Consider the following 72089-nt stretch of genomic DNA (forward strand, 5'->3'; position numbering starts at 1 on the left):
TTGCCCAAATGTCGAGCTATATGCTAGGTTGAATGCTCCTCCTGGGGGCAAGTTGAAGGTTTGTATGTTGGGCTAAATGCCTTGCCCAAATGTGGGCTAAACGGTTGCATGTTGGGCAAAATGCTAGTTAAAGGGCTATATGTTGATCTAAATGCTTTGCCTAGATGTTGGGTTGTATGTTGGCTTGAATGCTCCTATGCGAGATTAGCCTTTAATCACATGCATAGAAAGCACAACATTCACTCTGCATTCGGTAGTTGATAATACCATACAAGTCTTTTAATCTCACCATCCTATGCTAGATTACCCTTTAATCCCACGAAGAGCAAGCACAACATTTGCTTGAGGAAGATCAAGCAACATCAATAACTACTCCATCTATCAAGATATCTAATATTTTCATTTTCCGTAACTTTCTAAACATTATCCACTTTATTGATTTGCTCCTTACTGTTGCAAAGCACTCCATAATCTCTGCAAAGCACTCCGTTAGTCTCGGTGATGCCAACCATTGGCATAGTGTCCGAGTGAATTTCAACTACTATACAAGCAAATTTTGACTCTTGGGATCGGCATGGGACTCTTGAGTATCATGAGCAATCCATCATGAAAATACTACCTTTCCTTCTTATAATAGAAAAGTATGTTGATTCCCTATTCCGACAGGACGTATCGTATCAATTCCACATTGCAGCAAGCTACCTTGAAACATCACCCCTCATCACACCTTCATTTCATATCTAGGCACTTACCTTGACCCGCTATATCCTCTCCACCATCGACGTCCTCCTTTCTAATTGAAACTCTTGCAGGACATGGCATTTCATAAACTTGCTAATTTAGCCCAGGGGGGATTCATATTTGCACAGGCAAGCTGTCCTTCTCGTGCACGGTGTTGGTCTTCTTACGGAGGATATACATTGCTCTTTTTGTTCCTTACACACATTCTTGAGCATATTTTGTTGCATTGGCGCATTTGGAACTATTTTACTCGGTTGAGAACCGGAATGTACCATATAACGTTCCTCTCAAGCTGGCTTTCTATCTTGGTATTATATTTTGTAATGTGAAGACGGAGAGCACCTTGAAAAGAGAGGCTGTGGCTTCTTCATTTGGCCATCGCATTCCTCTGGATGCTCGTGGATGGCTGTCAAATATACACACACCGACATTATCACAACACAATAGATGGTGCACCGTACTGACGTTGAAGCTAGAGTTGGAGAAGCTAGAGCTGGAGGACCTGGATTGCAACTCCCAGGTAGGTGTCTCTGTCAAATATTTTGAATTCCCTGACATCTGACAAAGAGGGCAAGGTAAATCTGGTAGAAGGAGAATTCCTTTCACATGTCATTCCTTGAACGGAATTGTGACTATGGCGCTCCATTCTCTCAGGTCCGTTGAGAGAGAGAGGGTCCCGTAAACTAACCCATCTCCACGTCCAACTCGTACCACAAGCAAAGGACAAATGCAACAGGATGGAGATTATCCTGAGGCCTGAAAGGGGTGCCACCCTGGTAAACCAATTGATAATGTACACAACCAAAGCTTCAGCATTTAATCTCCAGCTCTTTAAATTGGCTTCTATGATCTTGGTGAGCAGAGTTGCCAGAGACCCAGCTTTTACAACCTCTTGATTCGTGAAATTTTCCCTAGTATTAATACGTATTTGAATGGTATCTTTGCATTCTCAATGCGTAATAGGATCTTTGTGTTCTCAAGATTATCTCTGTGTAGTCTCGGATGCGTCATCAAAACAGACTAGGTAGATTTTTCCTGGCATTATTCTCAAGCATTGGATCGCACTAACTAGCTCAAAAATGTTATAGCTAACAATTCCATTGCTCTTGCAACCATTTTCACCCGACTCGCTTACACAGAAATGTTTGACGCAACTAGATGCTGAATCTTGAAAGAGTTGATTGTTGTGTTTAATGTGGTTCGTATTTTAATAATTGATCTGGCTAAGGGTTTCGAGAGTAGAGACTTGAAACTTCCTGAGGGACGTTGAAAGTGGAGGTCAAAAGAGAGACCAAACAAGACAGAATTTACTCGCCCTCATGCAAGACAAGACATAATTGGAAAAGCACCTCAAGTAACCTGGCATAAGAACCAAAGTCTAATGTAAAGGAATTGTAATATTGCAATCTTGACTCGCTTTTCTTTTCTAGAAGGAGCTAAAAATCTACACCTTTTGTGTCATTTTGCTTGAACCAAATAAATAAGGTAATCTTTTGGCCAAATTCATTAGCCAAATAGCTACACCATTTTGAACAATTAATTGGACAAAATAAGGACAACTTCCGAACAATAACCACAAGCCAATCCCCCGCTAAGCCGATGTTGCATTATAGTTGGTCACTACATTCCCACCCTTAAAAGTGGCACTTAGCCCCTGCTTCTCTGTGAATTGCAACCACGTTGGTGCATTTGCACTCTTGCCAAACGAGGTGAGATACACCGTTGTGCATGCTCCAATCCTCCAAACTTGATCCTACTACATGGTCCTATAGTGGGACACCACTACGTAGGTATTAGTCCACCCTACTCAAAAGGATGAGCACATTCCCATGTATTAACTTATATTCACTAAGCTTAGGTGCATCCTCTTAGTGCAAGGCCATGTTCTAAGAAACCCCATGTGTATGTGTATTGTCCCCCATAGGTCAAGATCTTGGCAACATTGTTCGTGTCTAGGTAATTAATTTTTCATTCAATATTGGGCACTTATTGAATAAGGTCCAACTCACATTTGCGAAAGGGGATCCAACTATGCAACCTCTTAGCTCTTCTTGTACTACAAGTTCTAGAGCCCCTAGCATGAGCACACCACCCACCTCAACCAAGTACTTGTTAAGAATCCAAGTGTCCACCTCTAGGGGTGCAATGTGTCATGCAAAAGCCACGTTGCCTAGCCACTCATCCCTAAAGGTAATAAGGCCTCCTCTCTTCAAGGCCCTATATGCCTTGATCTATCATCCACTTATTTGTATGCATGATCAAATTGTTTTAGGAATCCTGATCCTTTGAATAGTTCTAATTCAAATGACTTACAAAAAATCCTTAAGAGAATGGTAATTTGAATAAACATTCTAACTTCAGTCCTTTGGAATGCATAGCATATAATTGATTGCAACATAGTCTAACAGTATAGAAAAATAGTAAAACAAAGAATGACATTTGTGAATTAGAATAGCTTGTATTTCATAGAAAAATAGTTGCAAAATTAGCATAACAAAGGAGGAATTCTCATGACAAAGGAGAAATTCTCATAACAAAGGAGGAATTCTCATAAGAGAAGAGAAATACTCAAATGTATTTAGATGATCTCTAAAGATCATACAAGGTTAATACATATAGCCTTGAGTGCGTTATTTCTTGAAGAACTTCTTGGAAATCATTAGACTCTTCCTATTCTCTTACTCTTTACATTACGGCTGTCCATATTTTGACTATTCATATTTAATAAATACACAAAAAGACAAGCAAACCCAATGGGCAAGATTTAAAAACCCTAAGCCCTCCCAAATAGCAATGTTGATGTACTTGACATGGAGAATCCATTAGTCTTGATGTCCGACATAGCAGGCAGTACATCCTCCAGGTCAGTAGCACTACCAAGAATGATAGAGACCGTGCTCGATTGAGATCATGTGTAGATTAAGTACTTGTTTCAACCTCAAAACATCAAGAGTAGACATGTTTTCTAATAGTGCGAAGTGCACAAAATTATGCACACAAGGAAACGTACTTCACAAGTAGGTCTCTGAGGGTGGTGTTGGGTTTTCTATTTGGTGAAGGAAGCTTGATCACAGCCAAGGGCTTTATCACGAAGCATTGAACCAAATCTGCAGCTCAAATGAGAAGACATCATGCAACAACTGCTACCCCAATCTGAACGTTGATGAAGGCCCAGGTTGTTCAAGTTGGCATTGAACAAAGCTTTTGGGGTACAAAAACCATACAAGATGAGTTGTGTGCACCACCAAGAAAGGATCAGGTATTCTTGCATTTGCAAAAGAGCCAAAGCGAATGGCGGGGGGAGGGGAGGGTGCAGGGGTGGTGCGGGGCAGGATGGAGAGCTGCAATGGTCGAATAAAAGATCTTGCTAATTGGACTCCAAGCAAAGGTCTTGATCTTAGGAAAATCCATGGTGGCCTGTGTGGATTCCTTGCCCTAACTTGTCCCCGAGTTGGGCTGGAGTTCAGCGCAACTCGGGGATAGGGTGACCCTTTGGACCTTGAGCCTTTTGAATTGAAAGACGAATGAATGAGAGAAAGGTGACTGAACTGGAAAAAGAAAGAAGAGAAAAGACAAATGAACTAAAAAGAAAAGACGATGAGCAGGGCTGAACGATGGTGGCGCAAAGAGCGACCTAGGACCTGCGGCTGAAAATGAAGAAAAGCAACTGACCGTAGCGTGAAGCAGCCTGAGCGGAGTTGAGTCTGAGAAACGAGACGAGCAAAGGGGGAGTACGGGGATCTAAGGAGCTAAGGCAGGGCTGAGGGTTGAGAGAGCTGAGAGGGAGAGGAGGAGGCGAGAGAGCTGAGCTGAGGGGGCTAACCAAAGGCGAGGCTGAGAGAGCTGAGGTGGGGCAGAGAGAGAGAGAGAGAGAGAGAGAGAGAGAAATGGGAAAGATTGTGCAACACAAACAAACAAAGAACATGAGAGAGATTGAGAGAGGGATAGACCAGTCGATGGTGCGGTTGTTCCCGAGGTGGATCTTGGGGTGGGTTTGGATGCTTCTTTGAGTGGTTTGGCTGTTTATTTAAGCGAGGACAAGGATGTTTCGGTGGAGAAGGTGTATGTTTGAGGTCGAACGCTGTTGTATGTGTGGTGGATGAGGATTTCCAGGATCGTGGTGGTGACGAGCTGTGTTTTTTGTGAGTTTTTTGTTGATTTAATGTTTTGTTGTGTGTTTTTTATGTTGTTTGGGATGTTTTGACGTACTCTACTTAGGTCGGTAGTGGTGGTGTAGTATTTGCTGTTGGTTTTCTTTTTTTGGATGAGTCTTTGCAAAAGGAAATAGAGGATGGTGGTGCAAACCGAGAAAGATAATTGGGCTCGAAGGCTATTCGATTCATGGTGTCAAATCGATCTATGGTGTCAAATCGATCTGGATGTGTCTGACGATAGAAGTGATGGTTTAAGTTGTGGACATTTTAGTTGGTTGCCACTTTAGTGGTTTGCTTTGAAACCTACCATTTTAGTGCTTGTACATAAGTTTACCTATTGAGCAGGTTGAAACTTTTTAATCGAATAGTAAATTTTACTTTTAGTACATGTGTTTCAAGTTGATGTGCAAATTTGTGTTTCGTTGTATTATGTGTCAAATGAAGGTTTGTCCTCCCTGTGATTTCCTTGTACAAAATTGGTGACGTGTCCTTTTGCTATTGATCTAAATTCTAACGACAAGTAGTCTATGGGATCTTCTTAAAAATATTTTATCTTGATTTAATTTCCAACAGGAAGTAGCCTGTGGGATCTTCTTAAAAATATTTTATCTTGATCAAACAGCTGTGATTTATCTATCATCAACCTCAGACCTTGATGGAGTGAGAAAGAGAAAGTGGGAGCATGAAAAAGACAAAGAAGGTGAGAACAAGCGAGCGAGCGAGGGAAGGATGAGGTACAGAGGCAACAGGGGAAGAAAGAGAGAGAGAGAGAGATTTCATGTCCCAAGTTTGTTGTTTTTATTAGTTTTTTTTATTAAACTAAAATACTAATTTCTTTATTTAATTATTTTTAGGGCATTGCCCCCTTTATAAATTTTTGGCCCTTGGTCATTTTCTCATTGCAATGTTCCCATTCTAAGCCTTCACCTCGCTATCTGCTCGCCATAAACCTACTTCTCTGTCTTCCCTAGCATCCTAGAGTCCTATTCCCATATGTGATTCCCAAAGAGAACAATTATCTATTAGACCTACTTGTGAGCAATCTTGGGTTAATCCGTTGCATTAAGCTATTGATTGGCCCTTCATTTCCCTCCCTTAGAAAAAGGGACTTGAGATATTAGTTGTTACCAAAGATTAATATAAGTAGGCATCCATGGGTGATATGTATGCAACCACACTAGGTTTTAGGGATATAGATGGAAGTTATTATAGAGTGCATATTAACCTCTTCAAGTATTGGCAAGTTTCCAAGGAATGACCTCACATGGATTTTGCAACCACACAAGCTTTTTAGGGGTATACATGAAAGTGATTATACAATGCATATTCACCTCTTCAATTGGCAAATTTCCAAGGAGTGGACGCCACCTTGTAGTCACATTAAGAAGGATCCAAGGTGAGAGGCAATAGCAACTCAAGGAGTAGGGTGTTTACCCACCTGAGTGGCTACCCTCGTTCCAAAATTAACGAATGATTCCTTACTAGATGGCACCTCAAGTCCCAGGTGGATGTGCTCCTCCCCAATGTATTGGGTGGGTGCGTGAGTGTGAAAAAAAAAAGAATACAAGTTGCCTCCAATCAAAGTTATCAACTATTATACCAATAATCTGACGGAGTATACTCCAAGTAGACTATCAACAAAAACAAGGTGCAATTATCTCTAAATGAACAACTCAATTTATTCAAAGATGACACTCTTTGGTGGCACATCCCCATTACACACAAAAAGCGGTTTGAAGTCTTAAACATATACAATCCTAAATCCATTTTAATGTATGTACTTGGTGAAATAAAAATTCTAAAAAGTGCCATTGGAATCCTTTTGCATTAACATAATTCCATTGCAACAACTAATCTAAAGTAAATGTCTAATGATACACTCAAAAGTCACTATATTGAAGCCGTTTTTACAATCAAGGTTGAGTACTGGTGGAGAGCTATTCTCCTTCCTGACTTCAAGGGGTAAGGGTTGAGGAGGAGGCACAAGGGAGGAGGAGGGAGGAGGGAGGAGGAGGAGGAAGGAGGGGGAGGAGGAGGAGGAGGAGGAGCAGGGAGGAGGAGGAGGAAGGGGGAGTAGGAGGAGGAGGAGGGAGGAGGAGGAGGAGGGAGGAGGAGGAGGAGGAGGGAGGAGGGAGGAGGAGGAGGAGAAGGGAGGAGGATGCGCTCTTGATTTTATGCACTCCATTATATGGGATTCAAGAAAAAGTACCAATGGTGCATTGTACAAACTTTCATCAATGACTTATGTGATATAGATGAACATAGGAGCATGAATTCTCAAACAAGATCCATCGTGCATGTTGTTAAGTAGAGATCAAGGAAGCCACTAACCTCAATGAAGAGGCTAGGACACATGTCATCTGTAGTAATAAAGTAGGAAAAAGGTGGTCTTAAGGGGTATTAACCCTAGAGATAAGGCTCGTCATCATCATTCCCAAACATCCTAGAAAGCCAGAGAGGTAGAAAGAATGAGAAAGAGGGAGTACAAAAGTGATAAAGGGAACAAGAGAAAGCGAGCAAGGGAGGGATGAGGTTGGGAGGCAAAAGGGGAGAGGCAAAGAGAAGGCTTAGTGTGTTGAAATTGCAATGAGAAAATGATCAATGGTCAAAACTTAACTTTACAAAGGGCTTTTTTGTTAAATAAAAACAACAAACTAAGGGACATCTTCTCTTAGCTATCCCTGCTTGCCATAAGCCTACTCGATTTTCCCTAGCATCCTAGAGTCTTGCTCCCATACCTGTAGCTTTCCCAAAGAGAACAACTCTTTATACCTGACCTGTAGGTGATCTTGGGGTTAATCAACTGCATTGAGCTATTCGTTGGCCTCTTCATTTCCTTAAGAAAACTTGAGATATTAGTTGTTACCAAAGATTAATACAAATAGTCATCCAGAGGTACACAGGCTTTTAGGAGTATAGATGAAGGTGATTATGGAGTACATCTTGGTCTTTTCCTTATTGGCAGATTTCCTAGGAGTGACCTGGAATGGATTTTATATGGGTGCAAAGGTAAATGATATCACCATCTTGTATAGTAGTTGCATTTAAGAGGACACAAGGTGGGCAGCAGCTCAGGCAGTAGGGTGTTTACCCACCTGACCAGCTGCCCTCGTTCGAATTCTAAGGGATAACTCCTTGCTGCCTGCCCAAGCGGATATACCCCTCCTTGTGGACCATGGATGTATGGGGTGGTGGGTGAGTGTCCCCCGCCCAAAACAAAAAAGGACTCTCAAAAGAAAAAAAGATGATTAGTTCAAGACACCGACAAAAATCAAATGAACAAGATGACAAATACTAGCATATTAAAACATCAAATCATCATAATGAGCAGAATGAGCAGTTGTACACTCAATTTTTGCCTCTGCGTTAGCACGGGCTCATTACAAATAATTCAGATCAATCAAGATAAGGAGTGAAGTGTACACAACTGAACAAAAAGCTTCCGTATAAACCACATAGACCCAACCCATGGGAAAAATGAACACAAAGGTTATCTGCAACCCGTTAAGTGAATAAAAATAGTCCAGTATAAAATATGCTCTAAACTACTGAATTCATTCTCGACAGTAGGATGCTGTAAAATCACAAAGCCAACATCATGCTCACACTTCATCTTTTGGGAAATGTGGAATTATAACATTCAACTCTTGCTCTAAACTACCACCACAACAGAAAAGTATCTAACTCCACTTCCACAAAAACTGTAAAACTTAAAAGCCTCTTGCAAAGATGGTGAGGGCAAATAGCAGAAAATTTTAGAGTTTTTGCAATACCCACCTTACTATGGACAATAGCCTTTACACTAACTATCACAGAGAATGTATCTCTAGCAAGGATGACGAGGGCTAGCAGTAGAACATTATATGCAGTTTACAAATATTCACCTTATATGTGAGATGGCTTTTACACAATTGTAACAAATGCAAGCGTGCACCATGCGTGCACACCTTCCACATGTAAAATACAAAGATGCAACCAGAATTCGACGAGGTGCCTCAGAAGAAAACTTCGCATAAGCTCACAAATATACCTTCCAAGAAAGAGCCGCCCTATCAACTTATTAGCTTCTATGTTGGCATAAAGAAACCAACTTAATGAATTTCTAGACCAAGGTGAACTATATATCTAAGATCTGCTTCAAGGGAACCCTATCTAAACCCTCCATATTGTTGCTGTTGATTTGGATAACCTCCTATACCCATTCCTGTCATCTGATTCAAACCCATTCCCATGCCAGGAGTCGATCCCATCCCCATTGTGGGTCTCATGGCCATTCCAGAATTTACCCCCATAGGCATGACTGGTGCGATCCCCATGCCTGGTCCCATTCCCATTCCTGAACCTATGCCCATGCCCATCGGAGTAACACCCATGTTAGGACCCATCCCCATGTTGCCACCCATCATTACTGGGACAGGAGGGGGAAGTATTGCACTCGCCCCTGCCAAACCAAGTCCAGAACCAGAGCCCATAGCTTTCCCCATATTGATAGCACTTGAAGACTTTGTTGCTGCTCTTTCGTCCTTAATCCTCTCAGTTCGTAAGAGATCAAAATCAATACCTAGATCAGCTAGAGGATTGGTCTTTGCTGCACAAATCAAGTAAACAAACAAGTCAGTGTTTTTATATACCACACTACATAGTACAAACAGTAGAGAAGTCCACTAGGGAAAAGAGATATCAGCAGTATGAAATACTCACGTCCTGCTATATTCAAGTCAATCAAACCCTTGCTTAGAGTATCAGCCCAAACTGTCGATTTTGTCTCAAATTTGGTCTTTTGTTGAGTCTTCACAGAGGGAGCAAGGCTATCCTTTTGTCCCATACTAGCCACAGGGATTGGCTGCTGTTGAGCAAGTGGCACAGATGATGTTTGGTTTTGATGAACTTGAGAAGCCCCAGGGACAGAATGTTGTAAAGGAGTTGATACTGATAATGGCACTGCAGTCATTCCATTTGGAGCAGCAAACACAGTAAAAGAATCCCCCCCAAAAGGATCATTCCCCCCAAAAGACATGGGCACAGATTGATTTGTTGTAACCGATCCAAAAGCATTGAAACCATTACTGTTAGTGCTATTCAATGTACCAACTGCTGCAAAATTCTCGGCTACAGAAGCTGATACAAAACTAGGTTGTGGATTCATGGCAGCCGTGGTGGCTGCATTTGGCAATGTTGAGGTAGGAGCTTCCACTTTGAAGGGAGAATCTCCAAACATATCGCCATTGAGCTGCTGTCACAATGGAAAACGCCAAAACCAATCAGTAAATCAGTGTTTAAATGATGGAAGCACACTAGCGAAAGCTTACTGTTATTGTCTAAAGACGATAATATGAGCTCTGGACTACACCTGCACAAGGGTATTTGCAGGAGGAGCCGGTGTAAACCCAGATGTGAAACTTGAATCTCCAAAAAAATCACTTGCATTGCTTGCGTTAGTCGAAAGAATTGGTGGAGGTGGTAATGCCTTCATAGACCCGACAGGTTCTGTTTGACCAAATAAATCATCACTTTGAGGAGTAACTACTGAAGGGGGCACTGCAGCAGCACAGTTCAAAGATCAGATTGAAGTTTCAAACTATGGAAGGCCTGAGAGAGAGAGAGAGAGAGAGCAATCAATGTGTTATCCCAAAATCAGAGAAGAGTATAATCTTTATGCTCAAAAAACGCTGGTAGACAAAGATTAAACAAATACCATAGTAAAAGAAATAAGAAATGAGAAGAATACTAAGAGGGCAAACAAATGCAGCTCGAATTACTATTTAAAAATGCAGCTCAAGTTACTATTAAAACTGGTATGAGGCAGAAGAAAATATCAGAGCTTCTCAAGACACATAACCACTACAACATATACCTAGATGAATCCAGGAACGTTCCCAAACTCATCCTCTAAAAACACAACATAGTGCAGTTTCAATCTCACGATAGTCACTCAAAGATTGAAAACCATAAACTCCATCACGCATAGCAGGGACTAGCTACTATGACATCCCCACTGACGTCATTAGCACCCAACAGTGGTGTAGACCATAGTCTAAAATTATGCTCTCATACATACAAATCCACACACCCACACATACTTGAGCATCCATCTATACAAAGTCTTTGTACTGAGTCTCTGTCGGCACTCCGGAGGTGAAGGGCAGACTCAGCCATGACAAAGGCTAGCACTTAAGGAGAAGGGTAATCAAAAGGTAGTCCAAAATCTCTTCATTCAAGCTACAACTGCTTGTGAAGTCTAAACGATTTCATTTTAGTCTCTCCCAAACACACTTCTAAATCTAGCTGATAGGGCAACGCACCATTTAAGATAGAATGAATTATCGCAATACCAAGATAGAATGAATTATCGCAATACCAGCAGGCCGCAACTTGGACAAAAACTTCACAAGGTGAAATTTGCATGTCCGCTAATACGGAAGAAGCATATACCTAGATGAATCCAGGAACATTCCCAAACTCATCCTCTAAAAACACAACATAGTGCAGTTTCAATCTCACGATAGTCACTCATAAGATTGAAAACCATAAACTCCATCACGCATAGCAAGGACTAGCTACTATGACATCCCCACTGACATCATCAGTGCCCAACAGTGGGTGTAGACCATAGTATAAAAATATGCTCACACATACAAATCCACACACCCACTACATCACTTTAATATGAGACCAAATTCGCTAGTGCAAGCCACCAAGATTTGGCAATCCATTGTCACTTAGCTCAAACATAGTCAGAAATGAATCTCAGTCATATCTTCAAGAGCTCAAACTTACCTAGACAATTAGTAGCTTATACAATTAATCTGCCCGTAATAGTATTAATGAGGAAAAGAACATCGACCAACCATATGCAATACACTGAACTTGCATTCCTTAATCATGATGTCAAATTGGACTTGATATAAAGTATCACTGCTTTCCTTTCTCCAACAACCACCTTTGCCTCCCTCAACCGGTCCTCCTTTCCCCTTGTAACATCCAGCTAAATCATAAAATGACTTTTCTTCCATTTTCATCATGGCCTTATTAAGATGCTACATATCTATGGCACAAACTCTTAGGTTTCCTTGTTTCAGGACGCTACACCACCATGGTCGCTGCTTTTAATTCAGAAGCTCTCAACATTCATCGTTATTGGCAAGTTATATAAGAGCCCTACACAACCATGGTCGCTGCTTTTAATTCAGAAGCTCTCAACATTCATTGCTGTTGGCAAGTTACAATAGAGGCTATGCTCGATACTCAATAAGGAATTAGAACAGTTCAGAGAGCTGGGGGTCGTACAGATCATACAGAGACCATCACAATTTCATACACACTAAGTTGCAAGGGCATGCTCAGTCAATTTCTTTGAATTGTTATTATTCAATGGCTTTGAGGGGTGACCCTGGGCATTGATCCAGGGCACATGGAAAGTCTGAGTAGAAGTTTGAAAGAAGTATTTAGTGAACATTCTCCAAGACATAATTAACTTTAGTGAAACATTAGTCCTTAAGACAGACACACCACAACCACAGCATGGGGATCACTAGGCTAAAATTTGGGTAAATCCGACATCTCTAGCTCCTGCTTATGACCAGTTTAAAGGATTCTTAACCTTAGGATCAATTAAAGATCATATACCTTCATTAGACTAAATACATCCAATCTTACAAATTAATTTTTTTGTGACTATCTAATTAATCAATCTTACACGTTGAATTACCCTAAGGATCAATTAACTAATTCGACGCAAGGCCATGCAACTAAATTTTAAAGGTACGATTCATTTTAAAGTCAAACTCGACCAAAGGTTAAATTCAGTTGTGCTAGCTTTTCTTCTTTTCTCTTTTTGCTATTTCTTTTTCAAGAGATTGAATGACAATTCTTCTCATCATCCACCCATGACTTGAGTGCTCATGCTGTCTAAGCTACCTCCCTGACCTGAACTTCATTATTTCTCATAGCTCTCTCCAGACCTCAGATTTCCCAGCCCTCAGATTCTGCTTTTGCCTTGTAGCCTCCTTTACACTCCCAGCACATATATTTGATCGTTCTCTAAACCCTGTGAAATATGTGTTTATGCTTGTTGTGTGCTAGTTTCCTTTCATATTGTGGATACAATTTTCTTGAAATTTTGAAGTATAATCATTGTGATAACATGGAACCTCCAGCGCTACATCGCTTATATATACCTTTGTAAGACTAGAATATATACAATCATACAAATTTAGTTTTTTGTTGTTCTATCAAGCCCAAGTTGCTACTGCTCAAGTTTCTATCACCAAGCAATAGCTGCATCAAACAAACCATTGTGAAAAAGAAGCAGCAGCAGCAGCAGATCAAAGCACCGCCATAGCCACTGCAGCTTGTCCTCCTCCTGCGCCATAGCAGAGAGAGAGATGGCAGCAAGGAATGTGGGGAGAGAGCAAGTGGGAGAGAGAGGGAGCAACAACGCTGTGCAGGAACAATGCTGAGAAGGTTTTTAGGGAGAGACGATGGCGGTGGTGAAGGTTCGAGAATTAGCTCGAAAGTCAATGGCAGTGGAGAAGGCTTTTTTACCCCACTCACACTCCGACTCATCAAGTAATAGGAGAATTTTATTTTTGGGAGCGTTAGGGGCCCCTATGGAGAGTTTTTAGCTGTTGGGTCTTTTGCACCAGCGTAAGATATTTCGATATGGTTGAACAGCTGATCACCACTTCAACGAAAATTCAAAGAATTCGCATGTCCGCTAAGGTGATAGAAAAGTATACCTTTGTAAGACTAGAATATATCCAATCGTACGGATTCAGATTTTTGTTGTTCTATTGAGAGTTTTTAGCTGTTGGGGATTCTGCACCCGTGTTAGATATTTTAATATAGTTGAACAGCTGATCACCACTTGGACGAAAATGCAAAGAATTTGCATGTCTACTAAGGTCATAGAAAAATATACCTTTGTAAGACTAGAATATATCCAATCGTACAAATTCAGATTTTTGTTGTTCTATTGAGAATTTTTAGCTATTGGGGCTTCTACACCTGCGTAAGATATTTCAATATAGTTGAACAGCTGATCACCTCTTGGACGAAAATTCAAAGAATTTGCATTTCCGCTAAAGTGATAGAAAAATATACCTTTGTAGGACTAGAATATATCCATTCATACATATTCACATTTTTGTTGTATCAAAGCATGTCTATGCTCGCATAATCCATGATTTAGCTACTAAACCACACATCATCCTCCTGTTATCCCTATCCTCATCTCAAATCTGTATTCCTCAAAACTCATTGAGCCCGTTGAAATCTTGTGCGTCTCCGGTGGACTATGGCCCTATGGTAGATGGTGTGGCCACCTTATTACACATTCTCCAATTACATATGCGCACAAATGTAGGTGGACCAAGGAATTCCAAATCAGACAGCTCCAAAGAGAATTACTGCCACAAAACATAATGGTGATACTGCATATGGTCAGGATATGAAGTTCCGTTTCTGATTTGAGGCTCTTTTGGCATTGCTAACTTTCATCTACGTTTAAATAATAATGCGGAGGATCAAGAGAAATATACTTTAATTGGCTATTCACACATGAATCTCGAGTAAAAACTTTATTTGCATAGCTGCTGAGACTTTTGGCAACAGCTTTGGACATATTATAAGTACTTAAATGTTTGCTGCTCCAATATAGAAAAATGGAGCCATTGAAATGGCACAAATTACTGAAATAAATTTAGATTGACTATTCAATGGGAGAATCAACTTCTAGTAAAAGCAAAGGATTTCTAGACCATTCGTCAAGTCTAAGAGAACCTTTCGACAGCCATTAAAGAGTTGGCAAGTTACGAATGTCAATAGTTCCACCTTGAGAAACCTTCCAAACCAGAGTCCTATAGAGAACAGCCATTAAAGAATTGGCAGTAAAGAATGTCAATAGTTCCACCCTGAGAAACCCTCCAAACAGGAGTCCTATACTCTTGGGTCTCCTGGAAAAGTCTAATGTTGAAGAGAGCAACCATGAGGGTGAGAGTTCTTTTGTAAGGAAGATAAACCTGCTGCAAATGTAGTTGAAGCATCTCACTTGTTTAGTCCCCGTGAATTGATTAAAGTCTATGAGTTTGTGAACAGTCAAAACGTTGTGATTCCCTTGGATGATGGTTAGTGGTTACGATCTTATTAGTGACTAAGTTGTTGAACACATCCATGTAAAACCTCAACCATTGGATGACATGACGCTTTCAAAAGCTTTCCAAGGTCATGAGGAGGAGCATACATGCATGGTCAAAGGTTTAGGATTCAAGTTCCACAAATACCAAGATAAGACACATTTCTTAGAGGCTCCACTTCTTGAAGTCCACATAACTATAGGGAAACCATAGCGATATGATTTTCTACCTCATAATCCTCTTACGCATCCTGTGCATTCATCCGCAAAGGAACCAAGGTTCTTAAAAAGGTGGAAAGGGCAGGGCGGCTCATATCTTTCCTATTCAATCGATCTCTTCCACACAAGTAGCAAAGGCCATTGTGAAGGGTGTTAGTTGCCATTTGGTGTATGTCAAGAGCCACTTGGAATCCATTGAGGTGATTGACTAGGCTTGAAGGTCACTCCATTGAAGTGCAACAAAGGGAAGTAATCTCCCCATGAGTGCCATTGGCCTCTTCACTCCACCAGCTAGCATGCCAAGAGAGGCATTGGATGCTCATTGTAATCCACAACAGTGTGAGAAAGGCCAATCCTCTTCCTAGCCACTTCTTCTACATCATGATAACGTAGGATCACATGGCCAGGGATACATACTCTTATCTTCCCACAGGGATGAAGAGGAGCCCATGGATCCTCTTGAAGCTAGGAGAAATGAGACTATCATAAGTTGAGAATGTCTGAACCGTGACCCTTGGAGTACATGCACAAACAACCCACGGACATGTGTAGGTGTGCATGTTGACACATGAACGTGGTAGGTAAATCTACTGCAAAGACATACTCAAGTACATACACAAGATTGTCCACAAACGTGCACAAGATGAAGACTTAAAGCTGAACAGACAACGACGAAGTAAAAACAGATACAGAAAGGGAGAAAGCCTCTGAGATTCACTGTTTCTTTTAGGGAAGTTGGTGAATTCAACAATGATCCATCAGAGAATTGAGTTATAGAACTCCTACAATCAAAAACAGATTGCTTTTCAGGACAGCACATATAAATACATCAGCCTAGCAACTAGCCCAGCAATAACCAAACAGATCTTGGCAGAAACCGTTTTTAGGCTAATATAACCAAAAAGCATGACGGCTAATACCTGTGGAAGCACGAGGGTCAAAATCATCAAAATCGTTCGACTCATTGCTTGCTGCAGTTGTTTTATTGACAGAATTTGCATTTTCATTGTTAACAGTTTGACCAGCATTCGCCTTTGAAGCCCGAGCAACAGCAGCAGCCAAACCGCCTCCATCTCTGGCATGTGCACAAACCTAAATGACTTAATTGTGAAGCAGAGTCACTGATAACATGACAATTGGGCCTTGCAAAATAAGACCCGACTTAGCATTGGAGTTTGAAAATTATGCTGAAAGATCACCTTTGATCCTCTGCACGATATCCATAATCAGAGCTTCCTAATGCCTCCTCATAACTAGGAGGTGCGGGCATTCTTCCACCTGACAGTCTGCGATCAGCCCTCCTAACAACAGCAAAAATAGAATTATAAACAGGATACACATGTTTCAAACCCTGTAGAACTCAGACAAGGCAACACAAGATCACCAGCAATAGTAGATTGGACGAACAGTAGGTCTGCCTTTGTAAGCAATTCTTTCTTCGAAAATGACGTTCAAATAATAGAGCTATAGAGTCTCACCTGTCATCCTGCCCATAGTCATCACCTTTGCCGCCTCCACTTCTGTTGCACATGTTAAATTTAGGCTCACATTGACAACCACCACTGTGCCAAGAATTCAAAACATATATACAGCGCATTGCAGTTAATAGCCTCCTAGATTATCATCTATAGCATATGCCTTGAGCACCTGGAAGAATGGCGATCATCATCATCATATGCTCGGTCACGATCTTTATCAAAACTACTGTACTTCTCGGTTTGACGTTCATCCCCCCTCTTTGAGCTGTATCGATCGTCTTCCTGATCATAATCCTTGTTGTATTCATCTCTGTAACGATCACCTTCCCTACCGTATCGATCACCATCTCTGCCAGAACGGTCCCAATCCCTGCCAAAACGATCCTCATCCCGATATCGATCCCCATCTCTCTCTCTCCCATACCTATCATCATCTCGCCCTCCGTATTTGGAAGTACTGCTACCGTAGCGATCATCATCGTAACGGTCACCACCATAGCTTCCACCAGTACTGGAATATGAACTGGGTTTGTAGATACCTCCAGTGGAAGATAACCCTCTGTACCTGCATGAAATCAGCTAATCAATGCAGATTCCCTTTTTCCTTGTCTAGATAATCACAAAATTGCCCACCAAAACCCAAAAAAGCATCCTTTTTTAACATAAATCTCCTTTTCCGGCTTATTTCTTGATCTTAATGAAATAAAATGGAATGAAGGCTGCCTTCTCTGCTCCTTGTTTTTGGGGGATTTTTGGGATTAATGTAAAAAAGCCAAAAAAATCACTTATACATGCAATGCAGGCTGCATGACTAATACAAAACTGCCAACGAATCACTTACTTATCCCTGTTTGCCACAGCCTTCTGCCTCACTTCCCTTATTTTTTCCTTGTCATTCACAAGTGCCACAAGGGCCTGTGACTTCTTTCGCACATTGACTCCCTGATCTTTTCCACTGGACTCCACATACTGGAAGTCGACAAGAGTCTACAACACAGGGATTTAAATAGCTATTAGGCACACATGAGTCACTTTAAAAATCACAAATCAAGCTGAACAACCCGTTCATGACCCTTCTTGCATTTCAAAACTAGAAAAGAACGAACGCAAAAGCAAGGTTGCCTAAAATTATTGTTATTTATAGCACAGCTAATTTTCCATTTTTTGTTCTTTGGACACTCCAATAGATAAAGAGCCTTCACCTTGAGTCATAGATCTTCCTCCTCTTGGACAAGTACATCGAGAACCATAAAGATATTGAATAAAATATGCATCTACGCTAGTTATTGATGGATTGGGAAAACGTCTCAAAGAAAGATGCACAAACTAACAACAAGGGGACAACATTCCATCCTCTTAACACTGTTCTAAAATCCACCCGTTGTGAAACACTCAAAGGCTTGCTGTCAGCAAAGACACCAAACCAGACCCTGCCTTCAACTTTTAAAGTGCGCGCCCACCCCACCCCCCTGGGAAATAGAAAGCCTGAGTCCCATGGAGAACAGATGGTCTAGTTTGTGCAATAGGCAAGTACAGATTGAACTTTTTTTTGAACAAACACAAGCAAAATTGACTATACAAGGAGGGGCCATACTGAAATCTGATATGAATGTTCTCGAAGTTCATCTATCACCCTTTCGGAGCCATGGGCAACAAGAAACTCAAGGATTGTCAATGCCTGAAACATATAAAAAGAAAGACGCTCAGCTCTGTCCAGTTATTGTAGCCTATAAATATAGTACAAAAATATAGTACATCCATTATTCTCACACTGGAGCTTACCTTGTACACATGTCGCCAGTTCCTGCCTGTATCATTTATACGCTTCCACAGTACAGCCATTATCATTTGATACTCAGTGCTGTGAAGCCCACAGCCATTCATCACTACAAAGTTCAACTTTTCAACGTACATAGCAGGCCCCAAAGACTACCAAGGATGACTGAACTTACTAGTTCCGAGTTGCCTGTGCAATATCAGCCATGAGCGTTCCATGGGGACCCCAAGGCTCATTGCTTGTTGCATCCAAAACCTGTGAATCAGAGATCTTCTAATGTCATCGACCCCAAAAGGTCACAAATTCAACGTCTTTTTCAGAAAACATCACACAGATGCGAGGGAATATAACTACACAACATCAAGCTCCAGTCTTCACTTTGATGGCATTGCGAATATCCTGGGAAATCCTTGTAAAAGAGTTCTCAGCGATTCTCTATGTTTGCAGTAGTAACAAAGGTAACGCCTATCAACTTGGGCTTTATAAGTAGCAAAACAAGGGTGGAAACTGAGTGATGTTAGGTACCTTCTGCTCGATTTCAGGAACTTTCAATACTTTTTTATTCACCTCTCTCTTCCTGCAAAACGGCACATCAGATCACGAACAGATCAAGCCGTCAATCATCGAGGAATAATGCGGCTAGGATCTTCACTCTATGTGTGCATCAGACGGGAGCAAAATTTGTGAAGAAGAGAGAGAACTCACACTTCCCGGATTGTCTGATCGAGGACTTTCTTCAGATCCATTGATACAAGGAGGCAGGAAGGCTAGGCTACAAGTAACGCTTTTTCTGGCTCAATCAACGGGAACTGGCCTTCATGAAGCGCTTGCCGCCAACCGTGTCGTAACCAGATCTGAAATACAGGCAAGTCTTACGTATCGATGCATTGTTCTAGAATCAGTCAAAATGCAAAAAAAAAAAAGGGGTATTCAGGCAGAAGTTCCAAGATAGAGAAGGAGGGAGGCTATGTGGAGAAGAGGGAGCGGAGATTTCGAGGCAATGCAGCAGAAGACGATGGATCGAGGGAGGAGGGAGGAGAGGGAGGTATTGTAAGAAGCGAAAAAGGGGAAAAAGGAAAGAAGAGCAGGGAAATGGATGATGTACCTGAAGGAAAACCGCAGGGGAGAGGCTGTGAGGCTAATGAATGGCGAAGGGGAGGGAGAGAAGGCCAAGAAAGGAACAAGAGAAGAGAGCAGGGGCAGCAGAGAAGGGGGGAGTGGAGCAGGAGAGAGATCGATTTGAAGAATGGATCTGAGAAAGAAGAAGAAGGGTGCTAATCGGGCCGAGGCAATTCACACTAAAAGGAATTAAAGTGATTCAAGGAAAAAAGGGGTTTTCATCCGAAATTTGCATCTTCCTTTTTTTTTTCTCTATTCTTCTCTATTATAGTGCAACTACCTCAATCAAATAAAGGAAATTTTTTCAATATCTATCCCTAACACCTCTTAGATATTGATTTCTTTCACCTATGCTTGCTTCCTCCTCCTTTGACCTCGGGTGGTGTGGGTGCTTCTTTTTTTTTTTTTTAAGTTTGCTTCCTCTATAGTGAAACTTCTTGTCATACACATAGACTCATAACTCTTCCTTTTTATCTCTATACTTCTCTATAGTTGAACTACGTGAATGAAAGAGAGGAAAATTTTCAATATCTATCCTCTCTTTTAGGTACTTTTACTTCCTCTATAGTGGCACTTCTTTTAAAAATAGATGTTAATTTTTTTCCTGTGTTTTTAAGTAAGTTCCATGTAGAGATCAAAAGGAAAAGCTCTAAGTCTCTCTATGACTATTTCTTTCTTATAAGTCTCCCCACTCTTTTTTTTTTTAATTAAAAAAATTACCCCCCTTGATAGGTGTTAATTTCTTTTAAGTTCCACATAAAGATCAAAAGGAAGAGTTCTCTAAGTCTCTGCCTTATTTCTTATCAGTCTCCCCACCCTTTTTGAAAAAAATAAACAGAAATCAACCCCCCTTGATAGGTGCCTTAGACTTGCCTCCCCTCCTTTTTTCTCTTCTTTGGAGTAGAGAGAGTTTACTACCCCTCACTTAACACACCCCTTCAACCTTTTCTTCCCCTCCTCCGCTCGACTCCCACCCTTGTTACTCAAAACACTATAACCGCAAACGCCCCCCTCACCTAATACACACCTACAAGCTCTTATTCCCCTCCTCCCCTTGGCTCCCACCCTTGTTACTCAAAACACTGCAACTACACACACCCAATTCCAAAAGAGGGCCCTGATCGGGCCGAGGACGAGGGCAGCACAGCAAAAACTATGTAGAGAGAGAGAGAGAGTGCTAATCCGATCGAGGGTGAGGGCAGCAAAGTAAAAACTATGCAAAGGAAAAGAGGAACACATACAAATTTTAAAAATCACCAAAAATTTTAGATATATAAATTTTCCCGCACAGACAAGCCCCATTTTATCAACCCCCTCAGCCTTTTTGAAAGTAATTCAAAAAACAATCACCCCCTTGATAGGTGCCCTCCTATGTTTTCTTCTTTGAAGTTAGTGAGGTATCACCCCTCTCATCTAACACATCCCGTCAAACGGCTTGGGTTGGCAGTGTGCAAATTGTCATGCAAAACATTAAAAGCCACTGGTGGGCTATAGACAATATGATGGCCGCCACCAAGTGCAACAAGCCTACCTGCACAAGTACCGCGTGTCCCTCACGAGCCCACCATCCAACTACAACCGACCTCATCACCTGTAATGCATCGCCAAATCCTCCGATCCAATCAGCACTGTAAAATGAACGAATAGCATGCCACTCTCCCCCATCTGTCGATAGTTGAAAATCAGTGCCGACCATGCCAATCGATGGTTCCCGATTTCCTCCTGAGAATCGGTTCCCACCCCTACACCTTCAACCTCGACTTTCCCCTTTGTCTGTCTGCTCTCTCCTTTGTTACTCAAAAACATCACAAGCACACACCACCAAGGCTACTTGGTCTATTCCCTCCTCCATCCTCTCTTGAAACCATCATTTCATGCACATTATGTAGGCGTACTTAGTGGCACTTGATGCCATGGCAAGGACGGGTTTTTGCCAGATCATAACTAGGTGGTGGAACCTTTATACTCGCACTATGCTTAATGAGACTAATAATATGCAGAGAGTTGTAGAGAGTTGGGAAGAGAATTATATTTCCCCTCTATTGTTAGTTAAGCATGTTGCCATTCTTGCATGTGGCTTGAGTCCACTAACATGAAGGCCAACCATAAACGCTTTGGTTGCACATGACTTCCTATTACAGATGGACAAATATATGACTTACAACATGTGTGCACCAAAAAACAAACAATACATGACACAGAAACACACGTAGAAACACATGTCAAAACATAAGAATGAGTGATGCACCACTATATAATAGGCTTGCAAATGTGATAAAAGAAAGGCCTCACCCTTTTTCAATTAGGTTTGGTATCAGCATATATAGCAATGAAATAGGTTGACAACTCAATGAACAACATTGAATGAACTCACACTCCACAAAGGTGTCATTCAACTATTGAAGTAGTTGGATGGGGTAGTGCAACCTTATGAGTATAGCAGATGTTGCTTCCTTAGTGCTTACAATGTAGGGAACTTTTTGATGCAATGTGCATATAATACTTACTAAAACATTGCATGATAGGTGTTAAAGGTAAACAAAAAAATAGTATCCAACTCTTCTAGATTGGAAGTTATCCCTTTGCTAAATGTATTCATTTTTCTTGTGCAGGATCATTAAATCTTCAAGCTCCTTAAAATATGAGGGATGATACCCGTCACTGGGAACATAAAGGGATGCACATAAAAATCATTAGCAAGTTATTGTAATGATAAGATTAAGGGGAGATGGAATGGGCATCTCAACAAAGAGAGCAACCAAACACCTACCTAATAGGGAGATTGTAAAAAGTCATGGGTTACGTAACCGCACTTACCAATGTGGACCATGTCAAATAATAAAAAATCACTTGTGGTATGAAAAAGCCAACTTTTGTGTAAGAAAACAACATTTGTGTGGTATGTGTGTATATGGACACAATTTCCTCCATATCTTGTAGCACTTGTACCCTTACATGCGCGCACACACACACACATGTAACATATGAGAACTCTATGTGGGATATTTATATATGGATTTAAAGATATTTGTAGATAGCTTTAAAGATATTAGCTAGGTTTATTTTGTTACTCAAGTTATAATGTATATTTGAAATGTGAGTATCTAAATAAGACAAGGTTGCCTTCCTTCCCCTTTGATCTTCATAATGGAATCTTTTATGATTAATTTACAACCACATCCTTACCTACATGTCATGAAAGATGCTAATGAGCATGGCATTGCTTTCTCTAGTTGAATGCACTTCAAAGAGGAAAACAAGGCAAGGAGGGATCCATGTGTTATCATAAGTCTCAAGGACTAAGTTCGATGTCATCTTGTTACTAGGAGCACTTGATGGGGGCTTGGGATATGAAATAAAAAATACGGTCCATAAAAATAATGTACCTTTTCTAATTGACATTGATTTGGATCTGTGTAAAATATGTTGATGAATAGGGTTACGCTTAAGTAAAAGCTTATCTTCATCTAAACTAGTTTTCCATCTAGTGTCTCTCATGTATTAACACTTTTTTTTTTGTCTCAATCCATAAAACAAATGAAATAGCTTCATTTTGTCTTCATCTTCTGTTTAGAAGGTAGACAACATTTGTGGAGTGTTGGATTGTGGGAGACATTGGAGGTATAAGTATTATACACGAAAGATGTGACGTACAAACTAGCTCACCTACTAGCAACATAGGTAAATCTCCAGCCTTATGCATAAGCATATAGTTAAAAGTGTAGCCTGGAATAGTAATGAGTATGTGAATGGCTTCCCCACTATTGCCATGAACATGTTTTTACCTTATTCAAATAATACATAAATTTAAAGGAGGATCCTTGAAAGATGGATGTAACTCACAAAAAGGATCCAATCCTCCCACTAGTTCTATTTTGACTTATATATCTACTCTATATGATTCTTTGATCGACTCGCACTCATGACATGCCTTTTTTATAGGATAAAAAGAATTAAAACATTGTGGCTCTAGTCCTTCAAGTAAGTGATTTTTGGGGCTAATGTTGAATAAACCAATATTAGACATACAATTATTTGCTTGGTTTACAATTATCCCTAATAGGGAACCTAAAAACATACATGGAGATTATTAAAGGTTTAAATTTAGCATAGTTTTGAGTACACCTTCCTGAAATATTTTTTAAGCAATAATGGGAGAAAAGTGGCTCCTATATCAAATTGATTCACAACTTGGAATAGCTACAAATTACAACATCAATAACTTTTGAGAGTATATATATTCCTTGAAGTTGTAGACCATGTCGTCTCTCCACAAACTTGTATTTCTGCACACATGTCGAGTAGATCTTGATTCTAAAATTGCTAAAAGTTTGCAATATGTCATTATACACATAGAAGCTCTCCATGCCCTTTAAAGTAACACCCTCTCCATGCTCACTTGCACTGCTTTGTGTCATAAGTGTCGGTGAGTCTTAGGCATTAGTCATAGTCAAGATCAAATAACTACAACACAAAAAACCTTTTCTAATACGAATATGGTATTCACTTTGTTGCTACCACCGCAATATTGTTTGGTTGAAGTTATTAATCTAGTGATCCTATCCTATCACAATCCTTTACCATAATAATGGTTTTTAATATATGATTTTAAGGTCCTATTTGTTGGTAGATCTTATGTGTTTGTTAATAGATCTTGTGTTTTTGTTAACTCAGAAGTACACAACAAAATATCAACCTAAATAGACCATAGTTACCCACACAAAAGATCAATTGTTATATTGAAAATGGCACTGAGTTTGTTATAATAGTTATTTGATGTGTTATCAATTTGCTATAAAATTCAATCACTTGTTGATAGATTTGTTTTCTTTTTGTAGTTTGTCAATCATGTCTAAAACTGACATTCTTTAAAAATTGAGTTCCAAATAGCCAAAATACTCTTCGTGCTTATAACAAAACAAGATTCACACAAGATAGGAAATTATAAACACATGATTTTGTGGATCACCATCAAGGATAGGGACATTGTTGAGTAGCCTTGTATGTTTTCTCTAAAATTCAATAAGATTGTGAAAACTCGTATTGGTACGACAAAACATCAACATTTTACAATCATCAAAATATCAAATAGTTGTGTGTTCTAGGTCATTACTATCCATCTATGTACTTGAATTGTGTGTTCTAGGTTATTACTATCCCTCTATAAATTTTATTGTGGAAAACATTTTTAAAGCATTACATGCAAACATATATGATGCTTTTTAGTAATGTTTACTATTTTGAATTGCTTTCATCTCAAAATCTACCACTTTGATTGATCCTCTCTACATTTCTCTTTATTAATCTATGTTTTTATACAATTGCCAAAATATATGTGTCTCTAATGATATTTAAGATCCTCATATTCTCTATTCCAAGACCAAGCAAGTTATCCTTTGTCTTCGATTTGAATTTGTTTCCATGGAAATTCTATAAATCTCCAAATTTAGATGAGTTCCCTATAATCATGCCAAAAAATATAAACTATTGGCTATGGACACTATGATTGGCTTCACAAAAGCATGCACTCAAGTTGCCCATAATCAGGGTTCTATGAAGGAAGTATACTTTAGATAGCCTCCTCTGTGGTAGATTATTGTGCCTCTTTGATTCCATCAATCTTAGGGCTTATTGGGGCTTGGTCTATTTGAGTGGGACTTCTAGTTGACTCATTTTTAACTTCATTTTGTGCATCAACTTGGCCTTTTCTTGTCCTTCACTTTGTTGTTGGTGGAGATCTGTGCTTTGGGGGCTCAACATTTCCCCCAAATTTACAAAAATTGTGTCCCCATGGCATTAATGGTTCAATCACGGACTTTGGCAATGACATCATTAGAGGAATTCCTAGGAGCAACAAGCTCTTGAAGTTCACCAAGCTACCTTGGGAGCAGGTTTGGAATGAAGCTTTAGCAAAGGAGATACTCGACTCTTATAACGATGAAGATCACAGTGTGGTCATCTAGGATGTACATGTTTGTTTGACCTCTGGTTTGTTGAAAGAGGTGTCTCACATGAAGACTTCAGTAGTTCCAGGTCTGTTGGTAGCCAACAAACACTACGATGCTTACTTCAATGACTACAGCTAATCATCTTCGCAAGGGTTCTTAATCAACAAAACATTTGACGAAGGTCTCTGAATATTTTGTAGGTTCCTCTTAGAGTTTGTCAGATTAAAGAAGAGCATTGGGTACATGCCACAACAGTATGTGGCTCAGATGGTCACATTGGTGGAGGAAAGAGTTGGATAGAGTGGTTCTCCATTTTTTAGAAGACTTTTGAGTCATAGCTCATAGCTATCAGCAAAGACCAGACCCATTGCAAGCTCGGGCCCATTTGTGTATGATGCTACCTTCATCTCTATTAGGTTTTGTCCATCCACCTTGGAATGAGGGGCATAGAATAATTTTCTAGCAACTCAAACACTTCATTCACCTCCAACTCTATGACCTTATACATATTGTAATATCGGTTTTTACACAAAGTCTAGAAAGTGATCATTGCCCTACCCATCATGGGCTTCATCATGGGATCCAAAAGGAGCATGCGTGCTATCAGCTTTATCTTCTTTGCCATTTTCATGTTATGCTTAATGGCTCTCATCTATCTTTGGTCGGTGTTTAGGGGTGTTTTTAGAGAGATAGAGGTCACTATTGGCGTGAACACAGTTTTACATTATTCAAATAATACATAGATTGAAAGGAGGATAATCTATGTATTATTCAAATAATACATAGATTGAAAGGAGGATCCTTGAAAGATGGATGTAACTCACAAAAAGAATATGATCCTCCCACTTGTTGTATTTGACTTATATGTCTACTTTTTATGAATTCTTTTATAAACTTGCACTCACGACATGCCTCTTATATAGGATACAAAGAATCATCAATCATTCAAACATTATGGCTCTAGTCCTCCAAGAAGTAACATTTTTTGGGGCTAGTGTTAAATAAACCAATATCAGACATACAATTATTTGCTTGGTGTGCAATGATCCCTAATAGGGAACCTAAAAAACATACATTGAGTTTATTAAAGGTTTAAATTTAGCATAGTTTTGAGTACACATTCTTGAAATCTTTTGTGAGCAATAATGGGAGAAAGTGGCTCCTACATCGTATTGATTCACAACTTGGAATTGCTACAAATTACAACATCAATGAATTTGACAAGTATATATTCCTTGAAGTTTTAGACCATGTCATCTCTCAATAGACTTGAATTTATGGACATATGTTAAGTAGATTTTGATTCTAAAAATGCCACAAGTTAAACACATTTTAATTTGAAAAAGGGATCAAAATTTGCAATATGCCATTATACACATAGAAACTCGCCATGCCCTTTAAAGCGATACTTTCTCCATGCTCCCTTGCACCGCCTTGTACCATATGTATAGGTTCTTCACTTTGTTACTAGCACCACAATATTGTTTGGCTAAAGCTATTAATCTAGTAATCCTATCCTATCACAATCACATAAAGAGACATCATAAGAATAGTTTTTAATAGATGATTTATAAATTCCTATTTGGTAGACCTTGTGTTTCTTATAGATCTTGTGTTAACTTAGAAGTAGACACCAAAATCTCAACCTCTAGTAGACCATGGTTACCCACAAAAGATCAATTGTTATGTGGAAAATGGCATCGTGAGATTGTTATAATAGTTTCTTGACTTGTTATCAATTTTCTATAAATTTCAATTACTTGTTAACAGACTTGTTTTCTTTTTGAAGTTTGCAAATCATGTCCAAAAATGACATTCTTTAGGAAATGATCAACTAGAGTGTAACCTACTCATTTTTTACATCCATGACCTTTCTATCTTTACTTGTAATGCATACTTCAAATGAGGTTGATGAGCCTACATTTTTATTACAATTGAGTTTCATGTCTTATGAACCCCTTCTTTATCTTTCTACATGAATTTGTGGATCAACATCGAGCATAAAGCCATTGTCGAGTAGCCTTGCATGTTTTCCCTAAAATTTATTAAGCCTGTGACAACTAGTATCGGTACAGCAAGACATCAACATTTTACAACAATTAAAATATCAAATAGTTGTGTGTTCTAGGTCATTACTATCCATCTATGTACCTTATTTGTGTGTTCTAGGTCATTAGTATCCATCTATGTACCTAAAATGTGTGTTTTAGGTCATTACTATCCCTTTATAAATTCACTTTGTGGAAAACAGTTTTAAGCATTACATGCAAACATATATGATGGTTTTGTGTAATATTTACTATCCTTGAATTGATTTCATCTCAAAATCAGACCACTTTAGATCGATCTGCTTTGCTTTTCTCTTGATCAATCAATTTTTATAAAGCGCCCCAGTATTTGTTTCTCCAATGATATTTAAGGTCTTTGTATTCTCTATTCCAAGTAGCAAGCAAGTTACTCTTTATCTTCATTTGAATTTGTTGCTAGGGAAATACTATAAATCTTTAAGTTTAGATGAGTTTCCTATAATCATGCCAAAAAGATAGAGTGTTGGCTAAGAACACTATGATTTGTGAAGCACAAAAACATGTGCTAAAGTTGCCCATGATTTGGGCTTTATGAAGGAAATATCCTTAGATCGCCTCTATTTGTTAAGCCTCTTTGATTGCATCAACCTTAGGGCTTATTGGGACTTGGTCCATTTGAGTGGAACTTCTAGCTACGACTCATTTTTTCCACCATTTATCTTTATCAACTTGGCCTTTTCTTGTCTTTTGCTTCATTGTTGGACACCTTTGCTTTGGGGGCTCAACATTTTTGCCAACTCTTCAAAAGTTGTCCCCAAGGCATTAATGGTTCTTACTTATTCCATTCATCTTATCAATCCATCTTGGAATGGGGACCAAAGAATAATTTTCAAGCAACTCAAACACTTCATTCACCTTTAACTCTATGACCTTATACATATTGTAATATTGGTCTTTACACAAAGTCTAGAAATAGATCATTGGCCTATCCATTATGGCTTCATCATGGTATCCAAAAGGAGCATTTCATGCTACTGGCCTTGTGGATGTTGTGTTTAATTGCTCTCATCCATATTTTGACAATGTTCAATGATATTTTTGAGAGAGATAGGGGACACATTCTCTCTATTCTATGCACCTAGCTTCTTCCATTTACAAAGCTCCCAAGAGGGTCTAAGCTTTGGTCCAAGTTATTATTAAAAAAATGGTGATACTTGGACCACAAATTCATTTTCTTCTAATTGAGCTAGGTCACTGGCCTTTTCCATCTAAACCTTCCCTGCTCCTTCGTGTGTGACTCTCTCTTGTCTCATATAAGGTGAGTTGGGGTTCTAGGTTAGCCTATTTGGCTTATGTGGCTTGCATTTCGTATCCTTATCTCTTCCCCTGCTGCCTTTGCTTCATGTCTTATACTATAGAGACTATAGGTAGTGTACCTCGCTTACTAGTTTGCTATTGTGGCTCTCTAGTTAGCTAGTGCAGCTAGTAAAAAGGGGATAGCTAGTGTAGCTACACTCAGTGTAGCTACGCTCCTTATTTATTATTTTACTTTGGTGGCTCTGTAGCTAATTTCATCATCATCCTTCTCTTTTGGGGGATCTTTGTTGGCTCTTTTGGTCAGTTGCATTAGTAATTCTTCTACCACCATTTGAATTAATGATTCGACTATCACCATTTGCAACTCATTCTTTTGGTGTCAGATTCTTTCATAGATTTATGAGGCTTTTTTAATGAATTTTGCTTGCACCTCCTTAAGGTTGGATTTGGATACCATTTAGCTCTATATATCTCTTTGTGAGCTTCATCCAACTTTCCATTGTTTCATATGCTCCATGCTTTCGCCTCCTACTAACCTCTTTATATTTTTCCAAAATTTCCTTTAGTGAATCAATTTTTCAATCCGCTTCCTTTTCCCTTGTTGTGCTCTTAAAGTTACCTCCTTTTCTTCTTCCTAACTGTTTTCCACTTATTTCTTCTCAACTATGGCCTTTAGTTTCTACATTGTCAATTACAAATTGCAACCAGCTTTTTGATTCATTTATCTGGTCAATGGTCATGCATTTGACATTTGTCTTTATTATGGGCTCTATGAGGTAGAGTGCCATTTCAAGGCTGTCAAACGAAGTGATCATTCAATGGAATTTTTTCGCAAATGGATGGTTCCAATGAATGGAAAAAATGTAAGTAAAGTGATAAGGAAAGACAATTGCTCAAGATGAATGGAATGAGAGAGAAAATAATCTTTGTGTAACTTAGAATATCAATGCAAAGACTATAAAACTAGCTCACGTACCACTCGCTAACATTTACATTCGATTGTACCTATGTGTCTGTGGGGTAGGTGTGGTGCCTTTAAGGTTGGCATTCAAAATCCTTCTAAGAAGATTGCCCCCATCCTTCTAAGAAGATTGCCCCCATCCTTCTTATAGCACAACGGTCTTATTTGGGTTTGATACATACTATGTTGACTTGAGCAAATGGGTGCTTTGTGATTCACCTGGACTGCTACTTCACTATAATTTGTGGTGTATCACCTCACTAGTATAGTTCTCTTTGCTCCATCTATTATTGATTCCCTTCGTTTAGGAGGTTAAATATTACCCCATAGTGATGTTCTTATGGCTTGTATATCCCTTTGGTGCAACATATAGTGTTGCCTCATATTTTTATTCCAATCTCCATACTCATACAATAAGTCATAAATCTATGAGGCCTCTACTTGAGTTGGAGCATGTTGTAGTAATGATATTTTTGGTAATTTTGAAGTACAAGATGACCTCATTTTTGGTTTATAGACTTGGGATGTTGGAGATGGTATCCAACTACATCATGCAATGGTTTGCCAACACCTTGATCTTTTAGTGATTTGAAACGGGATATCCCTTTTCATGCCTACTCAAATTTCAATAGAAGAATGCTTAGGGAGATCAGGGAAATCGGCTCCATTATTGTTTGGTGTGCCACTAGTAGGCTTTGTTGGTGGGTTCGTGGTGCTACAAGGGTCATTGGTGGCCTATCTTCATATTCCTTAGGCTCAACATTGGCTTCCTATGTAAGGTCAATAACCCAACTTTGTTGTTGTTTCTAGAGCTCTAGAATTTGTTGTTGGTGGTAAATGAATAGTAGCTCATTCACTAGTGCAGTCTCCACTTTGTGCTCATTTGGTGGGGGAGGCCTTGATTACTAATGTTGTGAAGCCCCTCAGGCTCCCACCTTGGGATCATCATCCTCCTTATATGGATTTGGTTCAGAGGGATTGGTGGGTTTAGTTAGAAATTGAAAAAGCTCCTTTACCTTTGCTTGTAAGAGGCTTGCAAGGCCTTGCATTATTGACAAATGCTATCAAAGTTGTTGGACAACTTTTTTGAAAATCTTTCTTGGAACCTAGTCAACTTTGCTATGAGAATAGGTAATTGTCTCCGCTTGTGCTTTGAGAATCTAGATACAAACCTTAAGCTCAACAATATCCTCTTGACTCAATTGAAATGACTCATGGTTCCTCTCTTACTCGCATACTTCATTTTTCTTTAGCTCTTCTTTCAATGGCCTTACCTATTGATTTGCTTCTTCAGTATGGTGAATGGCTTGTCGATCGCCTTCTCCCCTTTGCACTGCCACTTTGCCCTTTTGTCCTATATAGGCTATACATGTTGCTTTTAGGCTTTCCACTTGCACATTTGCCCACTATATTCTGCTATGCTATGAGATTGGAAATCATCTTGGACATGGTCCCTCACATTGATGACTTGGCAAATGATTGCATTGCACTCACCTTGGTACATCTTGAGGTCTTCTTCTTTTGCCATGGTAATGTCAATTCAAGGGATTGGTATGAACAAATAAGGCACCCACATCTCTGGTTAGATGTTCCTTGGGGGTATTCCACTTCATTCTCTATGGGATGATTCTTCAAGTGGTACCTTCCCCTTGTTAATTACCATTGGTCATTTGGTAGGAGGAACATGGGTGTCCCTTTGACTTCTATTTGACCTTATATATTTGTGGTAATGGTGGTGTTTTGCTCTCTTATGGCTTTGCTTTCTCTTGTGTCCTTGGGTATGGCACTTTGAATAGCTCGCTTAAGAGGTGAGTTGGCTTGATAAGTATCTTGCTCAGTAGTTCTTTGCCTTCTCATGTAAGTGGGCAAAGGTGTGCACCCATTCAACATGCATTTTGAGTTGAAGCCAGAAAGCAAACTAGTTGTGCAACGCTTAAGGTGATTGGGGGTGATCCAAGCTGAGGCACTAAAGAAAGAGGTAACACAACTACTTGATCTTTCTTATTGATGATTCAGAATGGATATCTCCTATAGTTGTCACACCAAAGAAAGGAAATAAAAGGTAGATTTGTGTGGATTTTGTCCTTTGAATCCATGCACTAAGAGGGATCATTTTCCTTTGCCATTCCAAGATGAAATACTAGACTAAGTAGCAGGGCATGAGATGTATTCTAGGTACTTTCAAATTCGTATTCAGGAGGAAGATCAAAAGAAAACATCATTTGTCACACCTTGGGGAGTTTTTGCTTATAGAGTGATGCCTTTTGGGTTGACCAATGCACCAGCTACATTTCAAAGGTTCATGAGTCAAGTGCTCAAGCCTTACTTGGGAAAGTTCATAAAGGTGTTTTTGGATGATTTTTGCATTTATTCTCGGCGCATGGATCACATGGAGAAGTTAAAGATGGCCTTAGCTAAGATTGATGAAGCAAAAGGGTGTCTAAATCCTATCGTGTCATTTGGCTCAAACAAAAGTAGTCTTGTTGGGGCATATTGTGTTTGAAGAAGGCCTGCAAATGGATCTTGACAAGGTTCAAGCAATCATGGCATTGCCATCTTGAGAGTGTTACTGGTGTTCACAAAATTCTAGGAAAAAGCAAGTATTATGAATGCTTTTGTGATGATTTCATAGAGATAGTGTATCCCATGAACTTGGTGACAAGAAAAGGAGTTTCTTTCCAATGGGGTATGGAGCAACAAGAGTCTTTTCAGCAACTTAAGGAGCCCATGAGTAAGGGCCCAATATTGAAGCCCCCTGATTGATCTCAAGACTTTTATGTAAATCCAAATGTATCTTTGCATTCAGTTGGTATTGTATTGCTATAAAAAGGAGAGGTAGGTAGAATGCAACACATCTATGATGCCAGTTCGATAGCTTATAGAGGTGGAAACAAGGTATGAAGAAATGGAGCAGGAAGCCCTCTCTTTGGTGTCTTCTAGCTAGAAAGTTTTGCTCCTATTTATTAGATTAGCCATTTTTCTTCCATACCTCTCAGTCTGTATTAGCATACCTAGTTCACAAGCCTAATCCTGGGGGGAGATTTGCAAAATGGTTATTAGAGCTTCAAGAGTTCTCTTTTTCTTTTGTCACTGAAAATACCACTAGGTCCACTATGGTAGATTTGCTCATAGGATGGCAGGATCTAAGAGAAGAAAAGAAATATAAGGAGGACATTAATGATGAAAGGGAGACACCACCAATAGCTTTTATCTTGTATTTTGATGGGGCTTTTAGTCCTTCACACCAACAAGGAGCCGGGGGGATAGTCTTGATGAATTCTGAAGGTCAAGAGGTGCGGGCAAAAGGAAAAGAGCTTCCAGGTATCACAACTAACAATGCAACTAAGTATAATGCTTTGATTCTTGGTTTGGAGGGTTGTCTTAAAAGTCAAGTGAAAAAATTGGAAGTAAGAGGAGATTCTTAGCTTATTTATAAAGCAAGCAAATGCAAGGGCATTACAAGACAAGAAGTCGTCATTTGAAGGAGCTTAATCAAAAGGCTATGGCACTATGTAGTCAATTTGATTTTTGCAAGTTTGTTCATATAAATAGAAAAGAAAATCAAAGGGCAGATGAGTTGGCTACTCAAGCCATTATAGTACAAGACCGAGGGTGGTTTCTTTGGTAGACATTGGATGGCCAAAACTACAAGATGTTCAGAAATATGTGAAAGAAGGCATGTTTCCTCGAGGGTTAGCTCCACAACAGAAGTAGAGATTGGTTACTTTTGGCCACACCTCCATAAGGATGTATATGAATGTCACCAATGGAACCTATCAACTTGAGGATGTTGATGGCATGATGATACCCAAACGCACCAATGAGTATCGCCTTAAATTCTTCTATGCTCAACCACCTTGAGGGTCAATAGACCCTCTCTATTAGTAGAGAGGATCTGCTGGGGGGAGAAAGATGTGATGCCAAAAATTGATATGTTTTATTTGGCATTGGTATTGTTTTTCTCCATGTTTGTTGAGTGTTAGGTGATAGCCTAGTAGCTCTCACTTATTTCTATTTTCTAAGATATTGTATGGGATTGAGAGGATGAGTGGAATGGATCATTGTAAATACCATGTGTATGAATGATAAATACCTTGGTATGGGGTGAGAGTTATTTGTGTATGAGATATTCTGGGGTTTTTAGAAAATAGGAAGAGTGAGTCATATAAAGAAGTGGGCTCATGTCCATGTGTTCCAATAATATAGGAGAGGCCACATGCCAAGCATGTGGGAGGCATGTGGAGGAGTGTGGAGTCAAGAGGAATCCTTCGTGGATTAAGAAGGATGTGGGCATATGGAAAAGAGAGGGTCCCTATGGGCTCCATGTGGGGAGACTCTTGACGTTCTCAATATTTTAAGTCTTGAGCATCTTTTGATGGGACACATGGCAAGAATATCCAAAAAGAACATGGATGGTGACATATGGGCTTATGTGATTGATGGGGAAAGGAATCTACAGCAGCAATTGTAAATGGATGAAGGAGGGTGACAAAATCTCTATAAAAGGAGCCCTCCTCTCCCTTGTTCAACATCTCTTCCACCATTAGGCCTCATGTTGCTGTAGCTCTAGCCTCCTCAAGCCTCTTCCATGAGCCTTCTCTCCCTCTTGTAGATATTCTCTTATGTAGACTCTTGAATCCATCTCTCTCTAGTTCATTCTCTCTCTATAAGTAGTCTTGGAGCTTCCGCTCCCTCTTTTTGGAGAGTGTTTTGAGCTAAGTGTAAAGGTGTCTATGAAGGAGGTGCAATGTTTCCTCGGAACCTACCCATCTGACCCAATCATCCCCTTCAAACTCCTCGATATATATAAGTTCATGTCATGTTGAGTTGCAAGATCTTCTTTTAACAATGTATCGCTCGTCTCTTTGGCATAGACCGGCTTGCTGAGATTATGGCCTCTGTTGATCATTTTCTTCTCCCTATGCTTGAGTACAACATCACTTGGAATGTTACCATCTTCATTTCCATATAAGGGAGGATAGTATGGTGTGGTCTCTTGGTATGAAAGGTTGTCACTCTTGATTTAAAGATGTTCTGGAGCAGGCTCGGTGAAAAAATTGATATTCCAAACCCCTTATAAGCATCCCTTTCCCAAGCCATCTATAAGCCTTGTTTTCAACCATGTTAAAGCAAGAAAGCCCTTGAAAAGGCAGTGCAAAGCAATCTATTGTGACATCTAGAACACTCTAAGCATACTGGGAGAGGATTCCAATGGCATTTGGGTCATTGTTTGCTTGGGTGTAGCCATTTTTGGTGAGGTTCATGGACTTTTCTGTATATGGGTATCTTGCATGACCCATAACTTATGCATTGCTGAACAGAATTCGGAAAACTTTGTCTTTAAGTTGTAGTACACATTCTGAGAGTGCTCTCAATGGAAGCAAGAACGGAAGAGGGAGAGAGAGAAATAGAGAGCCACACAAGTTTTGGTGGGTGCAGAACACCCTAATCTTCTTTTTCATTCATTTATATATGTGTTTGAGTATTGTACATAACCGGGGTAAAGAAACAGTGAACTTTAACCCCCACAACCTCCCACTTAAAGGACAATGTGCCTTTAAGGGAGAACAAAATACACGACAAAACTCAAACCACTGACTAGGTAGACTCTTCATCAGCATATCTGCAGGGTTATCATTTGTATGAACCTTGACAAGCTCTATGCACTTGTCCTCAAGTACCTCCCTGATGAAATGGTACCTGATGTCAATGTGTTTGGTCCTTGCATGAAAGACCGGATTCCGTGCTAGCTGAATACCACTCATGGAATCACGATGCAATGTCGGTATACCTGTATGAATCCCCAAATCTCCCACTAGCCGATCAAGCCATATAGCCTCTTTGCAACCCTCTATGGCTACAACATACTCAGCCTCTATGGTAGACAAAGCAATGCACTTCTGTGCGCGAGACATCCACGACACTGCACCACATAACCAGAAGTGGATCTCCTACTATCCACATGCCCTGCATAGTCTGAATCTGTGTACCCAAGTACACGCATGTCTCCTCTATTAAAGCAGATGCACATCTCCTTGGTACCCTTCATGTACCTCATGATGCACTTAACTGCCTCCCAATGCCTCTTTCCTAGATTAGCCATATACCGGCTAACAACTCCCACTACAAATGCAATGTCTGGTCTAGTAGCTATCATAGCATACATAAGACTCCCAACTGCTAATGCATAAGGAACCTTGGCCATCATGGCCCTTTCCTCATCTGATTTGGGACTATTTGTATGACTCAGTTTCACATATGGAGGCAATGAAGTACTCATTGCCTTCCCCCCCTCCATATTGAAATGCTGCAATACTTTTGTAACATACTCTTTGTGAAACCCAAAGGAGTTTCCTACTCCGATCACGCATGATGCGCATACCAAGAATATGACCTGCAAGTCCCAAATCCTTCATATCAAAGGCCTCATGCAACTTGGCCTTTAATGCATCTAGCTCATAAGTATTCTTGCTAGCCAATAGCATATCATCCACATATAGTGCCAAGATTATCAGGCTATTATAGCCCTTTTAGTGTAGAGGCAATGATCAATTTCACTCCTTCTAAAACCTTGGGACCGAATGAAAGCATCAAACTTCTGATACCATTCTCTAGGCGCTTGCTTAAGACCATAGAGACTCTTCTTCAGCTTGCAAACTAAATGCTCTTTGCCCTTTTCTTCAAAGCCTTCCGGCTGCACCATGTAAATTTCCTCATGCAAATCCCCATGCAAGAAAGCTGTCTTGACATCCATCTGCATAAGCTCCATATCCTCTGATGCCACTAGTCCAAGCATGCATCTAAGTGTGGTCATCTTCACAACCGAAGAGAATATCTCATCAAAGTCCACACCCTTCTCTTGCTTGAACCCTTTAGTGACCAAATGGGCCTTGTACCTAGGCACATCATCACCCGTGACCTTCATTTTGTAGACCCATTTACATGGCAATGCTTTCTTTCCATGTGGCAAAGAAACCAAGTCCCAAGTCTTATTCTTCATAAGTGAACTCATCTCTGATTGCATAGCATACTCCCACTTGCATTGATCCTCACGCATCATAGCCTCTCTGTAGCAAGAAGGCTCCCCGCAATCAATAAGCATCACATAGTCTATCCCTAGAACAAACCTATCAGCAGGCGGTCTAGACACTCTAGATGATCTTCTCAAGGGCATTTCAGCTTGCTGTCCCACCTGCATATCAGCCACATTTGGCTCATCATTTCCACCAATAGATGATCCATCATCTACCCTTGATTGTATACCTGTGGGAGTACTTGGTGGTACCATTTCTTGCACATTTAGTGCATGGACAACTTGCTGTCTATCAACATATGCAGGTGCATTCACATCCTAGAAAGTGATTCTCCTCATTTCCACATCCCTCATGGGTGCCTTATCCATCTTCTTCTCATTGAAGACTACATCATGGCTGCGTATGATCTTCTTTGCTTCTGGATCCCAGAGACGATAGCCCATCTCTCCACTTTCACCATAACCCAGAAAGATGCATTTCCTAGACTTAGGATCTAGCTTCTTTCAAAGCTCTTTTGGCACATGTGCATATGCCTCACACCCAAATATACGCAAAAATGAGAGTAAGAGGGCTTCTTGCCACTCCATGCCTCTTCAGGAATACCACCATCCAAACTCTTACTACGTGATCTATTGATCACATGCACTGCAGTCTTCATTGCCTCAGCCCAAAAACCACCAAAAAGACTTGCATTGGAAAGCATGCATTGCAACCTTTCTTGAATGGTACGGTTCATCTTTTCTGCAACTGGATTTCGCTCTAGAGTACGAGGGGATGTGAGCTCCCTCTTGATCCCACGTGTATCACAGAAATGCTGAAAGTCATGAGAGAGATACTCTCCACCATTGTTAGTCCGTGGGCATTTAAGCGTTCTACCTGACTGATTCTCAACCAAGGCTAGCCATTTCTGAAATACCTGGAACACATCACTCTTCCGAGCTATAGCATAAGCCCACACTTTCCTAGTTGCATCATCAATGAATGTGACATAGTATTCAGCCCCGCCTAATGACCGTGTAGGCATGGGACCACATACATCTGAATGCACCAAATCAAGCTTTTCAAACTCTTTCTTTTCCCTTCTTTTATGGGCTGATTTAGTCTGCTTCCCATAGAGACAATGCTCACAAAATTCAAAATCAGAGAAACTCAAATGCGGTACATAACCCAAACGGCATAAGAGTTTCATTCCATTCTGGCTCATGTGCCCCAACCTGCAATGCCACAAAGAAGTGCTTGGCACCTCTGTTATTGCAACAACATGATCAGATACCCCTGATACATGTAAGGGATACAAAGTCCCACACTTGGCACCCCTGGCCAAAAGCATAGAGCCCTTCTGAATTTTCCAACTCTGAAAGCCAAAAGTGGTGTGAAAACCAGCATCATCTAGCTGACCCACAGAAATAAGACTCTTGGTCAGCTTAGGCACATGTCTCACATGTTTCAAAACAAATGCAGACCCATTTGCAAAAGAAAACTTTATGTCACCTACTCCCACTATGTCACATGCATAGTCATTTCCAAGATGCACACAACCTGTCTTTCCACTGTCATAAGTGGAGAACCATTCCCTATGGGGAGTAACATGGAATGAAGCACCAGAATCCAAAATCTAATCCTGGGAATATGCATCATCTGAAGTGGTAAGCAACTCTGTAGATAAACTAGACATGAAGAGAACGTCATTATCACTATCATGTGTGATTGCATTGATCTCCTCGATCTTCACTTTTCCTTTGTCCTCCCTTGGACTCTCTTCCTTTTGATTTGCACCCCAATTTGCATTCTTTTTCTTATCCTTTTGCTCTCTTTTTAGCTTGTAGCAATCCTTTTTCATATGGCTCTTCTTGCCACAGTGGTAACACTCAATGTTCCATGCCCTGGATTTGCTACGAGACTTCCCTCTTTCTTGGGACTTCCCCCTGAACTTTGATCTGCCCCTTTGCACATTTAAGGCTGCATCCTGCTTGTTGCCGTCCATAGACTTCCATCTAATCTCCTCGGCCAACAAGATACCCACAACATCATCAAATTTCAGTACTCCACCAGGTGCAGAGTTATTGACAGCTGTACGGAAGGTATCCCATGAGGATGGCAATGAACATAAGAGAAATATTGCCTTAGTCTCCGCATCAAAATTCATCTTCTGAGCCTGAAGCTGGCTGAAAATAATATTGAATTTATTTAAGTGAGAAGCAATGGAGACCCCTTCCTTCATTTGCAGCTCAAACAACCTCTTCATGAGGTAAACTTTATTAGAGGCAGTTTCCTTCTCATAAGTGGCACACAGTTTCTTCCACAAATCTTCCGTAGTTTGCTCATTTACTACTGTGAAATGAACTGACTCCGCAAGATGAATTCTAATAGTAGACTTTGCTAATGCATCCAACTCATTCCAATCATCCTCAGACATATTTGCAGGCTTAGCTTCAATCCCTGCCAAGGGTTTAATTTGCTTCTTGTGGAGAGGCTGGTTGTAAGCCATGTTACAACATCATGGGTATCATTGAGCTTTTCTTGAGGGCATGTTAATTGGTGTTTAGACAGAGCTTGCTTAATAACATCACCACATCCATCATGTTCACCCTTGCCATGGCTAGACCTAAGGAAATTCCACATCATGTCTAGACCAATGAACCTCGAGACAAAGTAGAATCCATCGGATGATTTTAAATTCAGAGGCAGCACCATCTGACAACACCCAATGTTGTTTTATATTTTTTGCATAGGGATCTTATTTTTTTAGCTATTCCTAATGCAGTAGAAAAGCATGCTGTACCAATAAGGTTGGCATGTTTCCTATCATCTGAAATGTAGAAATGGTATATGCGTTGCACTAATTGGACTCCTGTACTAGCCTAGACTCCTATCAGTCTAAGACTTCCACTCTAGTTTGGAAATCTCTCACAAACGATGGACTACTTTTTAAAAGTATTGAAAGCCACTAAATGATCATCCACAACCATATTGTATTCTTGTTGTAGGTTCTTGTACCTATCTTTCCAAAATTCCAAAAGTAATTCCAGATAGCAATTTCCACTCTAGCTGCTGCAACTTGCTCCATTGTTGTTGCTCTCTACATCCTTGCTGGCTTGGAGAGCTGCCTCATTGTCTTCTCAATTATGGATGCTGTCTACCCCATCCTTCCTAGCCTTGAAGCTCTCTTGCAGCTCCTGCATCACCGCTCTAATTTCTGCATTCTTTCTTTTTAGTTCCTCCATCATCTTGTTTTTTTCAATGTTCAATACATTCTACATGTTGCAGAGCCATTTGTAAAGAGCCTCCTTTTTGGGTCTTTGATCTTCAAGGTGCTTTCACATCATTGCTAGCTCTTGCTCCATGATGTCCCCATCTGTTCTGACGTATTCAAGCCTATCTCGAAGCTCTTGGGCTTCTCAACCATTCTTTCAACGGCCTCAGCTTGCTCTCATGCCTGTAAGGCCCTTGCTTCTTCCTCCTCTACCTTGGCTTCTGCGCCCTCCATTAGCATTTTCTCATGTAGCGCTAGCTTTGCTGCATCGATGGCTTTCTCTTGTAGAAAAGTCTTCTCAGACATCTTCTTTTCATATTGCTAAAAAATTCCTTTGAGGGTAGATGTCATCAGGTGCATTGCAACTCTAGTAGACTAACCTGACAATTTGGATTTGCCATCCATGCAATTCTTCAAGTTTACATCAGGCTCTTGGAGATCACCTTGAGAAAGAAACATCACGTCCTTTTACTTGCTCTACTGCTGCTTGAACATGCTAGAACTTCATGCTTCCTCTTGTACTAGGAAAGTAGTGCATTTTCTTCTTTAGCACATCCTGGAGGTCTGTTGGCAAGCTAGAGAGCTTGACTCCACCATCTGCACTAATCTAAGCATTGGGGTATAAATCTAGAATATCATGTCTCTTCTCCAAGAAGTGTGCTTGCAAATCGCCTCTAATCAATGTCCTCCATATCCATAGTATCCTCTTGAGTTTTATTATGTACTTCCTCATGTATTCTCTCTTCAATAATAGATTTTCCTTTTCTAGTCCTGTCCTTGGTCTCCCTCATCATTTCTTCTCTTTCTGGAGTTGTCATTTTAAAATACAAAATTTCCAGAGATTATAAAGTGAAAAACTTTATAACAGAGAGAAAAATGCAATGCCCACTTCCCTAATATTTGTTCAATGGCCTTGGATTTGTCTTCAAAGTTATATCGCTTTCTTTGATTCATGATCTATCCTTTCGATCTCGCCCTTTTGTGTTCTTTGATCCTGAATTTCTCAATGTGCTCTATTCCAATTTGGCGAGGTTTAGAGAGAAAGAGGATGATATGCCTTGGGACTTTAAAAAAGAAGCAGAAGCTTTAGAGGGGCCTTGGGATTTTAGAGATATAGATTCTTAGAAGGGGTAAAAATATTGTTGAGGACATGGCTTTTCCAAGGTCTTAAGACCTTGGATTATGTGGCTGGCTTGTTTCTTCTTTGTTCTCCTGCAGGTCATCGTAACATAATGTCTCCGGCTCGGATTTTAATCTTCCTTTGTCTTTTGTTCTCCTCAGATAGCTTATTCGTATATACAAAGAAAGGCATTACTTGTGTAGATCACATAGAGGATGATCGCTCTTGTGCAGTATCTGTGAGAGAGTTGGGAATTGTTGGAGGGTTGTGGTAATGGAATAGCCATGATTATACGGTGCAAGACATAGCCGGTTGCTACGCCAGACCTTTGCTTGCTATTGTATCTTGCATGGATCCAACTACAAGTGAGGGCTCATCTTGAAGGGTACATGAGCATCGACTGCAGTGGAGACTACACCCAATTTTGCACCAATTCCATTGGGATCGTGTGAATGTCCAATGATAGCTTCATCGGTGTAGGCATCTCTGGAAAAGTTTCACCACCATCGAATGAAATTTACAACAGCTTTCCATTCATAACCTTCTTCTACTTCCCCAAAAATCAAATGAAGATTTGTTTTCTCATGTAGAACAAAATTATGTTGAGTCAACCAAACGGATGTATTGCTGCATAAAATTATGAGCAACAATTGCTAGAGCTCCATGAAGCTTCTAAAACAATCATACGATGCCCGACTCATGCAAGTTTAGACCCTTCAGATTTGATTATGTGCATTCTTGAAGCTCTGATACCAATGCTACAAAGAGAGAGCTCCATTCATGCTCTCCACCCAGCCGTAAACCCCAGTGTGAGCTTCTACTCAGGCTTCTCTTCCTTCTTTGTATTCATGTGTAGTCCTTATTTCCTTCCTTTTTTAATCTCCCTCTAGAATTATCCCTCCATGCAGCGTGCTTGCCACTTGGAGCCTACTTGAGTTCCATGGACCTTAGTCCTCTAGGCCCCTTTAGGCCTTACCATTGCACTCCATTCTATTGCTAGGTATCCCTAGACCTCAACCCTCTAAGTGTTGGGATATCTCAAGGTGTATGCCTCAGGCACACCTTGGTTTCTATGTGTGAGTGCTAGAGGCACAGTTAGGTGCCCACAAGCACAGTTAGGTGGTGGAGAGCCACATAGGATGATTGAGAGAATCTAGGAGCAGATTGAGGAGATGATTGTGGAGCTCTGAAGTCATCAGTGATGTCAGTGAGCATGTATGAGGTGCCTACTTAAGGACCTCACTCTTCTTCATTCCATAATGCAAGTAATGCAAGTATTCTGAGTTTGTGTCCACTCTTTCCTTTCCTTTCAGCTTACCAACATGGTATCAGAGCCCTTTGATCCCCCTTGAGCCCATTTTTGCCACATCATCATCTTCTTCTTCATCTTCTTCTTCTCCATTTTCCTCTTTCTTCCCAAAATCTTTGAGAGCTTGGTTCTCCACCTACAAACGACCATTGCCCAAACCCTCTGAGCTGGAAACTCCTCTAGTATGGGCGAACTTCCACCTGCAAGCAATTGAAGAAAAAACGTCTGTGTTGGCTGCCATTCCCCAAACAGCGCATTTTTCGTCATTTCTTCTATTGCTCAATACTCCCTGCCTGCTCCGCCATTGCCTGAGCCCTCTTAGGAGTAGATGGGCGACCTAAAGACGAAGATTTTGAGCCATTTTTCAGCTCATTTGGTTCAGTAACGAGGGAGAAATTGTCAAAACTCAGGTTCAGCCTGTAGCAACTCTCCCAGGCAAAAGTGCACACCATTTCGTCCAACCTCTGTGCTGGACCCTCTCTGGTATATGAGCTTCCTTTTGCTTCAAAAAGCCCTCTTTTCCTTGCTTTGAAGAGTGAGCTACAAGCCCTACAAGTTCAGCCTTTTAGTTTTGACAGTTTTGGACAAGTTTTTGAAGATGATGCTACATAAAATGCTACTCTAGCATTTCTGGTTTTTTGAAACTTTCAATAACTTCAGTACAAGTGTGGCTTCAGTTTTGTTTTGAATTGCTAGACTTGGTTTTGATTGGAAAGTATTCATTTTACCCACTTCTATGAAGCATGTAAGAAGAAGCATCATTGATTGAATATTGGTCACTAGTCTTTGCTACATCAAGTGCTCATATTTTGGAAGTCTTTCAGTTATTTTTTGCCTTGTAAGAGAGATAGACACTGCCCAATATCTGGGTTAGACCCTCTCATGGCTACCCTATTGAATCTAGAGAAGTTCAATGGAAAGGGCTTCCACACATGGCAGATGAAGGTGAAATTTGCATTGATGAGGGAGAACTTATGGGGACTTGTCAAACCGACTCCTACCGCTTCTTCTACGGCCTCCAATGCTGGAGAATCCTCAACTCCGACACGACCGGCAAGGGATCCAGCTAGAGAAGAAAAAGCATATGGTATCATTGCTCTTGCTTTAGGAGATGATTATATTCACCATATCTCTGACTTGGAGTCTCCTTTAGAAGCTTGGCAGAAGCTTGACATGATTTTTGGTGCTAGCTCTCACATCTCTAAACTATCACTTAAAATCTCTTTCTTTGAATTGAAGATGGCTAGTGGTACTACTTTAGTAGCTCATGTCAACTATATGCGGAGTCTTATGACTCAATTAGCTTCTATCAATTCTCCTATCACTCCAGATGATGCTATGGCAGTGTTACTTAAGAGTATGCCTGAAGAATATGATCACATAGTTACCACTTTGAAAAATCTTCCTAATCCTAATCTTGAAGGTATTATCTCTGCCCTCCAAGAAGAAGAAAGGCATATGGAGCTCAGGAAAGGCAATGACACTGTTTATGCTGTAAAAGTCCAGAAGAGCAAGTATACCCCTTGCAATCACTGTGGAAAGACAAATCACCTTTCAAAGGACTGCTTCAAAATTAATCCATGCAAGCACTGTGGCAAGAACAACCATAATGAGAAGTTTTGCAGAGCCAAAGCAAAGACAGAAAATGCAAATCTACTTTCAGTTGATGAGCCTCCACAAGATGAGGCATCCTTTGAAGATTATGCATTTTAAAACATCTCTATGTATGCTCCAGATCTCTCTTTTTATGTCAAGGTACTCAGCCTGGATAGTCCTCCAAAATGAATGAAATAAATTATTGTGTTTTGTGTGTTTTGTAAACACCTCTGGTCACCTTATGATGTAGGCCATGTGTATGTTTTGCTCCATGGTACCTCCTGCAGACATTGTGTGCATGTACATGCAGGGGACATAACCATTGGAAAGTCTTTTTGTATCCCTTTTGTTTACCTTACACCCATGGGAACCCTTGCTAGCATGAGAACCTAGCCATAGATTTATCCTTGACCACCATGAGATGGCATGAGAAACTATGAGACTAGATGTATCCTTGACATAGCCTGAGGCATTCCCTTGAGGGGGGGTTTTGTTGGGATATCTCAAGGTGTATGCCTTAGGCACACCTTGGTTTCTATGCGTGAGTGCTAGAGGCACAGTTAGGTGGTGGAGAGCCACATAGGATGATTGAGAGAATCTAGGAGCAGATTAAGAAGATGATTGTGGAGCTCTGAAGTCATCAGTGATGTCAGTGAGCATGTATGAGGTGCCTACTTAAGGACCTCACTCTTCTTCATTCCATAATGCAAGTAATGCAAGTATTCTGAGTTTGTGTCCACTCTTTCCTTTCCTTTCAGCTTACCAACACTAAGCTCCCATGATTTGCCAGGCATTGTCGAGCCCTCTGGTTTCCTGCCTTGCCATAACCAAGCCTTGGGCTTTCGTGATTATGGCTGATGTAACAACAATGAGATTGCAACATTTTCAATTTCACCTACAAATAATATTTTCTTAATCTCGTAAAATATCAAAATTTTAGGCAATTTAGTTATATTTTAGCTAAAATATCTGCAAATTCTCAAGGACAACCTTCAAAATTTTGAAACTCCAAGTTTCATGATTTCAATTTATTGAGAAAGATGTTTTCTATGAACTCCACTTTTAAGGGCCCTTAATTTTTTTAAAAAAAATTAACATGCGAATTTGATTAAGGGGCTGGTCAGCCCCAAGAAAGAACCATATACATAATTTGGCCACAAAATGGGTAGGTTGCCGTAGTCCCACATTGAACACAGTAGAGAGAAGACTCAAAACACCTACCCTGAGGTAAGATAAACCCACATTTGACAAAGAATGACGGATCACCTAGTCTTTTCCATGCAGGATCTTACTGAAGTCCGTTAGGTTACCCCTAACTAGCCTCAAGATTGTTGATTACCTATATTGTTAACCCCATTTATTTTTATTGGATTCCAACAACCAAGGTAGAGCACAGAGTGTAAAGAGAGGAAGGTAGAACCATGCCTTTGGAGCCACATTGTCCCAAGAGATTGAAAGTTAAGAGAGAGAGAGAGAGAGAGAGAGAGAGAGAGAGAGAGAGAGAGAGAGAGTAAGGTACAGAGAGATTTAGGATTGGCCCTCCATTCCAAACTTTGGATTATATAAAAGATTGAGTCTTTGCCTTTAGTATTCATTATTGTATGTACAAGATTAGGGAGTACAATCTCTCTTTCTCTTCCAAGAGTTGTTTTGAGTGTTATCTTATTTCTTCATTGTAGTGCCTTTGTGATTGCTACTCCACCCCCTTTCATTCCCTCTTCTCTTCCCCTCTCCCTTCTCTTCTCCCCTCTCCCCTTCACCCTTTTCTCACGTTAGAGCTAGTTGATGTATCGGCAACATCCCCATGACACGTTAGTCATAGCCAAGACTACACTTTTTTTGCGTCGTTGTCATGGATAGCCAGGTGTGCTTTTGCATTATTTTCTTTCGTTATCTACCCATTGCCCAATGTTTTTTGGCTTAACTAGCAATGTTGGTTTTGGAGATTAGGAAGTGGAAAGGTGAAAGGAAGAGACAGCTGTCTTTTATGCTTTTGGAGCATTTTTTAGGATTTTGAAGTGTTTTGTGTTGATCTTTCTTGTTTAAAAGTAGGAGGAACTAGTTTAGAACATTGCTAAGGTGTTATAGTAGGTGAATCTCAAGAAAAATAGGCTAAATTGATTATTTGAAAAGAACTTTGAGTTCTTGAGGGAGCTGAAAATGTCACCTTGTATGAAAATTTGCATTTTTTAATAGAGAAGTTGTTTTTTTTATATAAGAAGATTAGGTAGTTTAGATTCACCCCATCACTAAAATGCTTGAATATCTTAAGAGAATCATCAAAAAACAATCGACGTAACTTTCTCTCTGTGTCTTGCCACGTTAACTTAACCCCTAGTCGTTGCGTTAACATCATCCCACTATGTTAACTCTATCCTATTACTTTATATCTCATTGCATTGTCAATCTAGTCACCCGACACATCACCCAATGACCACGTGCATTAAATGAACTGATAGTTTTCAGATCAAAAGTCAACCCACTACTTTAAGGCTAGTGCCAATAGTCGCTTCTTTAGGCTATACAGTCTCATTAATCTTAATGTTGCAACTCATTGTGTTATCTAAATCGTTGCTTTAATTGTCTCGAAGCGTTATCAATCACTGCGATATTAGCATCGCTACTTTAAGGTCAATGCAGCGACTTTGAACCCCCATTGCTATAATCTTGGCACTTTATTGTCTCGCTATTTTAAAGATCTTGAATGCAAGTATTTATGCCTACCCACAAATCTCAATCATTACCTTATGTGTATATGTCATAATATGTAAGGGTGAACACATTCAAATGAGTAGAGACAAATATACAAAGAAATTTCAAACCTCTTTTTGTAGAATTCTAAGAACTTTTGTACGTCCACTTCAAAATATGCAAGTAATATACATGCTCAAATCTCTTTCATTCAAATTAAATTTGTGAAATACCCATGGCATATGACTGTGCCAAGAGCCTACACTCTATAAATGATGGACTAAGAGCGTAGAAACTTGGTAATTGAAGAGGGGGCAACTTAGGCCACTGCGGGGGAAACCAATCTGCAGCAACAATAGTGGTCCAGCAAGCTCAAAGGCCTAGAATATGAAGGTGGTACATCTCAATCACATGAGTTAGTAGGTACTTAGACAGTAAGTCCAAGTTAGGAGGACATAATCACTCACTGCTTGTTTTAGATCCTCTAATTTGTTAGGATCTCCATAGGCTAGAAGGACTTGAGTCTAGATACAAGTGTTGTTTGCTTCTCTGAGTTGTCTTTCCATTCTTGCACAATTGTATTTTTGACACATGCTTAATCTCCCATCTCCATACGATTCGCCCACGTAACACAATGTTGGAAAGGTCACCTCCCCATCGGTAAGCCCCCAAATGAGGAGAGCATGGGGGAGGGAGACCTAGGGCAAGATATACCTAGAGAAAAGGGAAAGAGGGGGCTGCCACATGGGTAGCACCCCACAGCAATCGTGGTAGGGTTATCCCAGGCCAAAGGTGCATTGATGGCATGCCATTTGGTGAGGTGTGTGGGCAGAGTTACGTCCAACACCAAGACCAGTAAAAGGCACATTAAGTGGGGCAAGCTAGTGCTAGAAAAGAGGACTGCAAAGGAGCAGTCCCCTACCCTTAAATAGGGTTGAGGCTAGTTGGTCAGCTAGGTCGGCTAGCACACAACCCCATAAAAGGTCCCTGTGGCCCCATAAAAAGGGGCTAGTGGGTTGGTTGAAGGGCTAGCAAGTTGGCCAGGGAGGGAGGTTGCTGGTTGGCTATTTTGGGGCTTCTCTTGCCCTATAAAAAGGTGGCCTTTGGGCCTCATAACACCATTCACTCAAGGAAACCTTCTAGGAGCAGTTTGGAGAGCAGAGGAGTAGCACACTTTGGGCCTACATCCAGGAGGATCAAGGCTGGCTGTGTACTGCAGACAAAGCTTGAAGAAGGGTTGCACACCTAGGCTGACACTCAGGGCAGCAAGGTGCGGAGGATCCGACATGGAGACTAAGGTCTACATATGCTCATCAGGGAGGATCCAGATTTAGGGAACTATGAAGTGTCTCGAATGTAGTAGGACATCATCTTTTGGTGAGGACAAAGGACCACCGTTTGTTGGGACTTTGGCCCTCTATTGTATTGTGTCCATCAAGCGGAAATATTTTGTTGGTCCTACGTCTCTTCTGAGCATTGTCTATTTGTTGATCTGCACATTTATGTGAAGCACATTAAGGAAGTTTGTCATTCCACCCACACCACCACTGTGTGAGCTCTTGGGCTATTCTATCAGTCTTCCGCTTTGTGTACCCTCTCTTGGTTGATTCTTAACACACGAACCTCCAATTAGTGTTCTTGGTTGACGTCTAATTCTGCAACCTAAGCACCATTTAGGCCTCACTTATTTAGCAACCCCAATGCAAGAGAGGGAATCTTCTTAAATCCAATACAAGGCTACATCTCAAGTTTGAGCTTTGAATGATTCTCTAATGAAGACAACCCGAGGTTGAATTACAAGCAGCATGAAACATTGAAACAAGGATCACTTTCCTGGAAATGGAGGAATGACTTGGTGGCCAATTGGTCCACATGTAAGCAATGATCTTGTCAAGGTTTGGTGCCATTTTGTAGGTATTTCGAGTGAGTAATCCTCATTTCTATATTTTAGGCATGTTACTCTTAAATAGCCCATAAAACATGCATGCTTGTTTATTTTGGTGTATGCTTTAGTGGCCAAGTAGAGGCACTAAGGGGTTATAGGTTGGTTGTGATTGAAGTTGTGGTGTTGGAGCCTACCAGTTCATTGAATTTACATATTTGGTATCTGAAACCAACGGGGTGGTATTTAAAAAAGGCTTTGCAAGTCTTTGTAAGCTTGTCTATGTTATTCGGTATCAGAGCAACAAGTTACTTGGTCTCGAAAGGGTCTACCGATAATCTTCAACATTCTTTAGCATCTCTCTCTCTCTCTAAATATGCACGTGCATGTGCGCACACACAAACAAACACACGTGCACGCACACACGTACACATAACATAAGCGTGCTTGCATGTTATAACAAGCTATTGGCATACGAATCATATGAAACTTATCACCCACAATTAGGAAGGTAGATCCATAGGAAATATCAGAGAGGTAATAGGATAGACGAGAAGATGCTTGATCTCTACATCTTAATTCAAAATGGAACTCTTAAGCAAGTGACAAATTAGCGTGAAACTCGTTAGTAGAAGTAGGGGTAGATCTAAATATGAACTTTGGCTATGGGATGAGACAAAACTTAGAGGAAAATATAGTGGCAAGGAAAAATGGAGGTCGATGAGAAAGGGTAAATGAGGATAAGGAAGAGCATAAAAAGCTAAAAGAGAGAAGGGAGCAGGGATGAGATCGAAGAGGAGGAGGTATGATAGATGGATGTGTTGGCAAGATACAGAAGTTGTAGTTGGAGAGAGAGTGAGATGGATGCATTGGTAAGATACAAAAGTTGGAGAGAGAGAGAGAGAGAGAGAGAGAGAGAGAGAGATGGATGCATTGGCAAGATACAAAAGTCGTTGTTGTGGAGAGAGAGAGAGAGAGAGAGAGAGAGAGAGAGAGAGAGAGATGATGGCATGAGATAATTGGTCGTGGTTAAAGTAATTAATTGGTTTCCTTTTTACCCCTCATGGATCTCCTTGGCCCATCTCTACTGATGAATACATGTAATGAGTTTTCCCAAGTGGTGGGGACCTGCTTGACAGCTCTCCAAATAATGATGGGTACTTAGAGAGAGAGAGAGAGAGAGAGAGAGAGAGAGAGTTGTAAGACTTGAGTGTAATACTCTCCTACAACCCATCTAATTAATAATTATTCAACCTTGGGGACCTATTTGAGAGAGAGAGAGAGACAAACTTGGGGACCTATTTGAGAGAGAGAGAGAGAACTATGAAAAACGTAACCTGACATCGAGAAGCCAGAATGGAGCGAGTTTATGACTATAGTGAGATAAGACTATAGTGAGATAAAGGTCTAAAGAAAAATCACACCTAGTAAAAATGATTGCTCGACAACGCATGAAAGCACACTCGTGGGATCAACATTCTGAGAAACATTATATTAATGATTGCATTATTCAGGAGGCCTATTGAGAATTCATTTTATGGAGAGAACATAACCCATAAACGTAGTGATAGCCTAGAAGTCTAGTGAGGTTGAGAAAATGAAATGTAGCGTGGAGGAATGGGAGTGCCTCATTGTATGTGGATGCCTCCAGTCATCTAGAGCATGGAGGAACAAGAGCAGGGTAAACAATAAGGAGGGAGCAAGATTATGACAGTGTAGGTCAATGGGCGAATCTTTCCCCAGATAGAGTTATAAATATTAGCCCTGCTACCACTTTTAGGGCGAATTTATCAAGTTTGAGACTCTAAAAATTAGCCCACCTTTATTTTTGGGCTAATTTATCAAATTTAAAGCTCTAAATGTTAGCCCAACCAACTTGGGAAAGCCTCTAAATTAGCCGTTGGGCTGAAATTCGCCCCTAATTTTTTCCCTGAACAAGAGTGCCTCATTGTATGTGAAGCCTCTGTGCTTCTAGAGCAAGCAAACCACCCCACATAGCAATGGAAAGGATGGTAGAATGGCTTTTGTAGCAAGCGAAATCATGGTTTATCCAACTATGGGATGAAGGTAGATTACAACATCGATACATTTCCTAGTTGGGTTGCATAAGAGCCCTTCCTACTCACACCTCTGTGATGAGCGGGACAGCCAAAAAATGCCCTTCCTGCTCACACCTCTGTGAGTGGGACAGCCAAAAAATGCCAATGCCGGCGTAGTTTCTATGACATGCTCCCCTCCCTACCATGCTCAGTCCAATCCCATTGGAGACAGAATTTTGCACTCTTTTATCGGGCATTCTGGTGCCAGCTTGCAAAACAACAATGTTGGGATGTTAGGACAATGGCTTGTCGAGCCTTCTCGCCCGTTCGGGGCATGTCGAGCTTGTTTGGACGTAGGTTTGCAGGCCAACCATTGGCATGGGGGGAACACCCCGATGATGAGTGTAGCTTGGGAGAGCAAATGCTCGGTACTTGGCACTGGGGGAGCTTTCCACGAGCTCTAATCACACACTAATACCTTCCAAGTTCCCAATGCAATATGATGCGGTTCAAAAAGGAAACGCCACACGTGTGCGTTGGTCACCTGATGAAATCTTGGTGATTGGTCAAAGTTAGCTCTGGTTAAAGTAACTAAGGTAAGGTTAAGAGGTCGTCTTCTTCATCGCGAGAGGTTGGCTATGGCGATGGCGAGGTTGGCTATGGCGATTGCGCGCAGGCTAACGTTTTCTGTGACCTTTTGTTCTTCATAGACTCGTTTTCGCCTTGATCCTTCGCGATCTCCATATTCCCCTCTCCTCCCTCTCTCTTTTGATCCCTCTCTTGCTTCACCCGGTGCAGAAAACATGTTCCATTGGCGGTCCTCCTCCGGCCCCGCCTGCTGCGACGGTGCGGAAGACGGCGCCCGGGTCGCTGTTGTGAAACCGGAGGCGTCGCTGGGTGAGGCTGATTGCCGGGTCAAAGAACAGCCCCAGCTTCGTCAGCAGCAGGAGCAGCCACGGCGCGTTGACAGGGCCAAGAATCCTCGCGTGCTTTCTGGAGGAGCGTTGCGGGTCGGGGGAGCTTCGGACACGATAGTAAGCGAGTCATGCAACTCGCGCATCAACAGCAGCAGCAGCAATCGCAACAGAAGCAGCAATTGCAACAGCAACAGCAGCAACGCCAACAGTAGCAGCCATAGCGACAACAGCTCCATCGTCTTCCCCGTCGACTGCAGCTTTCGCAACAGTGAATCTCATCAGCTCCGGATCGCTCAGGAGGGAGAAGCTCCTCAGAGGGATACCTTGTGCATGGAGCATCGATACCATGGCGACGAAAGCCCCATCTGGGAAGGATTTCCCGCAGGAATGGGGCGCGACATCCTTCGCAGCAGACTCTTCGGCGATCACCGGCTCGACAAACAAGATCAATGTGGAGCAGCTGCTTTTTCAGTCACTCAATCCTCATCGCCGCGAACCTCTTCCCTCAAACCTCGCCGTCTTCCTTCTCTTTCTCTTCCTGTTCCCCCTCCTTGCAGCTTCAGACGAGACCTCTCCGTCGCCTGGCAAAGATCCCCCAAGCTCAGTCCCTGGAGCTTCACGTCCCCCTCCCTGAGCCCCTGCTTCAATCGTGCTTGGGATACGCTTCCCTTGAACGAGAACGATTCCGATGATATGCTTGTCTATGGGGCGCTCAAGGAAGCCACCAGGAAAGGTTGGGCTCCTGCCACTCCCCGCCCTAAACTAGAGGCGCATAGGCCTCTTCAACCAAAGCCTGAGGCTGCTGTACAGGTTGAGAGCAAGCCCCTTGTCCTCGATCTCCCGGAGAGAAATCCAGCCAAGCATTACAGGGGAGTGAGGCAACGACCGTGGGGCAAATTTGCAGCGGAAATTCGGGACTCTGCGAGGCAGGGAGCCCGGATCTGGTTGGGAACCTTTGATACAGCAGAAGAAGCTGCCCTTGCATACGACACGGCAGCTCTGAAAATGCGAGGTGATCGCGCTCTTTTGAATTTTCCAGTGGACGTGGTGTCCAGATCCCTGGAAGAGAAAGCTACTGCCCAAGCATCTGCGGATTGCGGAACCCAATTAGCAAGCGCAAGTCGTGTTACTTCATCGGTCTCAGTTCGCGCTCTACGTGAAATCGCGTGCGAACCCTCAGCATTTTCCTCGACGAACTCAAAACTATACTTGAAAGAAGCGTCCTTTGGAACGAAAAGGCTGAGGTCAGATGTTGATTCTGCTATAAAATTCGACAAAGCCTCAATGGTTCCCACCAGCGAAGATGTAGCCTGTGGTGGTCGAAAGGCAGGATACAATGGTTCCGGAGCGCCTCGATGATTTCCTGTTCAACGGAACCCACCTTCATACCTTTTGAACCATGCATTGGCATGTCGTTATAACTCAGTGGTGTAGGAGGATCGCCAACGCTTGTACAGGAACACTAAGATGTTTGTTTAAATGAAGCTTATCGCCACTGATTTTGGGAGCCTGCAAGTCCTCTTGGATCAGGAGACGGTGGTTTTACGTATAATACTCTCCTGATGTAGCTACATTTTGAGCTGAGTTGCGACCTCAAAGTTGCCCATGCTCGGATGTACCAAAATTTTGTGAGGGGCGCTTGGATTAATACTCCGGCTTACACTACGTGACGTGATGAGTTGTAATGTCTTGTATAGATGCAAAGTATGTTGATGAACGTTGTTTACTCGAGTTGTGCTGTTTGAGGCCTGCTATATAAACGAATCTATCGAAGGTGTCAAAAGTCCTCATGCCTGTAATGAAGCGCGCTTCAACAATCGCCATAGTAAAAGGCTGACAGGAATTTGCCACAACTGTTGCACTAGTGGCGTGGTCTGTGTTGAAATATCTAGATTGGACGATGATAAGTGTGTTGATTCAGCCATATATTTTTCTTTATTGCGTAAGCCTGTAGTATTGAATTCGTATCGTATGACTTACACCAGACAACGTGTATGAATATGATATCTGATGTTAAAAAAGGACGATATCTAAGTGACGCTTTCTTGTTGTCTATTTCAAAATTTTGTGGACGCCACTTTAGGGCCCCAATCGCACTGTGCAAGTTGCTACTTTGGAGTTGGAATGCCATGCTTTCAGGTTTGAGAATTCAAACTTTTTCGTAGTAAAACTGCGCGCTACTGGAATATGGTTTACCTGCATCTATTTAATCCTGCATGTTATAATTGAGGCTCTAATTGAGGAGCATCGAGCTTTGCTGGGAAGTAGGCCTCAGTACTGATTATTAGGCCTGGTGTGATGAGGAGACAGCATGTAGTTTAGTGTTATTTTGCAACAAATTGGTAGAGCTGCACACAAAGGCACCAAAGTCCTTTTGAGGCCTCCTGCTGCTTCTGGGAGGTGCACCATCTGTGGGGTATAAGTGCCATCGTGCTGCCAAATCATAATTTGATGCAAGTTGATATTTGAGGTCTCCAGTGCAACCCAAAAATAACACTAGATGTCTCAAGAATGCGAGTGTTCAGGCTTCTGGAGAGTCGTATTGGTTTCAGGTTGTATCAAAATCAACTTGGGCCACAAATGCATTATTTGTAAGATATACATTCCAAATTGACTTGCCAGGCCTGCGTGATCCTTTGTAGTTTGTCTGCATTAAAAAACCTTTAAAATTCCTTGCTTAGAGACTTCTTTTGGGGTAGAGCAGAAAGTATAACAGACTTTTCAAGGGAATGTTAGGGACTCGGGAGGCTTGCAGTCTTTCTATAGCAAAAGTTGGGGTAGAGCAGAAGGTATAACAGACTCGCAAAGGAAATTTCTGTTGGAATATTAGGGTCACCTCCTCACTTCTCAGTCCCCCCATATGAGGACGAGATAGGGGAGGATGACATACAGTATAGGATGGGATAAAGGCGATTTTGTTTAGGACTGCCATGTGGGCAGCAGATTTGCTGCCACTGGGCAGAACGTAGACATCCTTGTTGAAATAGATTTCGGATAGCCCATGGGGCCATTAAGGTCAGCATTCAAGGTTGACATAAGACCCACTGTTTGGGTAACGTTTGGGGTTACATGTAACTCAGCCAAGAGACCATGGAAAGGGTCAAAGGGCTGGGACCAGACTGCACTGCAGGAGGTGTCACCAAATGTGTACTATTCCAAGCACCTAATAAAGAAGATGTATTTTTAACTTCTGCAAGCGCATTGACCTCAGTTAAAGAACCTTGGCCACGGTCAAGGAGGGTTGACTATGATCAACCAGAGAATTAAAGAGCTGACCTGGTCAGAGAGTTGACTTAGGTTAAAGTGACTCAGCCTTGGTCAAAATGGGGTGACCACGGTCACACAGGGTTGACGGTGGTCAACCAGAGTACTTGTTTATATTTTGCATCGGACACCTGTAGAGACTAGGGATAGTCTAGATATTTATTTACATGCGAAAGGGTAACACTTAATGGGTGTTGCTTATGTAAACTACTCGGTGCTTTCTATTTATTTAGATAACGGATTTTGCAGAGGCGTTTGAATGAAATGATTGCGAGTTGCCAAACACATATACTTAAACTTAAGAGATTGCAATTAACCTGGAATTAAGACTTATACAGCTTAAACACAAAGTGACATCATTGGAAATTGCAATATGATTGAGGGGCCAAGATGGCCCCCCCCTTTTATCCAGGCTCACTTTATTCTTGAAAATGGAGATACAAGACCAAGGTGCAACGCACCTTCCAAACTGATGAACTCAGTGAAAGCCTAGGACCTAGATACAAGACTCAAGAGCATATGTACAAGGTAGACAACAGAAAGGAGGACTCCAAGCTCAGGTTTCAACTGTTGGCTTGCCCAATCCTCAAGGAAGAAGCTTGCAACAATCACCACTTACATCAAACATTAGAGGCAAGCACTAGTTTCTAGAAAGATAGTAGAAACAACATGAAAATGAGATAAACTTGACAATATAGACTCCCTTCGTGACTTGACCCTTTTGTAGATGAAGTCCTTGATGCCTCTGAAGCTCCCTCGGGTGAGGAGAGCGTGGAAATGGGGTTGGAATGAGAACAGCTTAGTAAAACAGCGTGTAGGCTAGAGAGAGAAAGTTTTTATGGAGTGATAGCTGTAGAGAGAGAGTGCCAATGCTGATCCCAAGGGAGGGGATGTAAGAGAGGAGCTACTGCTGTTCCAAGACTGCAGTAGGAGAGAGAAAGGGGTTGTGGTTGCTCCAGGCTAGGAGAAGGAGAGAGGATGTTGCTGCTGTTCCAGAAGAGCCGAGAGGGGGCAGATTTCTGGAGAGGAGGGGTTGGAACTGTAGAGAGAAAGAGTGTGTTGCTGTAGAGAGAGAAAGTGCTGCTGAGGTGAGAGAATGGCCTAGGGAGAAGCTGGCTGCACCCAAGAAGCTGGAGAGGTTCTGTTGCATCAACCAAAAGGAGGGAGAAGAAAAGTGACGAATTTTCATGTAGGGAATGAAGGGAAGAGGCCTTCTTTTATAGGCTTAGCCCCCCCCCCCCCCCCCTCCCCCCCCGGCCCAGAGTGGAAGGTAGACACTTGTCCCAGATTTTTGGTGTGCTGCAGTCCCAAAGAGGACAGCCCACAACCTGTCCCAAATCTACTAGATTTGGGGCCAGACACTTGGTCTGCATGCCCTACCACTTGCCATGCATGCTGCCACATGTGTGGGACAGGTGGACTGACCTGCCAGCTCAGATTCCATGTGGCAGTCTGCCACGTGTCAGCTGCCACGGGTCACTCCCAAAAATTCTAAAATTTCAAAGTTGTCAGAATTCAATTCTGATCGCACCCACGGGTTCCTAACAGCTTGGACTATCTACTGATGTACTCTAAGGTCATAATTGAGCCATACTGAGCTCATTTGTTTGTCGTCTTATCTTGTATCTCCATTACTCTTGGCATGCTGTCAGGCCCACACCCAAAGCTCAGGAACATTCTCTTGAATGGTTCCTAGGTCAGTATGCAATCTGTGCATTTGATTGGTCCCATGTTTGGGTACTTAGGTGGGGTGTGGTTTCGAGATGTCCCTCTCAAAGAGAGGCCATCACTCTTGTGGGTCACTAATGCCTATAACCCCAAGCAAGGGGATCCACCCTTAAATGCTAGACCTAGTCCCCATTGACCGTAACTGAACAGTAGGAAAACATTTCATTTCTTAATAAGCATACAATTGAAAAACAAAAAGAAATATTACCAAGCAAGTGGATACATGTTGTTGAAGCAGGATGACATTCCCTCCGTCTTTCATTCGGTTGTCCTCAACTGAAATGCTTCCTCATAAGCATCCAGGATTTCAGGGGACTCCTGAAATATAGCTCTGTCCACCCATCGGGCATTGGTGGATGGGAGCCCTCTGAACTTTAAAAGGTACATCTTGCGAGTCGTGTCTCGACGTCCCGTAGTGAAGTTATGCAGAATAATTTGCTCTAGGATCAACAAGATCTCAGTGTCCTCTACTTCAGGTGCATCGTCCAATGTGGGCTCTTGTGGGCTCTTGAGGTGGTTCCTCAATGAAGGGTTTCACCAAGCTTACGTGGAAGACATCATGGATCTTCCAATGCTCTGGAAGTCTCAATCGGACTAAGACATCATTTATTACCTGCAACACTTGAAAAGGACCATAATATCGAAAGGATAGCTTGAAGTAGATGCGCTTTTTGCCCACTTTGGTTTTTAATTGGGCTTTCTCAAATTTCAATAAGACCCATTGGCCTTCTTTCACCGCAAATGCCCTCCGTCTTTTATTTGCAGGTGCTCTTTGTTTCTCCTGTGCCTTTTGAATGGCTGCTTGAACTGTGGCATAAGCAGAGTCATAATCCTCCACGAATTGATCTCAGCGGCAAAGATTTTCTCTTTTGTTTGCATGAGTGGAGTTGGTAAAGATCTACCATATACAATTTCGAAAGGAGCTTTTCCAGTGGAGGAATGAATTGTGTTATTATAAGCAAACTCCACAAGAGGAAGGAATTTCTCCCAAAAGGTTTGCTGATCATGCACATAAAATTTCAGCAAATTCAAGAGTGTACTATTCGTAACTTCAGTTTGGCCATCCGTTTGAGGATGAAAAGCTGAGGAGAAACTTAGAAGAGTTCCAACGTTCTCAAACAAAGACTGCCAGAAGTTACCAGTGAACTTTGAGTCTCTATTTGATACTATAGACTTAGGCATGCCGTGGTGCCTAAAGATGTGTCTAATAAATAAATGGGCAGCTTCAGGCGCATTGAGATTCTTTCTGCAAGGAATGAAAGGGCTTGCTTGCTGAATCGATCTACTATCACCCAAATCATGTCATGATTTTGATTGGTCCTGGGAATTCCTGTAATGAAGTCCATGGTGATGTGTTCCCATCGTCTCTCGGGAATGGGTAGGGGCTGAAGTAAACCCTTGGGTTTTCCTCTCTCATACTTAGCTTTTTGACATGTGAGACAAGCTGAAATGTAGGCAGCAGTGTCCTTTTTCATGTCAGGCCAGTAGAAAAATTTATCCATGGCTGAAAAAGTGGCCACAATACCCCTATGACCAGCATAGGGTGGGTTATGGCTTTCCTCCATCACTTTAGATCTAAGCTGCTTTGTGATACATAGTTTGTTCTCCATGAATAAATAGCCATCCCTGATGTGGTAGGCATGATGGGTGCCTCCATCTTTCAAATGTGCCCATGGCTGAGCAAAATCAGCATCTCCCTCATAGCATTCTTTGAGGGCTGTTAGCTCATCATGATAGGGAACTGAAATATGGTGAAGCCGTGGTCTACGAGAAAGGGCATCAGCCACTACACTCTCTTTTCTAGGAGTATATTGTATCTGAAAATGAAATGATTGCAGAAAGGTAGACCATTTCATATGTCTCTCTGTGATTAGAGGTTGAGTTAGAAAATATTTAAGACTTTCATGATCAGTTTTTACAAGAAAATCTATCCCTTAAAGATAATGTTTCCAAAGTTTGAGAGCATGAATTACAGCTTAGAGTTCTTTTTCATAGATCATATTGAAGTTCAGCATCTTTTAGCCGTCGGCTTTCAAAGGCCACATCATGACCATCCTAAGGCAATCGCCACTGGCATCAACTGCTACTAGGAATGGTTTCCTTAAGTTAGGAATGATAAGTACAGGAGATGTAGTCAGAGCATGCTTTAGAGCATTAAAAGAGTCCTTTTCTTTTTGGGTCCATCTGAACTTCATATTTTTCTTAGGGAGATCATGTAGAGGGGCTGCAAGTTCAGCAAAATGCCAAATAAACCTTCGATAATATGAGCATAGGCCTAGAAAAGACCTTACCTCATGGGCATTCTTCAGGTCAGGCCACTCTACAATTGTTTGTATCTTGGCTGGGTCCATACGGACACCTTCTCATGAGATAATGTGACCAAGATAGTGAATCTCAGGAAGAAAGAACTCACTTTTCTTCTCATTGATGTGAAGAGCATTTTCAGCTAAGATTTGAAATACAATCTTTAGATGCTCCTTATGCTCTTCTCATTCTTGCTGAAAATGGGGATGTCATCAAAGAAGACGGCAGTGAACTATCTATAGTTCCTGAACAACCGTTCCATCAACCGATTGAACGTGGTTGGGGCATTGGTAAGGCCAAATGGCATTACCATATATTCATACAGTCCAAATGTGGTTCGGAAGGCTGTTTTATGAATGTCCTCAGGTACAACTCGTACTTGATGGTAGCCACTTTTAAGATCTATGCGGTTGAAAATTTCAAATCCTCCTAAACGATCAAAGATATTGTCTATACGAGGAATCGGGAAACAACTCTTAACCGTCTGCTTGTTTAAGGCTCTATAGTCTATGCACATCCTGAAGGTTATATCCTTCTTTTGGACTAGTAAGACAGGAGAGCAGAAGGGAGAACTACTAGGTTGGATCAATCCCTTGTCCAAGAGTTCTTAGACTTGCTTGAAGATTTCATCCTGTTGGGATTGACTAACTCTATATGGGGGTCTATTTGGAGGTGAAGACCCTGGAACTATGTCAATTTTGTGATCTTCTGGTCTCTCAGGAGGGAGGTGACTAGGAAGTTCTTGAGAGAAGCAACTAGAGCATTCTTGAAGGAAATCTAATCTCTCTTTTGTGAGAGGATCTGACTTTTCTTCACTTGGTTGCTTATCGCGTACAAACACTAGAAAAGAACATACTTCTTTCTTAAGCAAATTGGGAGATCGTGCATGACTTACCATAGGAATGGTGTTTCCTGAAACTCCCATTGTAATGCTCACATCTCTACCCTTATGTTGGAGGGCTAGAATATTCTTCACATAATCGATTCGGAGGTTGACTTGCTTATGCCAGGGCATGTCGAGGATTACATCCGATCCTTGAAGTGGTGCCACCATGAAGGGTAGATGATCCAAGTACCCCTGGATGTGTACCCGAAGTTTGCCGATGATGGGGTACACCTTCTCTTCTTGGTTCTTGAAGGCTGCAGTTGCCTCCAAGGCTTCTCCTTTATCCTCTGGGGCTGTCCCCAAGTTGTGTGCCATCTCATGAGAAATAAAGTTGTGAGTAGCTCCGCTATCTAACAAAAACAAAGCGGATTGATCCTTTACTTGATCCCATGTTTTCAACAAACTATGGGTGTCGTTTGCAACTCCCTTTTCTAGAGGTGCTTCCACCTTGTTAACCACCAAAGCTGGCTTTTTGGGGGCTGCTTCTTTGTTGCTGCTGTTTTTGGCAGCTTGAGGGCATTCGTAGAAGTTGTGGCCTCGCTCGTCACACTTGAAACACCGTCCTTCGGAGTAATACTTTTGCTTCTGTTGTGGAGACAATGAGCTGAAAGTACGGGCTGCTTTCTTCGGAGGAGGCTGGCTGGCTGACTTTTGCTCTTTTGGTGCGTCCTTTGCTGTCTCCTTACCCTTTTGTTCCTTGGAAGAGGTTCCTTGGGACTTCCGCTTGCTGCTGCTGCCGTTCTGCTTGTGATGCCTCTGAAGCTCCCTTGGGTGAGGAGAGTGTGGAAATGGGGCTGGAATGAGAACAGCTTAGAAAAACAGCTTGTAGGCTAGAGAGAGAAAGCCTTTATGGAGTGATAGCTGTAGAGAGAGAGTGCCAATGCTGATTCCAAGGGAGGGGATGTAAGAGAGGAGCTGTTGCTGTTCCAAAGGTGCAGAGAAAGGCAGATTTCTGCAAGGGGAAGGGGCTAGAACAGTAGAGAGAGAAATTTTGCATTAGAGAGAGAAAGATTGCAGCAGGAGAGAGAAAGGGGCTGTGGCTGCTCCAGGCTAGGAGAAGGAGAGAGGATGCTGCTGCTGTTCCAGAAGAGCTGAGAGGGGGCAGATTTTTGGAGAGGAGGGGCTAGAACTATAGAGAGAGTGTGTGCTGCTGTAGAGAGAGAAAGTGCTGCTAAGGTGAGAGAATGGCCTGGGGAGAAGGGGGCTGCACCCAAGGAGTTGGAGAGGTTCTGCTGCATCAACCAAAAGGAGGGAGAAGAAAAGTGATGAATTTTCATGTAGGGATGAAGGGAAGAGGCCTTCTTTTATAGGCTCAGCCCCCCCCCCCCCCAAGGCCTAGAGTGGAAGGTGGACACTTGTTCCAGATTTTTGGTGTGCTGCAGTCCCAAAGAGGACAGCCCACAACCTATCGCAAATCTACGAGATTTGGGGCCAGGCACTTGGCCTGCATGCCCTACCACCTGCCATGCATGCTGCCACATGTGTGGGACAGGTGGACTGACCTGCCAGTTCAGATTCCATGTGGCAGTCTGCCACATGTCAGCTGCCATGGGTCACTCCCAAAAATCCTAAAATTTCAAAGTTGTCAGAATTCAATTCTGATCGCACCCACAGGTTCCTAACAGCTTGGACTATCTACTGACGTACTCTAAGGTCATAATTGAGCCATACTGAGCTCGTTTGTTTGTCGTCTTATCTTGTATCTCCATTACTCTTGGCATGCTGCGAGGCCCACACCCAAAGCTCAGGGAACATTCTCTTGAATGGTTCCTAGGTCAATATGCAATCTGTGCATTTGATTGGTCCCATGTTTGGGTACTCATGTGGTGTGTGGTTTCCAGACGTCCCTCTTAAAGAGAGGCCATCACTCTTGTGGGTCACTAATGCCCATAACCCCAAGCAAGGGGGTCCACCCTCAAATGCTAGACCTAGTCCCCATTGACCGTGACTGAACAGTAGGAAAACATTTCATTTCTTAATAAGCATACTATTGAAAAACAAAAAGAAATATTACCAAGCAAGTGGATACATGTTGTTGAAGCAGGATGGCATGCTGCAATCAAAACATTGCAGGATTTGGAGAGTGGTTTACTCCCCTCATTTTAAGGGGGGGAGGCTGCCCTATATCTGAGGAGGTGAGATTCTTGGAAGGGACCATTGGACTGAAATGTTCTAGATCTCAGTCAAAGGCAAGAAAGAGAGTAGCTTCTAGGGAGGCATGGAAAAAGATAGTTACTATTTTTAGAGCACTGTCTCTCAGCATACATGATTCAATTCTGGCTGAGGCTTGTTTAGTCGACATATACGTTTGCATGTGTTGATTCTCTTTGATCTAGGGGTGACAGATAATTACATTTCCGATGAACTAGCCCTACGGCTTGGGATTAAGATATAAGAATTGGGAAGAGCTTTGAATGCTGATCAAATGTTTCAAGGAGATGCCGTTCTTGTCACCCCTATCATTAGAAACTTCAAATCCAGGTACAAGACTATGTAGACCAGGAAGACCTGTGACCTGTATATTTCAGCCCTAAAGCAACATGTTGTAGTGTTGGGTATTCCTTGGATTCACAAGAGTTGCATCTTATTAAGCCACAAATAACTCTAGTGTTTACCCATAGTGGTAGAGAGCATCGGATTGTCGCATTCCCGTTGTATCAAATGCTTCTGTTGCTGAATCAATAAAAGTCTGCATTTTTAGTGTACATGCTTTTTATCAAGGATAAAGAAATAGATGTAAATTCTGATTTGAATTCTCCATATAAGGATAAATTTCAGTTTCTTGAGGGTTTCAAGACTGTTTTTCATATATCCTTCCAAGGAAATTACCGCTTGAACGACTATTGAACTTCAGCCACCTAACAGGCCACCCTATAGAGTGACTGCAACTCAAAGGGAAGAGGTGCAAGATTTGCTTTTGAAGGGGCTGATTCAACCCAGCTCCTCACACTTCTGTTCACTTGTATTGCTGGTCTAGAAGAAGGATGGCTCATTTGGCATGTGTGTTGATTACCGTGCATTGAATAAGATGATTCTTAAAAACAGGTTTCCCATTCCATGTATTGATGGTTTTATGAGTATCTGGTAATGCCCTTTGATCTAACCAATGCACCAACCACCTTTAATAGGAGGATGATTGATCGAATATTCAGGCCCAATCTACACTTTACAGGCACCTTTTTCGATGATATAACGTTTTCTCTCACTCAGTGGAAAAACATAAGTAGCATTTGGCCATTGTATTCTAGAAGTTATGGAATCACAAGCTCTATGCAAATAGTAAGAAGAGTGTATTCTTCCTAGAAGAGATCCACTATCTTGGTGATATCATTTCTAAGGATGGGATACAAGTGGATCCTGCTAAAGTACAAGCCATTCAAGAATGGCTTGAGCTGAGATCATGTTACGGAAATTATATTTTCTGATATATCTTGCTTTGGATATTATTACTTTAGTCAAGTGTGATTATGGCAAAGTACTCCATAGGAGCGCACCGGACGCGGCGGGGGTCCTAGTGGATACTTTGTGTAGTTAGTTGGGGACGCCTGACTAGCTTGTGTTTAGCCATGCTAGATGGTCGGTATTATGGGTGATTCCATGTTAATACTGATGTCGCTAGTGTTATTGGTGTTGTGCTTGATTATTGTGCTTTGAGCGCGGTTATGTTGGGATCGGTTGATTCGGTGATTCGTTTAATCGATTGTTAATAACTAATGTAATTGGTGGCTTGAGTACAGGTGATGGAACTCATAGCGAGGATTGGAGTTAGTGCGAGGGTACCGATCGAGGTGTCGCACAGCGCATTATATATATGGCCATGGGCCAATTTTGTATTTGTTTTATTATTGCAAGTTTGAGCAATATATTTTAGTGGACATAATTCATTTTTGGGTCCTAAGATGGCTATGTAAAGCAAATCCCTCATTTTTGGATGAGAGGGATAATTTTGGCTCCTTGGTGCTTTTATGGAATATCATAAATACTCTAGATGAGAAAGCGTGAGCCACTCATCTCGGCGGGGGGGAGACTGTACCCAGTTGGTGGTTGTTGTCTCTTGGTGTCTTGATGCTCTCTCTCTTTCAAATTATCAAGTGAAGCTTTGTGTGTGATAGGAATTACTCTTTTTGGTTTCAGTGGTATCAGAGCTTTGGTCACGCTCTTGTGAAAGAGGTAAAGAAATTGAGTCGAAATCCTTCATGAGAAGAAGCTGTTCAGAAGATATTTCTGGTCTACCTTGGTACAAAGGACATCAAGAAGGTTTTCAAAGGAGTCGGCGTCTTTCGAATAATAGCCCATAGGGGCCAGGACCACATCACCACTAAGACGGACTACAGAACCACGTGTTCTGGCGTCCAGCAAGTCTCGTTGGTCTGTGTGTCCTATTCTTCTTTGCCTCCACGCTTGTTGTCTACAGACTCTGCACGGTGCATTGATGTGTCCTCACTGAGCTTCTTCCTATCGCGTGGCGCCGTGGACTCGCGTCTCGTGCAGCTCTACAGTCTATTGCTTTCCATAACTTTCTGGAGGGTGCAACCTTCGATTTTGGTGCGTGGATTACTGCGACAGTGCGGCTCTACCCATTTGACTGACTTGGCCTACATGCCTTCTTTCCACTGTATCTGCAGAGCAGACGCATAGTCTTGAAAAGACTACGAAATAGTGGTGCATCCTTTCGAACATCATTAAAATCACTACAAAGAAAATTTACGCGCCAATTTTTGGGTCCAGAATTGTAATTGTGAATGACTTGACGTTAGGAACTCTCTGTACCAGCCCGATTCAATTGAGCAAGCTTTCGTTTGTGTCTACAGACTTCGGAATCCGCGCGATGCGTTGATTGAGAACGTCCAATCAGTTGCGCACAATATTGTTAAGCTATTGTTTCTCAACCTGCAATCTGCAACACCGGAATAAACACTACAAAAAGTGTTTGGGATTTCTAAAGATTTGGGGAGAATTCGACTCAGCGAAATAGACATTGGAATCCGAAGTCAACTCTTAAGTTGACTCACCACATAATCGAAGGTGAAGATCCTTTTCTTTATATATATATAAAAAAAGGGGCCAAAAGCGCAACTAAGCTCGAGACCCAGATCAAAGGAGGGATTCTACACCACAAAGTTATCTAGCGATAAATTGAAGGAAGCGCTTAAGCACAAGGAGAACGCGAGTATTACGAATTGTGGCCAAATGTCCTACTCTAATCTTTACTACCTCTGATCAAAGAGCAAGATAAGTGATTTTCTTTGCTTTATAATTTCATACACTTAGTATCTTCTGCCATCCATTGTCTTACCATACACTTGAATCACATCTTTATTTCATCCGTTTAGTTCTCATACACTTAATATCTTTATTTTTCCTCCGTTCCGCTTTATTTGTACTTATCGCATTATCATGGCGCATCAGCCACAACCACCCACTTCCAAGAGCAGCTAGACACACTTCAGGCACAGTTGGCCGATGAGCGTGAGCATAGGGAGAGATTGGAAAAGAAAATTAATGGTAAGAAGAGGAAGAGACATTCATCGGATGATGAGTCATCCAACGATGATACTATTATCAGGACAGTCAAAGCCACACTGAGAGCACAAAATTCGAGGAAGAAGAGTAAGATAAGTAGAAAAGCTTTCTCATTTCAAAATTTTGATGGAAAAAAAGAAGCACGCATTGTCTTGTCTTGGATCAGTCAGCTAGATGATTATTTTTCGGGGGAGAAATTCTCTGAAAAAGATAAGATTAAATGTGCTGCAAATCATTTAGTAGAGAGTGCTGCACTTTGATGGAACATCACTAAGCACTGTAAAAGGCGACTAAAATCTTGGAAGTCTTTTTAAAAGCTTATTAAGAGAGATTTCCTTCCCTCACATTTCAAAGCAAAAGCTAGACAACAGTGGGATACTTTCAGGCAGTTCGATAAGGAAACGATCTCCACATATACTGATAGGTTTTGGCAGACGTTGATCCAATTACAATCCTTAGAGAAAGTTAATGAGCGAGATCAACGCAGGAAGTATGTGGCAGGTCTAAAGTCTAAGTTGAGAGCTGAGATTAACATGTTTCATCCTCGCTCAGTGAGCTTTGCAATTTCTCTTGCAATGAATTGTGAAAGGAAGAATGGGATCCCAAAAGAAGGAAAAGATCCGAAACGGCATGTACCCTTCCATAAGAAAAAGAGATTTGATAAAAAGCCCTTCTTTAAATCTAAAAATGGTTTTGCTCCACAGAAGGCAGATTCTTCTTCGAAGCCGAACGGTGGGAATTTTCCAAAGAAAGAAATAAGGTGTTTCAAATGCAACAAGGTGGGACACATAGCCACTGAGTGTCCCGAAAGAAAGAAGACCCCGACGGCGAAAGTGCACATGATTGACGACGAAGCAGCCGGGAGGTAAGTATAATTGTCATGCTCTTCTAAAGATGAAAGGTTTCATTAATGGCAAAGAAGTTGTTATTCTGCATGATGATGGTAGTACTCATGATTTCATTTCGGAAAGAACCTTAGCAAAGCTAAACCTAGCGTCTTTCCCATCTAACTATAAGGTCAAAGCTGCTTTTACCAAAACAAAGTACAAATGTACTAGAGAAGTCAAGAATCTTGAAATCTCAATCAAACCTTACAAGGATACACGAGACTTTCTAGTGACACCCCTACAGGGAGTGGACATCATCTTAGGAATGCCATAGAGACATAAATACAATCTTAAGATAGACTACGATTCACATCAGATGTGGATTGAGAAGGACAGATAAGAAATATGTCTAAAAAGCTCAATGAAACCCGAGATCAGTCTTTTACTCAACCACACACAAGCCAAAAGAGCAATTACTTGAGAAGGCATATTTGATTTTGGTAAATACGGTAACGGCTACTCAGCCAAACACTAAGCCTACGCACCAAAAATTTATTTCTCAATTTTTTGATTGTTTCTTAGAGGATTTACCGCCTAGACTACCATGTTCTCGACTTGAAGATCATAGGATAGAAATCCTACCGGGCAATACTCCACCTTGCAAAGCTCCTTATAGAGTCAATCAACTAGAATAAAAGAAAATTCAAAAGCAAGTGGAGGAAGTGATAGAGAGAGGATTGATAAGACCCAGCAGTTCTCCTTATGGGGCACCTGTCTTATTAGTCAAAAAGAAAAATGGAACCTACCGAATGTGCATAGACTATCGTGCACTAAACAAAATCACAGTGAAGCACAAATATCGAATCCCTAGGATTGATGATCTTTTGGACAAATTGAAAGGGGCCAAGGTCTTCAGTAAGATAGATCTGAAATCCAGCTATCATCGAGTTCGTATGGTAGTTTTAGAACTTAAACGGGACATTATGAGTTCCTAGTTATGCCTTTTGGGCTAACTAATGCTCCAGCTACTTTTAGTAGAATGATGAACCGAATCCTTCTTAAATACCAAGATTGTGTAGTAGTATTTTTCGATGATATTCTGGTGTTTAGCAAAGATGTTGAGGAGCATAAAGAACATCTAAAGCTAGTCTTTTCACTCTTGAAAGAAAATCAATTGTACATAAATCCTGAAAAGAGTAGTTTCTTTCAAGATAATATAGAGTATTTGGGTCACACTATATCCGTCGATGGGATTCGAGTAGATCCAAAGAAGATTGAGTGCATAATCACATGGCCTAAACCCCGAGATATACATGAATTAAGATCATTCTTGGGATTGTGTAGCTTTTACAGAAAGTTTGTCAAGAATTTCGCATACATTGCACATCCATTAACAGACCTTCTTAGAAAAGCTAAGCATTTCTTATGGACTGAGCGTGAAGATAAATCTTTTACAGCTTTGAAGGAAGCTCTCACACAAGCTCATGTGTTGCAACTACCTGATTTCTCTAGACCATTCTTTGTAGTTGTAAGTGATGCTAGTGAATATGGAATTGGAGCCGTACTTATGCAAGATGGGCATCCAATAGCATATGAGAGCCGAAAATTAAAACCAGTAGAATGCAATTATAGTACATATGATAAAGAATTAACCGTTGTTGTGCATGCTTTACGAATGTGGAAACATTATTTGATGGGAGCTGAGTTTCTTATCAAAATCGATCAGCAAAGTATCAAGCATTTGTTAACTCAGCCATTAATATCCGATAGGCACATCAAGTGGGCATCATTTATACAGAGTTTCCAGCCCATGATTCAGTATCAACCTGAAAAGAAAAATGTAGTTGCTGATGCTCTTAGCAGAAAGCCAAGTATTAATCACATCATTGCTGTAGAGACCCAGCCTTTTGAAGATATGAAGAATTCTTATCAAGGGGATCCAGACTTTTCTGATATATGGAACAAATTAGAGAACAACAATTGGAATCCTATGTTGGACTATTTATGCAATGATGGATACCTCTTTTATCAAAAGAAATTGTGCATCACTTGACCCTTTAGACAAATTGTAATGGAGGAAATGCACCAACCACCATATATGGGACATAGGGGAGTGACTGCCACTTTAGAAGTGATAGCAAGGGAGTTTCATTGGCCTACTATAAGAAAAGATGTGGCTAAGTTTGTAGCCGAATGCATCACTTTTCAGAACTACGCAACCTTGGGAACAAATATCTATGGATTTCATAACAGGTTTTCCTACTACAACGAATCAAAATGATATGATTTGGACGATAATAGATCGCTTTAGTAAGCAAGCTTATTTCATCCCATGCAAGAAGACCTTAACAGCTCAGCAAGCTGCACATTTATTCATCAAGCATATCTTTGTTCATCATGGCTTGCCAAAGATTATAGTGTCTGATCGAGATTCGAAGTTTTGCGGACTGCATTATTTCATAATCTAGACACTAAGTTAGACTTCTCATCAGCTTTTCATCTAGAATCGAATGGACAAATTGAGGTTACAAACAGTACTATTTTGGATATGATAAAAGCTTATGCAGGAAGTCAACCAAAGACTTGGGACAAATACATTCATCTCTTACAGTTTACTTATAATAATACTCCTCATTCTGCAACTGGAAGAGCACCCTTTGAGATTATCTATGGGAAGGTTTTACCTATTCCTATCACACGATTGACCCATAGAGTGGAAGCAGCAGATGCATTTACCCATGACTATCAAAATATTCTCAAAGAGGTTCGAGAAGCCATTGCAATCGCTCAAGAGAAGTACACAAAATAAGCTAATAAGAAACGGAAACACATGCTTTTTAAGAAGGCGATTATGTACTTCTTCGGATTGAGAAAAGAAGATTGAAGAGTGTTGAGAAATGGCGAGTAATCAAGATGTCACCACATTTTTATGGACCATTCAAGGTGATTCAGAAAATCAATGATCTAGCTTATAGGCTTGAATTACCTGATAATTGGAAAATACATAATGCTTTCCATATCAGCCTCTTAAAGCCCTTCAAAGGACCTTTACCTATTCATCCTGTCTATGAGTCTATGAAGAGGCTCCATTGATTGTTGATGAAGAAGAAATTCTAGAGCCTGAATGCATTATTGATCATCAACAAACCTCGACCCAAAAAGGAAATGTCTATATTAAATATTTGCTCAAATTTAAGAATCATCCAAGAGATGATGCTCAGTGGGATGCCCGAGCGGTTCTTTCAAACTTTTCCAAACCTCCTTAGTTTCTATAATCAAACACGCAACTGAGGTCAGTTGCAATCCAAGCAAGAGGGATGTTACCATAGTTAGGGGAAACGGAAACGGAAACGGAAACGTTTCGAGATTTTTGGGAGGGCTGAAACGGGGAAACGCCACGTCAGCAAGGGAGGGGAGTAGATGATGATGGAGGGCTGAAGCAGGCTACAGGAGAGAAAGGAGAGGAAAGGAGTGAATGGGGCTGAAGGAGGGCTGGAAAACCTTGAGGATGGAGAGAGTATGAGGCTGAAGGAGTGAATGGGGCTGGAAAACCTTGAGGATGGAGAGAGTATGAGGCTGAAAGACAAAAAATGTGATTTTGGAGACCTAGCAGCCTGTGTTGTCTGAAACGGCACGTTTCAGGGCTCTGAAACGCGTTTCAGACTGGCTGAAACGTTTCAGCCAGCCGTTTCAGGGTCCTGAAACGTTTCAGACCCTGAAACGCGTTTCAGGAAACGGGGCTTCTCTGAAACGGCGTTTCAGGCCTGGCTGGGCTCTGAAACGCGTTTCAGCGTAACTGTGGATGTTACGGATATTATATTTTTTGATTTATCTTGCTTTGGATATTATTACTTTAGTCAAGTGTGATTATGGCAAAGTACTCCATAGGAGCGCACCGGACGCGGCGGGGGTCCTAGTGGATACTTTGTGTAGTTAGTTGGGGACGCTTGACTAGCTTGTGTTTAGCCATGCTAGATGGTCGGTATTGTGGGTGATTCCATGTTAATACTGATGTCGCTAGTGTTATTGGTGTTGTGCTTGATTATTGTGGTTTGAGCGCGGTTATGTTGGGATCGGTTGATTCGGTGATTCGTTCAATCGATTGTTAATAACTAATGTAATTGGCGGCTTGAGTACAGGTGATGGAACTCATAGCGAGGATTGGAGTTAGTGCGAGGGTACCGATCGAGGTGTCGCACAGCGCATTATATATATGGCCATGGGCCAATTTTGTATTTGTTTTATTATTGCAAGTTTGAGCAATATATTTTAGTGGACATAATTCATTTTTGGGCCCTAAGATGGCTATGTAAAGCAAATCCCTCATTTTTGTATGAGAGGGATAATTTTGGCTCCTTGGTGCTTTTATGGAATATCATAAATACTCTAGATGAGGAAGTGTGAGACATCATCTCGGGGGGGGAGATTGTACCCAGTTGGTGGTTGTTGTCTCTTGGTGTCTTGATGCTCTCTCTCTTTCAAATTATCAAGTGAAGCTTTGTGTGTGATAGGAATTTCTCTTTTTGGTTTTAAATCCATACATGAAGTACACAATTTTCTTGGTCTTTGTTCCTATTACAGGATATTTATCAAGCACTTTGCTGATATTGCTGCTCCACTTCATGACTGATTGTTGTTGTTCCTGATCTACATAAGCCCTTTGAGGTGGATTGCGATGGGGGCTTCTCTTCATCAAGATGGTCATGTGGTGGCCTATGAAAGCCAGAGGTTGCAAGATGCAGAAAGGCATATGGGGATTTATGAGAGAGTTATTACCCATAGTGCATGCCTTAACCACTTGGAAGCACTATCTTTTGGGAGCTGATTTTACGGTTAAGACAGATTATCAAAGTCTCAGTTATTTCATTGACACAAACTAAGCTCTCAAGAAGCATACGAAATGGGTAGATATGCTATCCATGTTTCATTTTCAAATTATTTGTACACCTGGAGTCCTAACAGTGATAGATGCATTATCTCGAAGGCCTTAGGTGTCCAAGGTGTAGATTTTGGGGAGACTATGCAAGGGTTGCAATGTGGGGAATCAACCAGCCACTACTATTTAAAAATAGATATCTCATGAGGGATGATTTTATATGTGTCACCCAAAATATGAGGCTGAAATTATGGAAGAGTGTCATGCCCCACCATATGCAGGCCACAGGGGCATTGCTTCCACACCCAAGCTTTGGAAAGATATTTCTTTTGGCCAGGAATGCGAAAGGATATACATCAGTTTGTTTCAGAATGCTTGGTTTGTCTAAAGGTGAAGTATGATAGGCATAAGACACCTGGCTTGCTAATGCCCTTACCAGTACACCAGGCTGCCTTGGGAAAGTAGCTATGGATTTTATTTTTGACCTTCCAAGATCAAGGCATGGGAATGACGGGATATGGACTATCATCGATAGGTTCAGCAAACAGACACATTTCATACTAGTGTGGAAGACCATAAAGGCAAATCATACAGCCAAGGTGTTTCTAGCACAAGTCTTTAAGCACCATGGTACGCGTAAGTCAGTAAGTGATAGAGACCTCAAGATTGACTAGCCTGTTCAGGAGAGCTCTATTTGATAACATGCGGACTAAGCTGGATATTTCCTCTTCTTTTCATCCCTAGATGGATGGCCAAGGTGAGATGGCCAACTACACAGCCAACTGCACAGTGCACTGGTGGAGTTTGCTCACCACAACAGTGTCCACAACTCCATAGCAAAAGCCCCGTTTGAGGTAATTTATGTGAAAGTGATTTGACCACCTATCCTGCAGACTAAAGATGATCCCTGACTATTGATCAGCTGCGAATATTTCTTGAGACAGCATTTGGCCAAGTCTGAACAGCA

At 41.3% G+C, this 72089-nt stretch overlaps 2 protein-coding genes across 3 annotated transcripts; one reads left to right on the top strand and one right to left on the bottom strand.

Moving 5' to 3' along the window:
* Window positions 1–8591: 8591 nt before the first annotated feature.
* LOC147882836 (clathrin interactor EPSIN 1-like) lies at window positions 8592–19810 on the bottom strand. Of its 2 annotated transcripts, none has more exons than XM_087400292.1 (14): window positions 19607–19810; window positions 19207–19355; window positions 19027–19078; window positions 18677–18756; window positions 18507–18585; window positions 18319–18402; window positions 17566–17711; window positions 16894–17289; window positions 16725–16766; window positions 16446–16547; window positions 16167–16321; window positions 10246–10433; window positions 9597–10125; window positions 8592–9483 (listed from the first exon to the last, which is right to left on the bottom strand). In XM_087400292.1, exons 2-14 carry the CDS (start codon window positions 19245–19247, stop codon window positions 9044–9046), a joined length of 2334 nt encoding a protein of 777 aa, XP_087256418.1. In that variant the 5' UTR covers window positions 19248–19355; window positions 19607–19810; the 3' UTR covers window positions 8592–9043. The 2 variants fall into 2 exon arrangements, with proteins under 2 accessions (XP_087256418.1, XP_087256417.1); XM_087400291.1 differs by having other exon boundaries at window positions 9597–10128.
* Window positions 19811–51600: 31790 nt separating this feature from the next.
* LOC147882837 (uncharacterized) lies at window positions 51601–53532 on the top strand. The gene has a single exon (XM_087400515.1). It carries the CDS (start codon window positions 51601–51603, stop codon window positions 53071–53073), a length of 1473 nt encoding a protein of 490 aa, XP_087256641.1. The 3' UTR covers window positions 53074–53532.
* Window positions 53533–72089: the final 18557 nt, after the last annotated feature.

This window comes from Dipteris shenzhenensis, chromosome 29 (genome assembly GCF_047967505.1).
Source record: "Dipteris shenzhenensis isolate YYH24624 ecotype China chromosome 29, Dip_SZ_1.0, whole genome shotgun sequence".
In the NCBI taxonomy this organism is placed as follows: Eukaryota; Viridiplantae; Streptophyta; class Polypodiopsida; order Gleicheniales; family Dipteridaceae; genus Dipteris; species Dipteris shenzhenensis.

Excerpts from the sequence above, each read along its gene's own strand:
- LOC147882837 (XM_087400515.1), top strand. The coding sequence starts at position 51,601 with ATGTTCCATTGGCGGTCCTCCTCCGGCCCCGCCTGCTGCGACGGTGCG.
- LOC147882836 (XM_087400291.1), bottom strand. The coding sequence starts at position 19,247 with ATGGATCTGAAGAAAGTCCTCGATCAGACAATCCGGGAAGT. Across the intron at positions 18,403-18,506 it reads ACTGGCGACATGTGTACAAG|GCATTGACAATCCTTGAGTT; the intron begins GTAAGCTCCAGT and ends TATATGTTTCAG. Across the intron at positions 16,322-16,445 it reads TATCGTGCAGAGGATCAAAG|AGATGGAGGCGGTTTGGCTG; the intron begins GTGATCTTTCAG and ends TGCACATGCCAG.